Source organism: Chanodichthys erythropterus, chromosome 18 (assembly GCF_024489055.1).
Source record: "Chanodichthys erythropterus isolate Z2021 chromosome 18, ASM2448905v1, whole genome shotgun sequence".
Lineage (NCBI taxonomy): Eukaryota > Metazoa > Chordata > Actinopteri > Cypriniformes > Xenocyprididae > Chanodichthys > Chanodichthys erythropterus.
In genome coordinates this window covers 18232902-18304201 of record NC_090238.1, presented here as the reverse complement: position 1 = coordinate 18304201, position 71300 = coordinate 18232902, and the positions used below count along the sequence as shown (strand labels likewise).

The 71300-nt window shown below is 39.6% G+C and overlaps 6 protein-coding genes across 10 annotated transcripts in view; 3 read left to right on the top strand and 3 right to left on the bottom strand.

The window, feature by feature from the left end:
* The window catches only part of LOC137006266 (tonsoku-like protein), a 7542-nt gene extending 3911 nt beyond the window's left edge, over positions 1-3631 (top strand). Inside the window, exon 5 of the mRNA XM_067366899.1 lies at positions 3474-3631. Coding sequence (XP_067223000.1) covers positions 3474-3631 — 158 coding nt within the window. The remainder of the gene's footprint in view (positions 1-3473) is intronic.
* Positions 3632-30431: 26800 nt separating this feature from the next.
* Positions 30432-31654, bottom strand: nkl.2 (NK-lysin tandem duplicate 2). Of its 2 annotated transcripts, none has more exons than XM_067368260.1 (5): positions 31515-31654; positions 31290-31354; positions 30938-31033; positions 30669-30856; positions 30432-30566 (listed from the first exon to the last, which is right to left on the bottom strand). In XM_067368260.1, exons 1-4 carry the CDS (start codon positions 31555-31557, stop codon positions 30695-30697), a joined length of 366 nt encoding a protein of 121 aa, XP_067224361.1. In that variant the 5' UTR covers positions 31558-31654; the 3' UTR covers positions 30432-30566; positions 30669-30694. The 2 variants fall into 2 exon arrangements, with proteins under 2 accessions (XP_067224361.1, XP_067224360.1); XM_067368259.1 differs by having other exon boundaries at positions 30699-30856.
* Positions 31559-42143, bottom strand: LOC137007009 (uncharacterized). Of its 2 annotated transcripts, none has more exons than XM_067368255.1 (11): positions 41924-42143; positions 41296-41444; positions 41087-41203; positions 40775-40927; positions 38599-38679; positions 38057-38238; positions 35853-36058; positions 33487-33722; positions 33147-33322; positions 32178-32974; positions 31559-31675 (listed from the first exon to the last, which is right to left on the bottom strand). In XM_067368255.1, exons 1-10 carry the CDS (start codon positions 42042-42044, stop codon positions 32212-32214), a joined length of 2184 nt encoding a protein of 727 aa, XP_067224356.1. In that variant the 5' UTR covers positions 42045-42143; the 3' UTR covers positions 31559-31675; positions 32178-32211. The 2 variants fall into 2 exon arrangements, with proteins under 2 accessions (XP_067224356.1, XP_067224357.1); XM_067368256.1 differs by having other exon boundaries at positions 31579-31670.
* A 127-nt stretch (positions 42144-42270) lies between these two features.
* psmc1a (proteasome 26S subunit, ATPase 1a) lies at positions 42271-49612 on the top strand. Its single transcript, XM_067368258.1, has 11 exons — positions 42271-42411; positions 42839-42892; positions 43200-43296; positions 43402-43526; positions 44438-44623; positions 44800-44928; positions 47022-47118; positions 47216-47405; positions 48272-48423; positions 48619-48773; positions 49383-49612. Exons 1-11 carry the CDS (start codon positions 42409-42411, stop codon positions 49515-49517), a joined length of 1323 nt encoding a protein of 440 aa, XP_067224359.1. The 5' UTR covers positions 42271-42408; the 3' UTR covers positions 49518-49612.
* A 1000-nt stretch (positions 49613-50612) lies between these two features.
* Positions 50613-68232, bottom strand: zranb1b (zinc finger, RAN-binding domain containing 1b). Its single transcript, XM_067368257.1, has 10 exons — positions 67848-68232; positions 64413-65374; positions 63142-63329; positions 62891-63044; positions 60819-60890; positions 60188-60380; positions 59244-59364; positions 55272-55401; positions 54184-54413; positions 50613-52031 (listed from the first exon to the last, which is right to left on the bottom strand). The coding sequence occupies exons 2-10, from the start codon at positions 65257-65259 to the stop codon at positions 51816-51818; spliced, it is 2151 nt and encodes a 716-aa protein (XP_067224358.1). The 5' UTR covers positions 65260-65374; positions 67848-68232; the 3' UTR covers positions 50613-51815.
* Positions 68233-71064: 2832 nt separating this feature from the next.
* The window catches only part of akap6 (A kinase (PRKA) anchor protein 6), a 151110-nt gene continuing 150874 nt past the window's right edge, over positions 71065-71300 (top strand). For all 3 annotated transcript variants that reach the window (XM_067368250.1, XM_067368251.1, XM_067368249.1), the window contains exon 1: positions 71065-71144. The gene's annotated coding sequence lies outside the window, so the exon portion shown is untranslated. The remainder of the gene's footprint in view (positions 71145-71300) is intronic.

Here is a 71300-nt window from a genome sequence, read left to right as displayed (position 1 = left end):
ATAGCGATGGCTCTTGTCTCCGTGAATACAGTAAGAAACGATGGTAACTTTAACCACATTTAACAGTACATTAGCAACATGCTAACGAAACATTTAGAAAGACAATTTACAAATATCACTAAAAATATCATGATATCATGGATCATGTCAGTTATTATTGCTCCATCTGCCATTTTTCACTGTTTTCCTTGCTTGCTTACCTAGATTCATCTGTGCACATACAGATGTTTTGCCCTAGTGTAATGCCTCGATCATGAGCTAGCATATGCAAATATTGGGGTCATACATATTAATGATCCCGACTGTTACGTAACAGTCGGTGTTATGTTGAGATTCACCTGTTTTTCAGAGGTCTTTTAAACAAATGAGATTTATAAGAAGGAGGAACCAGTGGAGTTTGAGACTCACTGTATGTCATTTACATGAACTGAACTCTTATTATATGACTATGCCAAGATAAATTAAATTTTTAATTCTAGGGCACCTTTAAAAAAACCATAGAAACTAATAGTTGCAATCACTTTTTTATTGGTTAAACTAATGCAGAATATCTTGTGTTTTTCTGTGGCTGCTCAAGCCCTCAGGTTCAGCTCTTATGGTTTCATAAATGGCCCAGTTCCACGCTGGATTTACAGATCGTTTGAAACTGAAAGATGGAGAGCTTACAGCGATAATGATCTCGGTCATGAGTCAGAACCGCAGGTGGCGAATAAAACTGCTTCAAATGTCTGTTTTGTTGGCAATAAGCTCCTAAGTGCATATAATGTAAACAACACGAACGTATAGTGAATTCATAAATTCATTATTCATCATTCACTATACGCTATATTCATTATAGTGATTCAAAAGTTATCCAGGGATAATGCGATGGCGTATTGTGTGTGTTTAAATACATTTGTTTAGATAAAAAAGCTGCGCATGCTCATCACTCTTTAGCTCCGCTCACACGGCACGCCTCCAGGCACTCAGCTGTTTTCAGAAAGACTTGGTACAGCGTATGTATCTTTTATAAATATGATAAAACTAAAGACTTTTTGGAGATATGAAGGATTCACTACTACTCTGTAGGTACTTAAGATTAACATGAGATTGGCAGAAACTGTGTGTGATATCCCGCCTTTAAATTCTGTTGTAAAGAAGCTCTGGAAAATCAACAGTGTCATGATTCAGCTCAAGTCAGTACAGTGTTGATTCAGTTCAATAACTGTGTGCAGTAACAATTATGAAATTTCATTTCAAATTAAAATAGTTCTCACACCATCGGTGCTTGGGCCTAATTCAGCTGTAAAGCAGCTCTGCAGAAGACAATAGTGTCGTTAGTGAGGGTGTGGCCACATGAAACATGCAGCTTATGTAGCGTGTATAAAGAATGAATATCTTACACTTTATATATGTCTTGTCAGGATGTGGTGGGTTGAAAAAGTCTTGCTTCCCTTTTTTGGTTTTGTGGTTTTACGTGGGAAGTGTTGGTGAAGTCTAAAAGAACAGAGATGTGAAATTCACACTTCATTAATTTTATTGCAACAGATCACAGACAACTTCAAGAATGCTGTAGTGGTACCATTGTACAGTGATGGTATCAGATGGTTGTAAAATTGATATGGTAACACTTTATTCCAATAATCCATTTTGGACATTCTCCAACAGACTTTCTTCTGATTATAAGTAACTTTTCAGCTACATGTCTTTATTCTATTAACCCTAACCTAATAGTCTACTACTACTTTAAAGAGAATTGACATGTTGAAAATGAATGATGTAGTTGACATATAGTTGCAAAGTTACTTATAGTTTGTAGAATGTCTAAAGTGGACTATTGAATTAAAGTTTAAATTATTGATACAGATTTTTGAGTTTTCATAATTTTCTCTTAATTATTTTTATATTCATTTTTACTCTCCTTTTTTGTTCACATTTTTTGTCTCTGTAGTGTCTAGAGGAGTTGAATTTAAGCATGAATCCTCTGGGTGATGGCTGGACACAAGCACTAGCAAGTCTTCTGTCCGCTTGTCCCCTGCTCTCCTCTCTGTCCCTGCAAGCCTGTGGCCTCTCTGCACGTTTCCTCCAGCAACACCGTCTCCTATTAGCTCAACCTTCAAGGTATTTTCTATTTCCCAGTTGCTTTTTAGTTATATTCAGTATTGTTTGCCAGCATCTTATCTGCTCAGAGGCATAAATTGTCCTTTTATTGTAGGCCTATATTTTGCTTTTGGATTCTGCCAGTGGTTTAGTGGTTAATGATCTGGGCTGATAACAAAAAGGGTTTAGGTTCAAACCCCAAAACAGTGTTAAGGGTACTGTCCCTGTAGTAGGTTTACTGACAATGTGTTGAATGTGTCACTAACAATCTAAACCAGGGGTCGGCTTCTAACACTCAGAGGTGTAATCGCTGACACAGCACTTGAACAAAAGCGAAGAGAGGTGTTATAAATATTTTATTCAGACAGAATACCACAAACATGCATACAGATCTACATTTTGAGATAATCATTCATCATAGTAAATTGTTTTATTAAGTTAGGAGTTATAAATACTATTAGTGTGAGAATGAAACTGCACAAGTCAATGAAAGAGCTCAGCTCTGATAAACCATCACATGCACACGAGTTGCTGACTGACAGCTTACAGCTTGTTCCGCTGTACATGGTTAATGCTATACATTTCAGAGATATTCAAACAAGTATTTTGAGTCCTATTAAAAATTCTACATACATCAAAATGACTGATGAATCTGGAAACTCTGTTCATGTGTACCTGGTCACATGTGTTTACTCTGATCGAATAGCTATCCAATCATGAAAAGACTGAAAGAGAGGGCACTTTTTTGCATTCCAGTTAAAACTGCACAAAATGCATATGGTTGTTGAAACCACAAATGTAAGTTTTATTCCTCCCAAAATGGTAAAACTAAACATGCGAGAGCGTCTTATAATGGCTCCCATCTATGACAGCACCACTGCAGCACACATTGCCACAGATGAGCAGCTGAGTATCTCCTCAGCTAGCCAATGTGCAAACTGACATATGGAACACAGTCACATCCTGAAGCTCAACGCACATTCATCTTCATTAAAAGTAGTGAAACTAAATGATCTTAACAGTGCAGATACCGCTGTCTCTCCAATTGAAGTCTTTGATCTTAAAATTAGCTGATGATAAAATGAGGTCATACAGTATATCTTGCTTTCAATGACGTGAACTCCATTGAATTTGCATATAGCGACATAAAAATTGTATTTATATTTGTTTTGCAGAGACTGTTATGTTGCCCAGTGTAAATAGAACAGTTTTAACAAAACTGATCAGTTAAAACTCATGAACTTGGACTTAAAAATGGCAAAAAACTGACAAAAACATGACAAAAAGGTTGCCGACCCCTGATCTAAACAAACTTAAAATGATTGTTTGTGGATGTGGCTTGTGTATTTTACAGTGTGTGTCCTCTAACATTTAAAGTTCGTTCTTCAAAACAGGCTGTCAGGTGTCAGGCCCTCTGGGTGATGTTTGTGTGGACAGTCTGTCTGATCACATCAGAGATCTGCGTTTGTGCTCCCAGAGTCTGAATAAGCTGGACCAGGATGCACTGCAGCAGAGCTGGAGACCGAGATCAGAACCTGATCACCTGAATTAGGTATGGCAAAATGGCTCGATAGCACCATCTAAAAAATTTCAATTAATCGCCATTCACGCTACATTTCACGTACAAGTATGAAATTCAGTAGACACATGTAACCCAACAGGAAGTGAGATATTTTGAATTTTCTCTACAAAATTTTTGCAGTTTTTGCCATTTCCACACGTTTTACTTTAACAAACTTCTACCAAAGTTTTAATCAGGTCAAAATCATATTCAGTCAGTCTTATCTAAAGGCCTTTACGACATTAAATTGTGAAGATCTTGAGTTTTTGCCAAAGAGCGTGTCCATGATGGCCTGACATAGTTTCGCCATGAAACAGGATGTTGTTGTAACTCAGGTATACAATGTCCGAACTTCTCCCAAACTTCACATGTGTAATATTCAGTTACAGTCATAGCGCCATCTGTGAGCAACATGAAATGACATATTATACTGTGATTAACTCCTCATAGAGATGTAACCAGAACCACATTATATATGGTCAGGCTAATCTTAAAGCCTTAGCAATGTTAAATTGCGAAGATCTTGAGTTATCGTTTGAATGGTGTTTGAATGTTTCATTTGAATGTCGATCTGCCCCAAACTTCACGTGTGATAAGAGTCCTGGCCTAAAGACATCTTGTAACAAGTTCAAGTTCGTAGGGAAGGAAGAGGACAGGGTCGACTTTGACTGCTGACTGAGTTTTTATTTCAATAACAGCCCCCCCTCCCCCCCCCCCCCCCCCCATTTCTGGAGAGCAAATCGGCCACAGCCATCTGAACACCCGTCCCAGGAGATAATAGCGGAGGGTGAGGACGGCCCACCTGATGGCAAGACACTCTTTCTCCACGGTGCTGTACTTAGCTTCTCTCTTAGAGAGCTTACGGCTAATGTACAGCACCGGCCGTTCCTCCCCCTCTATCTCCTGGGACAGGACAGCACCCAGCCCCCTGTCCGACACGTCAGTCTGCAACAAAAAAGGGAGAGAAAAATCAGGAGAGTGAAGCAATGGCCCGCCACATAGAGCAGCCTTCACCTGGGTAAAGGCCTGCTGGCACAGCTCCGTCCACTGGACCGTATCTGGTGCCTCCTTTTTAGTTAGATCAGTCAACGGGCTGGTGAGGTCCGAATAATTAGGTACAAACCTTCTATAATATCCCGCCAGCCCGAGGAACTGTCTAACCTCCTTTTTGGTCTTAGGGCGCGGACAGGTCGCAATCGCTGCGGTCTTATCAATTTGGGGACGCACCTGTCCATGTCCCAAGTGGAAGCCCAGATACCTTACTTCCACACGCCCAATCGCACACTTCTTAGGGTTGGCCGTGAGCCCGGCCCCCCTCAGCGATCTCAGGACGGCCCTCAAATGCTGCATATGCCGCCGCCAGTCATTACTGAAGATAATAATATCATCCAGATAAGCAGCAGCATATGCACCATGGGGCCGCAAAATTTTATCCATGAGACGCTGAAAGGTGGCCGGTGCCCCGAACAGCCCGAACGGAAGAGTAACAAATTGGTGTAATCCAAATGGTGTTGTGAAAGCTGTCTTTTCTTTGGATAATGGCGACAAGGGGATCTGCCAATATCCCTTTGTTAAGTCCAATGTCGAATAAAAGCGAGCCGTACCGAGCCGGTCAAGCAATTAGTCCACCCGTGGCATTGGATACGCGTCGAATTTCGACACAGCGTTCACCTTGCGGTAATCCACACAGAACCGAACTGAGCCGTCCGTTTTGGGAACCAAAACTATTGGGCTCGCCCAGTTACTGCTGGATTCTTCTATTACCCCCATTTCAAGCATCGCTCCTAATTCTTCCTGAACTACTTTTTTCTTGTGTTCAGGTAAGCGATACGGCCGGCTGCGAACCACCACGCCCGGCTCTGTCTCGATATGGTGCTGAATGAGATTTGTACGACCAGGTAGGGGAGAAAACACGTCAGCAAACTCTGCCTGTAATTTGGTTAAATCAATGAGCTGGGAGGGCGAGAGATGATCTCCCCCTGGGGCCAGTGCGAGAGATTCTTTTTTTATATTCGCCTCTGGCCCAAGATCATCCTCTCCGCTAATCACCGTCGCCAGCATCACTGATTCTCCCTCATTCCATTTTTTAAGGAGATTGAGGTGGTAAATTTGACGTGCTCCCCCTCCTATCTGAGCGTATTACCTCATAATCGAGCTCTCCAACTTGCCGTGTGACCTCAAATGGTCCTTGCCACTTTGCAAGTAATTTTGAACTTGACGTTGGGAGCAATACAAGCACTTTATCTCCCGGTGCAAATTTACGCAAATTGGTCCCTCTGTTATACAGCCGGCTCTGTTTGTCCTGGGCCTGTAACAAATTCTCCATAGAGAGCCGCCCCAAAGTGTGGAGTTTTGTTCTCAGGTCCAGCACATACTGAATTTCGTTTTTTGATTGAGACGGTCCGTCCTCCCAAGCCTCTCTTATGACGTCTAACACCCCTCTAGGGCTGACGACCATAGAGAAGCTCGAAGGGGAAACCCCGTGGAGGCTTGCGGGACCTCTCGCACAGCGAACAACAGAGGTTCCAACCATTTATCCCAATTTTTGGGGTCTTCCTGTACGAATTTACGAATCATTGTTTTAAGCGTGCGATTAAAACGTTCGACCAGCCCGTCCGTTTGTGGGTGAAAGACGCTGGTACGAATCGATTTAATGCCCAATAATTCATAAAGTTCGCGTAACGTCCGTGACATAAACGCCGTGCCCTGATCAGTGAGGATTTCCTTGGGAATCCCCACTCGGGAGATTAAAGAAAACAGTGCGTCAGCAACACTCTTAGCGGAAATGTTGCGGAGAGCCACTGCTTCAGGATATCGTGTTGCATAATCCACAATGACTAATGCAAAACGATGTCCTCGTGCTGATCCCTCTAATGGCCCGATGAGGTCCATGCCAATTCTCTCGAAGGGGACCTGCATTAATGGGAGGGGGCGCAAAGGCGCTTTTGGGGTGGCCGGTGGGTTTACCAACTGACATTCACGACAAGCCGCGCACCACCTGCGCACATTCTCGTGAATGCCCGGCCAAAAAAATCGGGTCATGAGGCGATTTAGTGTCGTCACCTGTCCTAAATGACCAGCCATTGGATTAGAATGAGCCGCTTGAAAAAGCATTTCCCTGCGGCTCCTAGGAACTAACAACTGGGTTGTATCTTCTTTTGTCTGAGCGTCTTGGGTCACTCGATACAACCTATTTTTTATAATTGCAAAATATGGATAAGTAAGCGGTTGTCCAGGATGGAGAGGCTGACCGTCAATGGTGATGACCTGTTCAAACGCACGTTTCAGCGTCTCATCCTGAGACTGCTCCAAGGGGAAAATCATCGCGCTCCGAGAGAATAAGTCTCTCAATTTCGCTCTGTTCCCCTAAAGGCAGTACCCAGTGGTCCCGGTTCAGTCTCTCCCGCCTGCACACTCGCGTTCCCCTCCGGTGCATTTTTTCCCCAAGAGGCATCCGTACATAAAGCCCCCAATAATTCAGTAAACGCTGGCCAATTGGTTCCCAAAATTAACGGATGCCGGAGGTGCGGGTTAACTGCCACCTCAACACTATGCTTTTGACCCCTGAATTGAATAATAACTGGCACCATAGGATATTCCACCACATCCCCGTGCACACACCGCACCCTAACCATGCGGCTTGTATCCAATGCCCCGGACGAAATCAGGCTTTGATGAACGGAGGTTTGGTTACAACCTGAGTCCACCAAAGCCTGATAGGTACCCCCCTTGATACTCACAGGTATCTGGTACCGGCCAGCCTGACCAGGGGCAGTCTGCGGGTCGTCCGGGACCCGGATCATTGTCCCCACCTCAATGACAGGAGACCTGTCCACGAAATGCTCCGGGTCCCCGCAACGCCAACAGACCGGCCCAGACCTACCCGCCGCTCTCGTGGCAGAGAGTGGGTTAAATTGTTGGCGCGGAGAGAGGGGAGAAACAGGAGTGGGGTCCAGCCCGACAGCAGACAGTCCCGCCCCCCTGGGCAGGGCTCTAGGTCCAGAAACTGATCCAAGTTCAGTTCCGCCCCGCCCCCGGGGCGGAACACGAGACGGGCCGGGCGGACGAGACCTGGGGAGAGGGACAGGTCTAGAGAGAGAGAGGGGAACAGAAGGAGAGAGAGAGATTGATGGTAAAAGTTCGCCGACCCCTGGGCACGCCACCATATGGTCCTCTGCCAGATGGATGGCCGAATCCAGCGACGTGGGCCGGTGGCACTGGACCCACTCGGCCGTTTTCTTCGGAAGCCGAGTGGTAAACTGTTCCAGTACCACCCGATCGATGACTTGCTCCACGTCGCTTCCGTCGGCCAGCAGCCATTTGCGGCAGGAGTCCCGGAGCTGTTGGGCCATCAGGAATGGCCGGCCGGACTCCCCCAGCCCCAATGAGCGGAAGTACTGGCGATGTTGTTCCGGGGTCCGGCCGACGCGCTGTAGGATGGCCCGCTTGAGATCGTCGAAGACCAGGAGGTTCTGTACAGGGAGCTGCTGCGCCGCCACCTGCGCTTCTCCTGATAACAGGGGGATCAGGGCGCACCGGCCACTCCCCCGGGGCCACCCAGAAGCCTCAGCTGATCTTTCAAATAAGTCCATGAAGGCCTCTGGGTTATCCTGTGGCCCCATTTTATTCAGCGGCAGGTGGGTGGGCGCAGCGAGTGTGCTGGTGGTCTTAGCACGAACCTCCTGGTCAATCCAGCTCCGGAACCTCTCGCGGTCTTCCTGCTGGACCTGTATGATGGCCTCAAAGCGGCGCTCCTGATCCGTACGCAGGTCCAGCAGGGCTTGATGATGTTCCTGTTGCATGACCGCGAGGGATGAGATGATCTCCGCAAACGGCTGGGCAGAGGTCGAGTGCATGGCGGCGGCTCCCTTCTTCCTTCCCGGGTTTCGGCACCAGTGTAACAAGTTCAAGTTCGTAGGGAAGGAAGAGGACAGGGTCGACTTTGACTGCTGACTGAGTTTTTATTTCAATAACAAGATGTCCAAACAAAAGTCTGTGCAACGCACAATAAACAATCCACATCCACAGACGGGCTTCACTCCAGTAGTGCTCTCCAGCTCAGTCCCAGTGTTTCTCAGTCAGCAGTCCCTCTCTCTCTCACACACTCCAGCTTCTCCTGGTGTTTTATCCTGTCTCCGTGCCAATTACTGGAATTAGAAACAGGTGTTCGTGATTTACAATTAACCCACTCACTTACCAAGCATCTCCCGACTCTCTCTCCTGCTGCAGACTTCACTGAACCACGCCCTCCCTGCCACACATCTATATGCCAATATTTAGTTAGTCATAGTGCAACCTGTTGGTAACGGGAAATGGCATGTTTTGTACTGTAATTCACTCCCAGAAACACATTTAAATATGCCATGAAATACCAAACATGTTTGTTAAATCAACATGTTAAATCATTTAACACTTTAAATCATGCAACACTTGGCTAAGTGCACCACGAAAAAGGAAGTTGTTGTAACTCAGGCATACAATGTCTGATCTTCTCCAAACTTCACATGTTTGATAATAGTCCTGGCCTGAAGACATCTACATGGCAATATTTAGTTATGGTCAAAGCACCACCATTTGACAGCAAGAAGTGTGGCACGTCGAAATGACTTTGCTGTAATTCTCTTGTATTTACTCGCTTATATGCATGTCGCCCACTATTCACTGTTTTCCTAAGGCCACCAGGTGGCGGTGGCTCAGGGTGCGAGGGCCCTTTTATCGCTGCTTGCAGCTTTAATTTTTTATTGTAATTATTTGTATGGACTCTTTGTTTGTTTATACTTGTGACTCAATCCCATTTTATTCCATTTAGTTTTTTTGCAAATTGTCTTTATTGGAGATTATGAGTTTGAAATGGGCATGAGACATCAATGTGTAGTGCGGTGCTGATGGACCAATAAAATACAAATTCAAGCATGCTCTGTTTGTACAAGTTTTTTCAAAAATTGGAAAAAAGCAAAGACATAACAAAAGATGAATGTTTTCACACATTTATTTTCAAGTTGATTGCGGAAACAAAAACAGATGTCTGAAGCTGGCTGCAAAAATAACCTGTGATAAACTAAACCACAATAATCACACCATTAGCTCTAGTGCACTCTGCAGAATTTCATCAACTTTTCCAGCTAAAGTGAACACTCAGAAGCAAATAAAAATTACTTTTTGCATATTCTTCAATATATCAGAGAAAATATGAATTTTAAACTTTAACCCCCAGTTTCACAGACGAGGCTTAAGATGTATGTTATGTAAGATGTAAAATGTATGTTTGAGCTGTTTTAACTGAAAGCAACTTGCTCTGACATATCTTAAAATATTTCGTTTTGTCTCAAGATTCACACCGGTAATGTTTTTTTTTTTTAGGGTATGTTTATAAAAGATACTTAAATACCCTAATTGAACTAAGGCCTAATCCAGGCTTCGTCTAAGCCCTGTCTGTGAAACCAAGTCTAAATCTTATAGGCAATTAAAGGGTTAGTTCACCCAAAAATTTAAATTCAACCACCTTTTTACTCGCCTTCATGTCGTTACAAACCCACAAGACTTTCGTTCATCTTCAAAATCTGAGAGATTTCCTGATCTTTTATTTAACGTCTATTCACCCAAAATTGTGACGCATCAATATTTTCATAAAGAGATTGTAAAATATGAAGAGACACGATCACTTTATATAATGAACAGATTACAAATAAGCTTAAACAGAGAGGCAAATATGGTAAATGGAAGCTCAAGCATGCTTGACTTTCAGTGTAGGGACAGAGATCTCTCAAATTTATGTTTTGAAGATGAACGAAAGTCTTATGGGTTTGGAGCAACATGAGTGTGTAAAATTGATGACAGAATTTTCATTTTCATTTTTGGATGAACTAAGCCTTTTGTCTGTGCCTATTTCTTGCAAACACTAATGTTAACACAGATGGTTCTGGCATCATCAGTAGTTGAAAGTTCTTCGACCAGGGTATCCGTGTACTTGTTCACAAACTTCCTACACAGTGACTTTAGGAACCCGATCTGATCACAGACCATCGACAGCTTCTTTTTAATTTCGTCCTGTAGGAAAGTGACAAGCACACTTTAAGCCACTAGTCTCTAAGCATTCTTTAATACTGTAGTTTCTATATTTGAATAACATTAAATTGTTTATTAAATCATATAAAAGAGTACTTGTACTAACCTGAGTTGTTCCATTGGATATCTGTTTTTTCACCTTCTTCATGGCCCACTTGCAAGCCCAGCACATTCCAGGGAGTTGTTCTGTTTGTATATCACCCTAACAAGACAACACACAGGATTTTAGAGTCAGTAGTTTAAATAAGACACTTAGAACATAGTAGTTCAAATCTGACATGGCTAGCTGCTTCAAAACTGCTGTCAAGCTTCTCTGCATCTTGCAAACACTTTTGGCACTTCATTGGCAACACTTTATTTCGATGGTCCACTTTAGTCATTAACTGCAAAATAACTTTGTCAATTAGCACTCATTAGATTATTAGTTGACTGTCTGCTTAATATCTGCTAACTTATATCTAATGATGATTGAGATATGTTTTCTGTTTTAAGATCATTTTTGAATTTTGATGAAATGTGTAAAATAATCATTCAGCTAAATTAGTTAATTTTGAGTTTTTTTGCTATTATATTAAAAAGAAATGTATTAAAAAAAATTATATTGTTATTCATTCGTTATTCACATTTTAAACATTCTAGAAAAATAACTGAAAAGATATTAAAAGGTCAAGTAAAGTTATATGAATATATTTTGACCACTAATAGATACTGATACACAATAATCTGGTGAATGCAGTCCACTGTGCTACTGTACAACTGAACATAAATGGTAAACCATGATAAACGGTGTTGTGGACAACTCACAGAGCTTTCTTCAGTTTCATTATCATTAGACTCTTCTTTGTGCATTTCCCAGTGAAAAGCACAAACTGTGAAGATAAAAAATGCATGACAAATGAACACAAAATAAGATAAACACAGATTGATAAAGATAAGTAACTGTTGTTCTGTGTTGATTTTACCTGAGGATATCAGCAGGGTGACCAGGATGATACTTCGCAGCATCTTGTTTGGCAAAAGAGTCTGAACGCAGTGAAACTCTCCACTTGTGTGTTTGAAGATCTTTGGTGCTACTTGGTTCAACACTTCTTTGTTCAACCAGAAACCACAGAAACTGTGAAACCACCCTGAACATCAACGTCAAAACACACTATTAACACGTTTTCACCTTCCTTTAAGCTATGTGTGATATACTCATTTATCATTGCCACCAGGGCTTGTCATTAAAGTGGTGATGAACTGAGAAATCGAATTTTCCTTGAGCTTTTGACATGTAAGAGGTCATCATACTTTAAGAATATCCTGTAAGTTTTAGAGCTGAAAACTTCTTTGTTAGTCCAATTTAAAAGCTTTAATTGACACCAGACCCAGCAAACGACAGGATTTACAAAGTGGGGATCTATGACGTCAAAGGGCAGCAAGCACCACCTCCGCAGAAGATGATCAACACCCGGTCACCGATTAACGCATGACATGCAATAGGCCTGTGGTGCTAAACCGTTCGAGCTACCAAGCAATAAACATGTCGTTGAGGATTACAAAATATTGTGCAGTGCCTGGACTTGACAGTAATGCAACAACATGTAAATAACTGTTAATTCTAATGCCTGATCTGATATGTAATGCTCCATGCAGTCAGATGTTCTTTGTGTGTCAGTAAATCAAACCCATGACTAAACGTCAACTTGCGTTGTTTTACTTACACCATTGAATTAAACACCTGTTTAATTCAATGAATCTCTTAGATATATTGCGTTTGCACTGTTAGTGAAGATGAAAGCATTTGTTAGTGTGCAAAAATTGAGTTGCAATGACGAGATCACTACTTTCATGCGCTCAACGTGATCGGCTACAGTGTTCATCTCTGCAACCTTTCATGCCACGATCTAAATATAATGCAACACTTTTCACGATTAGTTAACCTTGATAGCTGTAATAGTAAAAATGTGATAAAAGAGAAAGTAATACTAAGTTATTTCATATGCAAAGATGTTAGCCAATCACAGCAGTTAAATCCCTTAAAACAGCGTTCAAACCAGAGGGCTAAAATCAGGGTAGGAAAAATGCAGTCGCTTTTCTTGCACACCACTTCACGGGCCAACAGCGAGTCATACTCTGCCAATATAAACTACGCAAGCGTCTTCAGCGACTGGGTGAGTCCGTGCAAGATTACGTGACTAATCTGCATGACATGGCGCGCTCATGCAATTATGGGACACTTCAAGATCAGATTGTTCGTGATCAGTTTATTAAAAGAATACTATGTGACAAGACTCTGGAAAAACTGTTGTTAAAACCTGACGAATTGACATTAAACCAAGCAGTTGTATTTGCACTGCAAGTGGAGGCTGCTCTTGAATGCTCTCCTGTGGACTTTCCCACGCAACAGCTCTGACCTTCCTGCCATTCAGGCGACTGCCATTTACCCACAGAAAAGAATGAAGATAACAATGCAGGTTTTCCAGTGCAGTTTGCACAGTTACAGAGAAACCAATGCAGTTTGAGCTTTTGTGGCAACTGTGGCTCCAGTTCACACAATTCAAGAGCCCAAAATTGCCCTGCACGTGGACAGACATGCTGGAAGTGTTTAAAAAAAAATCCCTTTGCTAAAGTTTTCCAGTCGGCTCCCGCTACACAAGCAGCACGGAGGAGACCCTCACCTGTCCGTAATGGCTACACTGAGATCAGGCATGTATCAGCTGGCCAGGCAGCTTTGAGGACATGTACTGTGCTGCTGGAGGAGGTGAGCCTTCCACTCCTGATGGATACAGGAGCAGCAGCATCGTTGCTTGATGCCAGTACATATCACAAGTTTTTCTCACATCTGCCAGCAGCCCTGCACCTCCCTCTGTGGTTATGACAGCTCCAAGATTGTAAGGCTCTGCGTTCTCCTGGTCTCAGTCAAGCGGCAACCTCCCCCTTTCTCTCGTGAAGCCAATACGGAAGTAACTTAAACTGCGATTCATCGACTGGCCACTAGGGACAGGCTCCAAAAGAGAGCAAAATCTCATAGAGTCCCATGTTAAATTGGCCAAGTTTATAGCAGAAAAAAACATGTTTACAAGTTGGTTAAAATTGTGGTTTTGGTCTATACTGCTATTTTTGCCCTTCATGACAACTCTGAGGGGGGTGAATTTTTTTATAACTTATCCGTTTAAATTATATTAAGCCTTAAAAGTTCTGCATAATTAAGGGCGTGGTAACTTGAGTGACAGGTAGATTGCGCTGCAGTCTGTGAGCCGTCATGTTACCTCAGCTGCTTTTTTTCTCGATTATTTTATACAATTATAAAATATGGCTTGCTGCATAATATTCGAGACTGATGTGTGTCTGTGTGCATGCACGGGGAAGAGACACAGAAAACACGTTGTTGGATCGTGGCATTGGCTGAAAGTTTTGATTGCGAGATTTACTACAATGACAATACCAGGAGGATATACAACTCTGACAGCACTGCTTGGAGATTATAACTTAAACTGCTGCACTATTTTGAAAAAAATATACTTTGGACACAGGCTCATTTGTTTGTTAGATACGATCGCTGCTCAGATTGCATCCTTTCTTGAAGAACGATGACAGAGAGCAGATCATTCATTATTCATTCATTCATACATATTCGCAAGCGTCTGGAGCCAACTTAAAATGTAAGTAAAGCAAAACATTTTCTTTTCTTTTTTTTTTTTGATTTTGTAAGGATATCTTAATGAAGAAAATGTGGGGCAACATGTGCTGCTGCTTTTTGTTAAGCACACTGATCTGAGAAATGTTTTATTCCTACATTCATCTGAATAAACTAGCAGTACCTTTATCTATGATTAGTAACCCTTTTCAATCTTACTTTATTTGCAGGCTGAACTGGATACTTACTGGAGAGTGAGCTTCAACTCGTAAGGTAACTTCAATTGAGTTGAAATGCAAGTTACGTGATGTCTCCTCAGATAACTGGACACAGACTTGACTTTTTCTTTTCTACATCCACTGTTGGTTATACAATTGTGTGTTTTTGTTTTTATAGGTTTATTCAATTTTACATCATATCACTGAAAACGGCATGCGTCAAGATTTCAGAGACTCTGCGTGACATTTTAAATGTTCATGATCTTCAGGTGAGTTAAAATTTGTCAACACTTACTACCTTCATCACTGTCTTCACTGTATATAAAATAAAGTTGGCTTGCTTGTTTAACATGTTAATTTTTGCTTGAATTTGAAGGACGTGCATGATGTCAACATGAAACGCATCGTAGCCCTCCGTGCTCCTCAGTGTACCTGTGTGAGGAGGACCCACAATTCTTCAAGACTTGAAATGTAAGTATTCAATGCATTAACAGAATTGCTAGTATCGGTGAATGTAACCGATGTAAGTCATGTCTACTTTTAGTCTACTGAGTGAAACTTGCAGTTGGACCCTCTATACTTATTTAAGGAGGTGTTGGGAGAGCCAGACATGACTGATTCTGTCATTGTGGTCAATGAAACGAAAGCACAAGTCCTTCAAGCACTGCAGCTTTGATAGAAGATGATCTTCAGTTTTATAATAAAAGACTAATCTTTAAAAAAATCTTCAATTGTACAGCTGAAGGTTTATTTTATGTATTTATTTTTTTACCTGTTGTTGTTTGTTTTTGTTTTTTGAGTTAGTTTTTTTTTTATGTAATGTCCTGCAGAGGTGCCTGATCCTGTTCCTGGAGATCTACCTGCCTGCAGAGTTCAGCTAAGTTCTTCAGCTCATTATTTTGCTAAGTACAACAGCAAAACTTTTTCCATTTACAAATGGAACAAACATTTGTTATGTTACAAAACATTTTAAGTTTGTCTATACTTATACACTGAGTGTAAAACTGAATAAGTAAGTACCAGTAACGAGGCGGGACTCAGGATTGGATCCATGTGCAAGCTTTATTAAAGCAGAGTTCGTAGTTAAACAGGCAAGGGTCAAACAGTGGCAATCAGGTATGGCAGAATCGTGATCGTAGAACAGGCAGGGAATTGGGACAGGCAGATATCATTCACAAAACCAGGAGACGATAAACAGTCCAAAAGGTCCAAAGGGCAGGCAGCAGGAATCGTACACGTGGAACAGACAGGATCAGAAACAGGCAGACAGACAGTGTAAATAACGCTTGGAAATGCTACTGAGTAAACAAGACCTCGCAATGTGTGTGTGTGAGTGAGAGTCCTTTATAGTCCAGGTAAAGAGCTTCAGGAGTATGTGGCAATAGGTGAGTGGTGAAGTGAGTGCATGTGATAGGCAGGGAGGATGCTGGGAAGTGTAGTCCGGAACTGACAGGATTCGTGACAATACCAATGTATAATTTTTTCAATATGTAGTAAATATTTACAATAATTGTATAACAACTGCTGTTATTTGATGTAATATAGTTTTGTAATTGTTTTGTAAATAAAATGTTTTCATGCCAACCAGATCAAGTGAGTTCTTTTCAAATGGACATATAATTGCTTTCATAATAATGTGATGTTCGTATAGATTGAAGTAATGTTATTTATGTATTATAATTTATATAATTAAAATGTAAGTAAACGTTTTGGCTGGGTATCAAATTTAAATGAAAAATGAATGAACAGTATGGTGGATGTATAAACGGGGCTGGGCCGTTTCTGGCGCGCTGTGCGCATTTGCGACGGCACGATACCGGCTTGATTGTGGCAGTGTCGGCATGGAAACGGCTGCCATGTCTGACCCGATTGATTCGGCCCGGTTTCAACGGCCCGTTACCGGCTTGATTGCGGCAGTGTCAGCATGGTAACGGCTGATTGATTCAGGCCGGAATCGGGCAGTGAGTACACCAGGCATCCGGCCCGATCGCAGCAGAAAGAAACAGGCCGAGTGGTAAGTCTCCAGCAGGCGAGAATCTAACAGGAACTGGCACGAGTGTATTTTGTTATCTGGGAGAGCCCACCTCCACCTCCAAGTGGCCTCATTTCTGGGCATGATGGCCTATTACCTTTGTTTCCTGCCTCAGTACTCCCAAACCATGGCACCCCTTCACCAGTTACAAAAGAAAGAAGAGCCATGGAACTGTACTGAAGTCTCAGCTTACCACATCTCCTGTCCTAGCTCACTTCGATCCTGACAGTCAGCCTATCGTCGCCTGCAATGCCTCCACACAGGCACTGGGAGCAGTGCTGTCGCAGATGCAGGATGGAGTGGAAAGACCTGTAGCATTTGCCTCCAGAGCTTAGACGGAACAGCGCTACTCTGTAGGTGAATGCGAGGCCCTTGCTTGTGTCTGGGCAACTGAAAGATGGCATCTCTTCCTCTATGGTTGGCATTTCACCCTCCGCACGGATCAACAGGCTCTGACCACACTCTTGTCAGCCTCTGGCTCAGGTCATAAACCTCTGCATCTGCACAGATGGGGTAAGCGTCTAAGGCAGTATGACTACCAACTCAAGTTCAGGGAGGGGCAACGTGGTTGCTGATCTCTTATTTCAATCAATTGATGCACCCACACCAACAGCCTCACCAGGAAATTATGACATGGAGCCAGACTTCATTCAGATAATCCACACACCTCTGCAAGAATCAGTCTCCCTGGAGCAGCTGCAGAGGGAGTCCAAATGTGACCCCACTCTGAAAACACTGCGCCCATATATACGCTCGAGATGGCCAGCACGGGTGCCCAAGAAGATAAAACCTTTTGCTAAGGTACAAAATGAACTGTCATGTTGGGGCGATGTTTGTGTCTCTAGAGGCCTTTGTACAGTGGTGCCAGGCAGCCTGCATGCATGTGTCTTATCAATGGCGCATGAGGGGCACTTGGGTATTGTAAAGCTCAAGCAAAGATGCCGGGACCTGGTCTGGTGGCCAGGCATTGATTGCGACATTGAAGGACTGGTCAGAGACTGTGAACTGTGTCTACTCAGTGGAAAGACTGGACAACCGGTCTCACCCCGGTCTCAAAGCTGCCGTAACTTCAAATCCGAGGTGAATGAAGGCCAGCTTTGACAGGAGACAGAAGGCCAAACCTAGTAAGATAACAGTTTTAGACTGGGTTTGGGTCCAGAGATCCCACCGTAGCAACAAAATGGCATCGTTTTGGTCTAAACCCCTCCAGGTGGATCGTCAGTTAGGGCCTGCCACATTCTTGTTGAGCGATGGTTCTCGCTGGAATGCTAGCAGACTGCGGAAAGTGCCAACCCCTTTCAACTCAAACATGTGTTCACAGGCAAGTGGAGGACTATCACACAGCACGGCTTTTGTTCCACTATCACCGAGGTCAATGCAACCATGGACAGGCCGGGTGCATCAAGGTTCCCCTGTCAGGGTGGTGCCACAACAATCTCCACCAGCTGTGGGGCCTCAACCTGTTGTGTTCTACCACTAGGTTTTCGGGGTTACGAGGGGGTTACGTTTTTGTCTGCTGTGTGCGCATGCATTGTGGTGTGAGTGGGACAAGACTAGTAAAGTGGTTATTCAGCTGTGTGTGCTTATATAATATAACCACTTAAAGTGGTCATTCAGCTGTGTGTGCTTCATGTTAAATAGCTAACTGTACTACTCCAACAAAACAGGTGAAAATTCCGGTAGATTACCACGTAAACATAATGATAACGAACAATTGAACTTAATAAAACCCAGGGCTTAAATACACAGTGAACTAATCAAAGAGTCATCTGAGACAAATTTTGAAAATCCTAAAGGATTCTTCTGATCCTTGGCTAAAATCTGTAGTCTTTGGTTGTTAGTTTGATGCGTTCACTAACAGCCGGTTAATGACCATGGCGATCAAATTTTACCTCCGACGAAATTCTGGCAGTGTCAGAAGATTTGCCACACAGTCCTGCAGTGTGACTTCCCCTACAATGATCATCAAATGGAATTGTTTTTAAGACGAGCCATGATCAAAATTAACGCAAGAGATTTCTTTGTTTGCCACCATTTAGGTCCCATGTGTAATGCAGCTCACAGTCATTGAACGTGTTTGAGTTGATGTAAAATTCCAGACAAGTTTTCATGCGCTTCCATTTTTAATGCGTCTTTACTGTCCTACGGTCTGACATGAATGACAGCTGAGTTCATAGTACAATCAGAAAGGTCTATTATAAATTGCACAGTGTGCACCCGGCTTAAAACAGATCAAACATAATCCTGACAACCATAAATTATATTACTTTATTATATCTAAATAGTCTATACTTTAAAATCACTGTCAATAAGCAGGTAGGGTCCCACTTTATATTAAGTGGCCTTAACTACTATGTACTTACATCAAAAAATAAGTACAATGTACTTATTGGGTTCATATTGAATTGCAAAACACTTTTGCTACTATTTAGGTGGGGTACGGGTAAGGTTAGGGAAAGCTTTGGTGGTATGGGTAGGTTTAATTGCAGGGGTAAGGGTTAAGGGATGGGTCAACAGTGTAATTATAAATGTAATTACAGAAATTAATTACAGATGTAATTACATGCAGGTGTTTTTAAAATATAAGTACAATGTAAAAACATGTATTTACACAATAAGTGCATTGTATTAAATGATTAATTTATATGTAAGTACATAGTAGTTAAGTCCACTTAATATAAAGTGGGTCCGCAGGTAGTATATTTTTAGAGAAAGTACTTATTTATTACATAAAATAACATTTCATTAGATATTAGTACCTATTTAATAGATACTTATTCATTGCGTACAAGTAATTATTTATTAGGTCCAAGTATCTTTTGTAATTGTAACTAGTAACAATTCTTATCTTACTTGTCAACTGCTTTTTTTACTCACCTTGTTATTACTAGTCAGAATGGCAACTGCAGAGTTCAATTAAAACTCTTACTAATAAAATAAAAAATCTTTCTAGTAACATTTGGACTAGTACTAGAATGTAATAAATGTGTACTAGCATATATCGAATAAGTATGAGTATCTATTGAACAAGTACTAGTATATTATAAATGAGAACTAGTATGTAGCATGAAAATAGACACTAGTACATTTTAAGGATTCTTGTTAAAGCAGCTTTCCATAAACACTTTTCAGTTCCAACCCTAATAATTTAGGTCAACTTAACCAACTGGATTAAAATTGTTTTGTGTTCGGTATAATAAAAGAAAGTTTGACATGAGGGTGTATGTGTGATGATGATTTTGTGTGAAGATTCCTTTAAGAGGGCTGGTTCATCTTCACCAGCACCTACACGTGTCATGTAGAGCACTTGGTCTGGTTTTCACACTAGTCCCTTGCCACAACAACCAGACAACTAAACAGCAATGTTTGACAAACAATTCACAGACACACAGAACATTTTTAATCACTTTAAAGGCTTCAGACAATCAGCATTATTCAAATAATATCATGTCTTGTCCATTGTGTCATGAAAAGTAGTGCATGTAGCTGTAATCATTTCCTTTGAACCAGTTTTAGAAGAGATTTTTTTTCTTGTTTTGTGCACAGTTGTGGCCTAATGGTCAGACTTGTAGGTTTGAGTCAAATTACTGGCAGAAGGGTAGGTGGGGGTGGGGGGGTGGTTGGGGGACTGAATGAACAGCACTCTCTTCCAATCTCATTCTTACCCACAACTGAGGTGCCGTGTGCAAGGTAACTAAACCCCAATCATTCCCCGACGGGTGCTGAGTATGGGACACCATACTTGACCACACTTCACAGCGCTCATTTTTTTTCTCTGTTTTTCTCACACTTGGCATGGAATTAAAATTACAAATATAACTTCTATTATATCTGGATGGATAGACAGTGAGTTTCAGAAGAGATGTAGGGGAGAGCCAGGCACCACCTACTGCTTATGACTTTCACAATTTGAGTAAATCTACTTAGGGTTCAGAAAATCTCTTTTGTTTCACATTAATTTCACACATCTGGTACAAATATGTGGCTTTGTTTCATTAATACTGTCACGATCCCAGTTCTGTCTTTTGTTTTGTATGGACTCTTGCGCCACACTAACTGTTGCACTTCACCCCGGACTACATTTCCCATCATGCATTGCACTGATTACACACACAGCTGTAGCCAGTTAAACACCCTACATAAGCCATGGACTTCCTCTCTCACTGCTGAGTATTGTTTAGCATTTATGCTGTTTAACATAGCTACATTATGGAACCAGTTCCCGGTCCTAGTTGGAGTTCAGTTCTAATCTAGTCACGTCTTGTTTTTTGATTGCTTGTTTCCTGATTACCTGCCTGTCTTGGACTTCTTTCTCGCCTTGCCGTTTGGACTCTGTTTGCACCTCTCTTGGACTATTGCCCGTTTTCCCTGGATTATTCTTTAGCCTAGCCCTCCTGGATATTGCTGGCCACTGATCGACCACGCTTGTGTCATGGTACACACAGAAACAGCAGATGGATCCAATTGCAGCAGTTTATTAGGGTAATCCAGAACGTAATCCAAACAGGCAAGGGTCAAAGTCCATAAAATCAGTCCAACACAAACAAGTACAAAAATAACGCAAAGAAAACCAAACAAGAGAACCAGAAGTACACGTAACATTAAACAAAGAACCACAAACAAAGGCAGAAACAAACCAGGTATAAATAGACAGACACTAATGAAGTGATACAAAACAGCTGGTGCAATGAACATGGGATAATGAGTCCAGGGAGTGCGTTATGGGTAATGTAGTGAATGCAATGGGTGGAAACGAGAGTCTGGAATGGAGTGCCCTCTAGTGGCTGAAAGGGCACTCTCACTGGTGATCATGACATTACTCCCCCTCAAAGGAGCAGCTACCAGACGCTCCACCAGACAAAACACACAAACTCAGGAGGGAGGTGGACCGGAGGAGGATCAGGGGGAGGGATGGCAGGCCAGATCCAGGGCGCCCCACTGAAAGCCAGGGTGGTGCTGGAGGAACTGAGCAAGCTGATTCCAGCAGGTCTGGAGTCCTGGCTGATTGCCAGGGTGGTGCCGGAGGAACGGTCCAGGCAGAGTCACCGCCTGGAGCGGGGCTCTGGAGTGGACTCACCGCCTGGAGCGGGGCTCTGGAGTGGACTCACCGCCTGGAGCGGGGCTCTGGAGTGGACTCACCGCCTGGAGCGGGGCTCTGGAGTGGACTCACCGCCTGGAGCGGGGCTCTGGAGTGGACTCACCGCCTGGAGCGGGGCTCTGGAGTGGACTCACCGCCTGGAGCGGGGCTCTGGAGTGGACTCACCGCCTGGAGCGGGGCTCTGGGGTGGACTCACCGCCTGGAGCGGGGCTCTGGGGTGGACTCACCGCCTGGAGCGGGGCTCTGGGGTGGACTCACCGCCTGGAGCGGGGCTCTGGGGTGGACTCACCGCCTGGAGCGGGGCTCTGGGGTGGACTCACCGCCTGGAGCGGGGCTCTGGGAAGGCCTCAAGGCCTTGAGGGATAACTAAAGCCTTCCTCCTCCTTTTACGAGTGTGAAGCGGAGACTCAGTGCCAACCTCATCTGAGGCCTCTGGAGCGGATTCACATGCTGGAACACACTCATGGGCTGGAGCAGGCCTTGGAAAGGACACACGGGCTGGAGCAGAGTCACGGGCTGGAATGGGTACTGGAGATTTCTGAATCTGCCCCTCCCTACGCAGATACAGGTAACTGGCGAAATTCCAAAAATGTAACCTCCCCGCCAGCTCCATCTCACACTGCGGCAGAGGATCATTCAGACAGTTATTAACTGTGTCCTTGAGGACCGCATCAGAGAGACTATACCCCTCCGCCCGCGACCAGAACTTCTTGATCGAATGCCCGCACTCCCATTCTCCTCTGACGAAGGGTGAACAACAGGGCCTGAGCCTCCTCAGCCCCCACTGATGACCGGAGTCTCCTGCTGCTGGATCCTTGCATGATGGTGGTTCTTTCTGTCAAGGTACACACAGAAACAGCAGATGGATCCAATTGCAGCAATTTATTAGGGTAATCCAGAACGTAATCCAAACAGGCAAGGGTCAAAGTCCATAAAATCAGTCCAACACAAACAAGTACAAAAATAACGCAAAGAAAACCAAACAAGAGAACCAGAAGTACACATAACATTAAACAAAGAACCACAAACAAAGGCAGAAACAAACCAGGTATAAATACACAGACACTAATGAAGTGATACAAAACAGCTGGTGCAATGAACATGGGATAATGAGTCCAGGGAGTGCGTTATGGGTAATGTAGTGAATGCAATGGGTGGAAACGAGAGTCCGGAATGGAGTGACCTCTAGTGGCTGAAAGGGCACTCTCATTGGTGATCATGACAGCTTGTCCCTGGAATACTCTTTGTATTTGCTATCGATCATGTCTTTGATTAATAAAAGCCTGCATTTGGATCTGCACGTATCGTTTGTTCACTCTGTGACAGAATGCTCAACCCCACAAGGATCCAGCAGCTTTTCTGAGGAAAACAGGCCAGGTATGGACACAGCAAGAATTTTGTTAGCCCTTAGACAAGGCCCACAATCACTGGAGAACTATGTTTGCAAATTTTTAGCTATCACAAACATTTCTGATCTACCGGACTGTCTTTCTTAGAGGGTCCACGTTCATCATTGAGGGTCCACGCGAGGGTCCACGTTCATCATTGAGTTGTTTTTTGTATTTTGCTGTGTTGACAGTTGGCTTTCGGGCCGGTAATGGTGGCCGCACCAGAGTGCATTTACATAATGGCGACAACAATGGAGCCCGTTCGATGATAACATGGTTCATGTTTAGAGGACTAGAGTATATGAAATAGGTCCATAAAAACTTAAACACGCTCACTCCGGTCTATATAATATGATCCATGTGGAGAACGTTGTTAATCTCATCACGGCGCTCCGCGCAGAAACTGCTCTACCTCGCGCGCCGTGTGTAGTTTGAATTCTCCACTGTAATCAAGGGCTGAATCTGAAATCGCACCCTATAACATCAAATAGGGCATTATTTGAGGCGACAGCCATTTGTAGTGGTGTCCGAAACCATAGTGGATGTTATTGAGTGCACTCATTCAATCTCACATTGCACCGCAATAACGAGTGTACAGCTGATGTAGCCTACACACAACGGCTGTCCGAATTCACTCACTCGTTTTCATTCACTCATTCAAGTGAACAATATGAGTGGATAACGTAGGGAATAGTGAATGAGGGTTTAGGGGGTGATTTCGGACTTACCATAGGCTGTGATGCGATCTCAGCTGTGCTCAACAGTGAAATGAGACCCTCTCAAACAGTGACGTTGTGCCGCATTCTGAGCTTTGGTTAAGCGACACATACCGGTATTGCGGTATCATCAAAATTCATATCATAGCAAAAATAAATACCGGTATTCGGTATGAACCAGTATACCGCCCAGCACTACAGCTGATCATCCAGAATCTTGTCATGTCCTATCTGTTGCACCCAAATCTTTGAGGTCAGTCCTTCGGTATCCCAGTCTGGTATGCCGTGTGAGGGATACACTGCTGGTGTCTGCATGTGCTGCTGGTATCCCCAAATCAGCTCCCTTTAGTCCTCCTGCTCCTGAACTGATCCCCCTGTCCGCCGTGCTCCCTTATAATGGGGGTCGCTTTATGGTGTATCTGGGTCACGTATACCACTGATGAAACTCCAGAGGTGGCAGCTTATGCTGCAGAACCTCTGATGGTAATGCAATTTCCCTAGAGGTGGCGCCATATGCTGCAGAACCTCATGAGGTGGCGGAGCTCGCTTCAGCTCCTTGCATGGTGGTGGCGTCCTGCTATACACTCTCAGCCTGTCGTGTTGTGGTCGAAGAGACCATTACTGAATCCTCCATGTTTCCTGATGTTACTGCTGTAGAACCTCCAGGGGTGGCGGCAATCTCTGCAGAACCTTCAGAGGTGTCAGTGGTTTCCACTTATCAGCTCTCTACCTGTCCTGTCTCAGCTATGGAGGCCATCTTTGAACTCTCTTCTTATCCTGTCATGGCTATAGAGGCTGTGTGTGAACTTTCATCCTGTTCTGAATCAGCCACAGAGGCTGTTTTTAAACTCTCGTCCTGTCCCAACCCAGCTGCAGAGGCTGCCTGAGACCATTTGTGAGCACTCAACCCTGTTTATCATGGCCACAGAGGCCGTTAATGAACTATGCTCTGTTAACTCTGCACTTTCAAAGAGGCCTTGAGAACACTCTGTTTGTCAAGTCTCAGTAAAAGTGTCTGATGTTGAGTTATCTGTCTGTTCTGTTACAACCGATGAGCCTAGGTGTACACTGTCTGCCAGTGCTATTTCAAGTAATGAATCAGATCATAAGCTGTCTACCTGTTCAGTTTTCTCAGACGTGTCTGATTTTGAACTATCTGTCTTGTCAATTTCAGTCAGTGAGTCTAATGATGAATCGTTTATCTGTCCAGTGTTGCCAAGTGTGTCTGATTTTGAACCGTCTGATTTTGAACCATTTGTTTTGCCAGAGTCAGTAATTCTAATGAGCAACTGTATGTCCGTTTAGTTTTCCCAAGTGTATCTGGTTTCAAAATGTCTGTCTTGACAGAATCCATCCTTCAGTCAAATTATGAACTGTTCACATGTTCAGTCTCTCCAAATGTGTCTGATTCTGAACCATTTGTCTCACCAGTTTTAGTCAGTGAGTCCCAGTATGAACTGTCTGCCTTGTTTGTGCTCCCAATTATGACCTGTCTGTCCTGCTAGTTTCAGTCAATGCTTGTGATTCTGAACTGTCTTTCTATTCTGTTTTCACCAATGAGTCTGATTTTGAACTGCCTATCTGCCTAGTCCCCATTCATGAATCTGACTATCCAGTCACACTCAAGGAGATTCTGATTGAACTCTTTGCGTTTCCTGTCTCAAACCTTGGGGCCGTGAAAGTCTTTGTGTTTTGTCTCAGTCTTTGTCCTGGGTCCTTGCTCCGTCTGCTGCTGTGGTGGTCTTCTGTCCTGCTTTGGTGGTCTTCTGCACTGCTGTGGTGGTCGTCTTCTCCACCGTGGGGGTCTTCAAGCCCATCTCCACTGCTGTGGTGGTCGTCTGCACCGCCGTGGACGTCTTCAGGTCTGTCTACTCAGCTGTGGTCATCTGCTCTGCTGTGACAAATGCTCACTTTTTTTCTTTGTTTATATACTTTTTTCTTTGGGGCACATCTTAACATGGAAAAATATACATGTCAAACTAATGTACACTGTGTTCCAAATTATTATGCAAGAGACAAATCAGTAAGATTTCTGTACAATAAACATTCAGATTTTAGTTTTTCTAAGAAAATGTTTGTTTTGTTTATTTATCCATGTCTTTTTAGATAACTGGTATCAATCTCAGACAAAATAATTTGCCAGATCTATGGAAACCCTACTTAGAGGTTGTTCCACATTATTAAGCAAGTCACAGTTCTCATGCAATATGGGGAAGAAGAAAGATCTTTCTGAAGATGAAAAACATGAAATGGTCCAATGTTGTGCAAAAGGCATGAGAACAACTAATATTGTGTGAAAATTGAATGGAGATTATCGAATTATCATAAGATTTGTGAGTGATTTAGAGCACAACAGAACTCGGTCAGATAAAGACTTATTGAGGAAAGTTCCTGTCAAAAAAATTAATTGTATTAAAAGGGCAGCTATAAAAAAGCCAGTGTTGAGCAGCAAACAGGTATTGTAGACATTACTTTTTCATATAATAATAAAGGACAGTGTGTTTTTAAAACTTCACTGATGCACCAGCAAGATTCAAGTGGTTTTAAAGATGATCTAATCAGATATTTAAACATTTCAGTGACCGTGAGAAAGACATGACAAAAGAGGAAATGGCTTGTGTGGGTTAAAATACCTCAATCTCCTAGATGGCCATATTTTGTCTTCATTTATTCAGGCTATTTGCATCTTAAGTAATAGTAAATCCTACTGACAGTTAACTGTGTTGAAATCAGCATACTTATATTATGTACACCACGTTCACTTTTGTATAAACTTCACATTTTAGCCCACCGGCAACTATAGTTGCGCAGTGTATTGTTGTCATTTTCCTTTTGTAAGTTTTTTTTCTAGATGTTTTCCATGTTTTATTTCTCAATGACATGCAAGCAAACATCCAAATAAAGGATTTCAAGAACAAAAAAAAAAAGGTATTCACTTCCTTCCTGTGACATGAGGCTGTCAACTTCCTACCCTTACTTCCAGGAAGCAAAGCGGAGGCAAACCCTCCCAAAGAAAAGTAATTTTCATGTTAATATTAGGATCATGAGGGTCTCTAGGATCATCCAAACAAAACCAGTCATAATAAAGGTAAATTTTTTTAAAATTGAGATTTATACATCATTTGAAAGCTGAATATATATAAGCTTTCCATTGATGTATGGTTTGTTATGATAGGACATTTGGCCGAGACACAAATATTTGAAAATCTGGAATCTGAAGGTGCAAAAAAAAAAAAAAAAAAATCTAAATATTGAGAAAATTGCCTTAAAGTTGACCAAATGAAGTCCTTAACCTGTCAGGGTTCTGTCACTTCTGTCTAGTTTATTTCTTGTTTTGTGACAGAGCTCTGACACTCCCGTTCTTGGCAGCGTTTCCCAAAAGCATCGTAAGCTTAAGTTGGAGCTACGATCAACTTAAGCTTACGATGCTTTTGGGAAACGCAGCCCTTGTCGTGTTTTTGTTTGAGCGTACAGTCTCGAGTGTTCTCGGGGCTGTGCGCTCTCTTGTCTGCGTGCCTTGTTTCATGTTGGGAGCGTGGCGTTCGGATCCCGGCACTCGTGTCTAGTTTGGTTTCGTGTCGGGATTCGGACACTCGCGCTCCCAGTCCTGTCGTTATTGTGAGCGCACGGTTGTGTGTACTTTCACTTGCCGTGCGCTCTTGTCTCATGTTTTGTGTAGCACGCGGTTATTCCACCTGCCGCGTGCTTTCATGTTGTGTTGTTGTCTTGTGTAGCACGCAGTCTGTGTTTCACGGGCTGCGTGCTCTCATGTTGTCTTGTTTTGTGTGAACACGTGGCTTATGAGTTTTCATAGTCACGTGTTCATGTCTCGTCTTGTGTAAGCACATGGCTTGTGATTTGTCTTCATTGGCCTGTGCTTGTGTCTTTGTTTGGTGTGAGCACATGGCTTGTCATGTGTTTCTTTGTGCCATGTGCTCTCATGTCTATTGTCTTGACCCCGCCCACCTTGTTACCTGATTATTGGTTGATTTGCCCCACCTGTCCTCCCTCATTACCTGCCTCATTTGCTCTCCTATTTATTCTCCTTGTGTTTGCAGTCCTGTGCTGGTTCGTTGTCACTGAATGTCGTATTTCTCCTTGTGTGTCGTCAAGTCCAAGTCAAGTTTAAGTTATAGTCTGTTTTCCCTCTCGGGGTTGTTTTTGTTTTATTTTTTATTATTAATAAAAGCCCTCTTCCCTGCAAATTGAGTCCTCGCTCCCTCCCACCTGACATAACCATGTATATCTATTCACAAAAATAATTTTTTATATATTTATAGTATACAATTTACAAAATATCTTAATTAAACATGACCTTTACTTAATATCCTAATGATTTTTTAGCAAGAAAAAAAAATCTATAATTTTGACACATACAATGTATTGTTGGCTATAGCTACAAATACACCCATGCATCTTATGACTTGGTTTGTGGTCCAGGATCACATATAGGAGTACTTTTTTCTAATGAACAATGTAATTTAACTTTTTTGATTCACAATGCTCTGTTGGAGCAACTTAATGGCTGCACTTTGTTCTTTGTTCAACTTTGATTGATCTGTTGAAAGCAGTTATTTTGAGTTAGATGCATAAATGTTCTCCTCCTTTTCAAATTTTACATTGAAGGGGTGCATACACCGGCAACTAGTTTCCGCACATTCAAACATGATTTTTAAGAAATAAAACAAAAACCTGGGGAAAGTAAATGCAGAACATGTTTACATAGGACTCTATTAACAGGACTATATGCATGAAACCATTCAGAAAAATTTGGGCACAAATGGGTTAAGTGAAATTCAACCACAATAGTATACTGTATGTTAATGATCAATGGCAGTAAACGAGTAACCCCCTCAGTTGAGTGTTAGTATACTGTTAGGGGTATGGTTAGGGTTAGTAGAATAAGTTGACATATATACTTGTAAAGTTACTCATTGTAATGTTGGGGCAGAGACAAAGCAGAGAGAGAATCCACATACAAGCACTACTTTATTAGAAATACAAACACAGAGGGTTCAATCTGAGAACAAAAGAATAATCCACATGAATAAGTCAGGAACACAATCCACAAAGGCAGAAGAGCAGCAACATGAGAACTACTAGACACTCATATCAGAAACAGTCACAGCAAAACAAGGTCTGACAAAACACAACAGACACAGGGGTATAAACACAGGGAAAGGAGGGTTAAACAACGGGAGAGAACCAAGCATGATAAATATGGACACTAACAAAGGACAAAGCAAACAGGAACTGAACACAGGAAGACAACACAGAAACAAAAACAAAAGGAACAGAAAACACTACTGTTACACAAATTAACCCTACTGTTACCCTCAAGTCTAACAACATTTTCCCCACTAGGGTCAGTTTGACCGCAGCAATTTAAACCTCCAGATTATGATTTTATTTACAAAGGTTTATGTGTCAGGTAATTTGTGCTTCTTTACTGACAACTCAAATAGCTCTTTAAATAAAGCAACAACACTCCAAATGTCCTTAAGGCAATAATGATTATTTGAATCACTACAAAGAATATAAATACATGCTAGAAAATACTAGCAATTGTTTGGGTTGCATAATTGTTATTTAATGCATTTGTTAGGTCAGCATTTATTATAAGTGTTATTTTCTCAGGGAAGTTGAAGATGTATTAGGGGAGTTTTTGTGCCAGAAACAAATGGCTGAAGGTGAGTGTGTGATGGTGGGAAATTTAATTCACACTCAGTTGTTGCTCTAAAAACCTACATTCATATTAGATGACCTAATTTGGCTGGTTTTGCATGCACTCAGTCATACTTAAGTTTGCTTAGTTTTTCTCTCTAAACCATGTAGTGGTTAGAAGTGGCATTGTGGTTACATAGTTTTATCTGGTACTTGCCTGGTATCTGAAAAAAACATCTCTCAACATTTAACCCTATTTTCTAGTGCAAAAGGTGAAATACAGAGAGTGATTGTTAAGGCTGTTATATTTTAAAATGTGTACTGGGCTTGTTAGCATTGTCCAGTGAGCCCCTGTTGGTAAATGTAAACTACACCCTTTGGCTTTAGAAATATTTTGTAACATTATAAATGTCTATACATTAACATGGTCATATCCACCATTACCATGCTAAAAATCATCCGGGAGTTGTCATGTTTGAAATATGTATATATATATTCACCATATTATTCCTTATTTTTAGAGGGGCCCTTAAAAACATGAAATAACATTTTTCTCTCAGGATAGTTGAATGAAATGGTGTCATCAGACATAAAGAAGCTCTGTGCCTTGATGTACACTTGCGAAGTCAAGCTCTGTAAGGCATTATTCAGAAATACCATCATCTAATCAGGCATGGCTCTTTAAATGGCGTGATACTGCGAGACTGTGATAAGAACTCTTAACTGCGTCCTACGTTTGGTAGTAGTCACATGGTCAGCCACAAGAACCCTTCATTCAACTGTAGCTACATCTAAATCTCATGCATACCTGTCATAATCACAAGAATGTATGTGAATAGAAATGATTGTAATGTTCTTATCCTACAAGCATCTGCATTCATGAGCTTGTTATAAAGTATTAGGTTTTATTTAGACCTCACTGACAAAGCAATGCACTAGCAACTAAATGAATCTGGTATAAAAGATGAAATGAAAGAAAACAGATCATTGATTGTTTTATTCATATATTTTTTATTTTGTTTTAATTGTAATGCACATAGAATACATAAAATGCATTCACAGAAATAATTTATTATTTCACAAACTGTTAAATGCAAGAATGAACTCCTTTATGGGTGGTTCTGACCTAGAACAAACAAAACAAAAGTTATTCAAAATCTCCTCATTTATGTTATATATCACCATATTACTGTCCAGAGAGAGAGAGAGAGAGAGATAAGATGTGAACCTTTTGAGTGGGTATTTTTGTTGCACCTACTTGCAGGCATGAACTTTAGTACAGATGGTTTTTGGCCCGTCATCAGTCATCAGCTCATCAATCAGAGTGCTCAAATACTTCTCAATAAAGTGCTTGCACTTAGATTTCAGCGGCCCGGCCTTCTCACAGGTGTTGTTCAGCTTGGTTTTGATTTCATCCTGAGGGAAATTATGTCATTAATAAAAGCTGTTGTGAAGGCACATACATTTAAATACTGTGACAGTAATCATGACACCCACCGGCGTTGCTTTAGAGGAGATTCTTTTTTTCACCTTCTTCATGATGTATTTACATATCGAGCACTTATCAAATATTTGCTGTTCCGTCATGTCAGCCTGAAAACACAGTGTTTAGTGTAATAGGAAACCGTTATCAAAGCAGACAGAGAATACAGCAGAAGCCTATCTCCAAATCTCTCTGCACTGACTCAAGGAGACAATACAAAGAACTATGCTACTTATAATGAACTAATTTATCTATCACTACCTTTTAATCACATGCAACCAAGTAAAGTTTTCCCCCTATTTTTTGTCAATGCTTTACATAAGGTCATTGTTTTAAAACATATACTTGTTTAACAAAGACACTTACAAGGATTTCTTCAAGTTCATCCTCAGCAGAGTCCACTTCACGAATCTCCCAGTGAGTTGCGCAGACTAGAAAATAAATAAACAAGTTAATGCCTAATTAATGACTCTTTATGCATGTCTATTATACTGAAAGTTCTTGTGATTTCAGACCATGTCTATTAAGATACAAGCAGCAATGCCATAAGACAAATTATTAAAAGTCATTTTAGAACAGAGATGATTTTACCTGCATATATGAGCAAGCTGACAAGAAAGACGTTCCGGAGCATCTTCGCAGATGATCTCTAACCAGCCTGAAGAAGAAGCTTTGAGAATTTGAACTTCAGTGTTCCTTAGAAGTGTGTGGAGGTCTTCTTATAGAGCTGCATCGACCACAGGTGAACTTTTCTTTCCAACCACAAACCGCAGACGTAAAGATAGTGAAAAAAAAAAAAAAAAAAAAAAAATCAATAAGTGGGAACTGTGAGTAATGTTCTGATAAAATACTCTACCTTTGTTTAAAACTTTGTTGGCATTTTTTGTTAAAAGTTGCAATGTTACTAATTAAGAGTTGGTAAACCAACTTTGACTGTACAGATTTTTATCAAATAAAGTGTTTATATCAATAACATATCTTTTACTTCTGTCTTCTGCTGAAAAGGTGCTCAAGATGGCTATTTTAATTATAATTACCAGCAGGCTTGTTTTGTCAAGACTGCACAGAACAATGATTCAGCACTACTTGCAGGGTTTGAACCTATAACCTTTCAGTTACCAGTTCAAAGCATGAGGCCATATTATATCTCAAAAACACGGTCAAAATATCACACCCACACAAAATACCATACAATTGTACTACAACTGGTACAGAAAATTGAAATCTATTGTGGTTGAAATCTGCATCACTAACTATGCCAGATACAAGGCATCTTTTTGGGATTGTGTTAAGTGGCTGATGAACACATTTTCTTGGATGGTGGTGTGTAGGAAAGGTCAAGGATGTCATCATGGGGAATGTGTCGCCTCAAATCTTCTAAAAGTTCTGCAAGGCGATCAGTTACTGAATCTAGAAATGTCCCATCCTGTATGTGGCATGTCAAATCAGATATCTCCTTTAACAAGGTACTGCATTTCTCCCTTTTTTCTGCTTTAACACTAGGGCTGATCAGGATGGTCTCTGAGGAAGCAGCAGGAGATGGACTTCTCTCTGGACTGGAAATGCAGCCGTCTACCTCTGGACTATTATTGTTCTCCTGATTCTTCTTCAGAAGCTCTTCAACTTGAAGATCAGCAGAATTCAGAGGAACTGTCCTGGAGTGTCCCAGGCAAACCTCGTCAAATGTGAAGAGAGGGTTGTTCCTGTAGGCAGCGCTCAAATTCTCCCAACTCCATCCAGGAACTAAGGTAAAAACAGCACAGAAATGCTGGCATGGTAGAAGATGTCTCCGCCAATCCATGCAAGTACATGAAGGCATCTCATCGCCTTTACCAAAGTTCACCAGATGTTCTTCCTGTGAAGTCTGACTGTGAACACTGAAGACGTTCTCCCCAGCAGACGTTATGTCTTTTGCATTAAAGAGCAGCGACTCTTGGTGCCTTTTCATGATGTGCTGAGCCATAATTCTTGGTCTATCTCTTAGAAAACAAGGCACATTTCCGCTGTATTTGCGTGAGACACTTGAGCATTTGATATTTAATTCAACGTATCTGTATATGGAAAACAAGATTTTTAGTTAGCCAAATTCATGTTTAGTTTCCAAATCATTGAATGAATCTCAAAAAAACATGTCTAGGTCATATTATAACAACATTTCTTTCTTGTGGGTTACGGTAAAATATTACAGCCGAATTTGAATTTCCACGAAAATCAAGTTCTTACTTTTGATAGGAATTCGGCAGGAAGTCTCTCATAATGACTATTAGCGTTTCGCTCAGGCTGCAGTTTCTGTGACCTTTAAGGTATGAATGCTTCAGGACATCCTTTTGTCTTTCAACACCTTTATTTGTGAAGATGGCCACATTCAGGTTTTTATTTCTGAACACATTTACCCATCTCTATATTCAGGAAACAGAAGAGCATAATATACGTCATACTTGTTTTCTGAACACATTTACCCATCTCTAATTCAGGAAACAGAAGAGCATAATCTGCGTCATGCTAGTTTTCACACCATCCTTACCGATAAGAAATAGAACTGACAAGGAAGTAATACGCTCACCTCTGCATGACAAAGCCATTTACTGAGAAACCTTCTCAGTTTCTCGTTTGACTGCCAGTCTGGATGTTGTTGAAGGGTAACAGTGCTGTTCTCAAAGTCCTCATTGGTCTGAGAATCTGCAATAGCCCGTAGAAGAATAAGAACCTTTTCCTGACATGTCACACCATTTTCCTTTTTCCTTGTCCACTCCATCCATGCCTTTTCTCTGTGAAAATCACAGAGGAGCACTTTAGAACCTATAATGACAAAGATGTTGTTCAGTCGTCAGTTCCAATATTTTACAGTTTTTGTTGTGTCTATCTTCTCATATGGCTCATAACTCAATGCAACAGTCTGCACAACTACAAGGATGGGTGGTTGTAAACCAGTAATATAACATTCAGATGTTATGGCCTTAAACATTTCTAAAATCAAGAACTGAAATATATATAGTATTAATCACTCTTGCTCCTATTACTCATGACACACAGGAATTTACATATTTTTACTAAACTTCTCCTGAAGTGATGTTCAATTTTCCTCTAATTCTGAACATTGTATTTGGAACAGTATTTAAAGTGGCCCAAAATCTGAGAAGACATCTTTTTATGTTTTTCTTTAAAAAAAAAACGAGATTTCTCGTCAAGGCAAAAAGTAGTCTTGTGATGTTGCCATGACAGAGTGGTTAGGATGATTAGGAAAGAATATGCCACCGCTTCGTTTACATTACGCCTCCACTGTTGTTTTGCTTTGTATTTAAATAAAAAAAAACATTTAATTCAGTTGGATAACGGTCGCCGCCGCTCCATATTCACAGAGTTACGCGTGATCGTGAAAGTAAATGCGAGCGCGCATTCAAACGTGATTTCAATACCCCGCATTTGAAAGCGGCTCCCTGATGAATGAAAATATCTCTCAATATGAAAGCTATTTCAGGCTGGGCAATGTAGTTGTAACCATCTCTTAGCTCTGTATCAAAGAAAAATTTGGTCTTATTTGCACTTTGAATATTGAGAGTGCGATTATGGTTGCACTTATTGTAAAGTGTTACCAAAAAAAATGAATAACAGTTTTCTCTTAATCTTATTAAGCACAAACAGTTTTCACAGATTTCATTTTTTAACATTAGTTAATGCACTGTGAACTATCATGAACTAACAATGAATGACTATTTTTATTAACTAACATAAACAAAGATTAATAAATACTGTAGCAAATATATTGCTCATTGTTAGTTGATGTTGGTTAATACATTAATGTTAATTAACGAGTTTGTTTGCCCATATAATCTTTAGGGTATTAGTTTAGCTAATTTGGCTTGCTGTCCACTGAGGAGGGGTTCGATGAAGCATCTTCAACTTGAGCTCTGATACACCCCCCAGTGAATAAATATAGGATGTGATTACATAGGGCAAGGTACCTGAAATGAAGGTGGAGTTTGGGGAGGTGGAGGGATGCTGAAACAGCTGAGACTGAAGAGAGGTAAGCAGCTGCTTATATACTCTGGCTGTTGATTGGAAGATTAGATGGGCTCGCTCCTCCCTAAATTACGTTTAGGAACTTCACTAAATGATACCTTTTTGTAAAGTGTTACCATTTTTATTTATACTGTTTTTATTTCTATGATAAGTTTGTGGAAAGGAGTTCAGTTAGGAGGTCAAAAGTTGTAGAAGCTCATAAATCATGTACAGTAAGGTCTGAAGAGACTGAACTCATACAGAAGAGAAGTCAGTCAGTTGAGTTAGTAGCAAAACCTTTTACAGTGCTTGAGTATTGTTGTCTTTTACTGCATATGATAATTCATACTCAGAAAGTAGAACTGAAATAACATCCATTACAAGATGATTAGTTAAAACGTTTCAAATACACCTGCAGAATATTTTTTCTAGTCATGTATTTCACCATTGAGGATTTCTTAAAAATAGTGTGTAAAAATCTTGTCTTGTCTCGTGAGATACCCGTCTTGTCACACCCCTAATGTTGTACAAATGCCCATTTTTGGGGCTCCTATTGCAGTGTATGTGATGCAGGAGCAGCACGTGCCATTCACATATGGTGCGTTTGCAGTGTGCAACTGATCTGTGGCTGTATATCACAAACACAACATTTACTTTTATTTCAAATCCAAAAGTTGTTACTGAACATGGCTTGTCAGCATTGCGATTCTCCTATACACATCTTTTAACATACAATTCATTACTTTTTATTTATATAGGCTAAAGCAATAGAATTGTATATTATGTTGCTCATGCAAGTGGCAAAACATTTAAACAGGCTATATGTTAAAATCACAAAATTTTAAGTTAAAACTTACAACAGACAAAAACAGCAGACTCCCATCTTTTGAACGGATAAATGTGTGCAGCTAAAAGTACTTCTAAAAGTACCTTTAAACACCTCCACAAGAGCACTGATTTCCGCCTCACAGAAGTCCACCAGGAAGTGTGATGGATTCCAGTCTGAATTCCACTTCTGAAACACCTTCAAGGCTTCTGCAATGTCTTCTTTAGTCTCTGTCTGGGTGACAAACACTCCAACAGCAGCATAGGTGACATTTGTCCTCACCCACAGAAAGAAAAGCGGCAGTGAATTTCTGTGAGGCAGAGACAAGTTTATTTTTTGAGATTTTTAGATGTCATGTTAAATTAGTTCAATTCTATGGAAATTTGTTTCCCGCAACTGAATAAAAAGTAAAAGACATAATTGTGACCATTTAATCTCAGAATCCTGATTTTTTTTTTGCAATTGCAAGTTATAAAGTTAGAATTGCACAATATAAACTCGAAATTGCGTTATAAATCAGAATTGCTCAATATAAACTATAGGCTAAATTCGCAATTGCATTATAAAGTCAAAATACTCTTTTACTACACACTCAAAAGTAAGTACTTTTTGTTCACAGAAAGAGTATATACTTTTAGGGCGTAGTATAAGTAGGCGAATTGGAACGCAGCATCAGAATTGTAAGTTAAACTATATTGCCAAAAGTATTGGGACACCCCTCCAAATCATTGAATTCAGGTGTTCCAATCATTTATATGGCTACAGGTGTATAAAATAAAGCACCTAGGTATGCAGACTGCTTCTACAAACATTTGTGTGAAAAAATGGGTCGCTCTCAGGAGCTCAGTGAATTCAAGCGTTGTGCCATGATAGGTTGCCACCTGTGCAATTAGTCCATTTGTGAAATTTCCTCACTACTAAATATTGCTTGGTCAACTGTTATTGGTATCATATAGTGGAAGCAATTGGGAACAACAGCAACTCAGCCACAAAGTGGAGGCCACGTAAAATCACGTGAAGGTGCACAGTGCACAAAAGTCGCCAACTTTCTGCAGAGTCAATATCTATAGACTTCCAAACTTTGTGTGGCCTTCAGATTAGCTCAAGAACAGTGTGTAGAGAGCTTCATGGAATGGTTTTCCATGGCCGAGCAGCTGCATCCAAGCCTTACATCAAGTGCAATGCAAAGCGTTGGATGCAGTGATGTAAAGCACACTGCCACTGGACTCTAGAGCAGTGGAGACGTGTTCTCTGGAGTGACGAATCACGCTTCTCTGTCTGGCAATCCGATGGGTTTGGCGGTTGCCAGGAGAACGGTACTTGCCTGACTGCATTGTGCCAAGTATAAAGTTTGGTGGAGGAGGGATTATGGTGTGGGGTTGTTTTTCAGGGGTTGGGCTTGGCCCCTTAGTTCCAGTGAATGGAACTCTTAATGCTTCAGCATACCAAGACATTTTGGACAATTTCATGCTCCCAACTTTGTGGGAACAGTTTGGGGATGGCCCCTTCCTGTTCCAACATGACTGCGCACCAGTGCACAAAGCAAGGTCCATAAAGACATGAATGAGTGAGTTTGGTGTGAAGGAACTTGACTGGTCTGCACAGAGTCCTGACCTCAACCCGATAGAACACCTTTGGGATGAATTAGAGTGGAGACTGCAAGCCTTCTCACCAATATCACTGCCTGACCTCACAAATGCGCTTCTAGAAGAATGGTCAAATTCCCATATTAAACTCCATATTAAACACTACGGATTATGAAAAGGATGTCTTTAAAGTTCATGTGCACGTAAAGGCAGGCGTCCCAAAACTTTTAGCAATATAGTGTATATAGTTGGAATTGCAAGATATAAACTCGCAATTGCGTTATAAAGTCGGAATTGTGAGATAAACTTAGAATTGCGAAATATAAATTTGCAATTCAAAGTTATACAGTCAGAAATGCGCAATATAAATTTGCAATTGTGAGAAAAAAAAGGCAGAATTGCAAGATGTAAACTTGCAATTGTGAGAAGAAAAAAACAAAACAGAATTGTGAGATAAAAAGTCGGAATTATCTTTTTCATTTTTTTTTTCCCCCATGCCGGAAACAAGCTTCCATACAATTCAGCTATAAAAATGGCAGCTCTGCAGAAAAGTGATGTCATCATCCAGTTCAGTTCAGCTGTCATTCGATAAGTGTCAGTGCAGTCAAATCAATAATACTGCTGAATATTAAGTGTCCTCAACTAAGCAAGCCAGTTTCGGAACCCAGTTTGAAAACCCCTTCACTACTACACATTAAATGACATTAAATGCACCAACACACCTGCCCGCTCGATAGGTTTCATCTAGTAAGCACACATGCTGTCCATACAGTAACATAAGCCTCCTCTGCCACGGTGTCTGCAAGCACAGCAACATCTTCACCACAGTACCATCCTCCTCCTCCTCCTGAGAGGGTCTGTACTCAGTGGCACAGCCCTCTTCCTTCCATGTGTTTACCAAGGCCTACAACATATAAACTATCAATTAATCACTTTGAATTAGTTTTCAATATAATACAATTTCTGCAAGGCTGCAACATAAAACATAATCAGTGTTCAAAGTGCATGAGCATGAAATCCAAATTGGCTTTACTTTCCCTTGTGAATGAGTTATTCATGCATGATATTCCAAAGAACAAAAACATCTTTGTAATTTTTCTTCTAAATATTTCAACCTTCTCCACCTACGGTACAATGACATCACCATTCCAATTTCTGGTGGATAAGCTCAAATCCCACCCCACATTTTTTGTGCATTATGTTTAACTTGGAAATACATCATATTACAGAAGCAAAAATGTTTTGAATGTGGTTTCATGTTGACCTGTAGATTATGATGGTCTACACCGGACTTCCAGTTTCCTGCCTTGACCTTTTTTATGATGTTCCAAATGTCTCTTGATTCCTGGAAGTTTAAGCAGAATAAAATGACAATACACAACATTTTCTTAGCACACACTACCATTCAAAAGATTGGGATACCATATGTCGTTAAATGTTTTTAAAAGAAATCTCCTATGCTCACAAAGACTGCGGTTATTTGATCCAAAATACAGTGAAACTAAACTTATTTTAAAATATAATTTATTTCTGTAATGGCAAAGCTGAATTTTTAGCATCATCACACCAGTCTTCAGTGTCACATGATCCTTCCATGATATATGTTTTTCAGTATTCTTTAATGAAAGTTCAAAAGAACAGCATGTATTTGAAATAGAAATCTTCTCTAACATTACAAATGTCTTTACTGTCACTTTGATCAATTTAAGGCCTCCTTGCTGAATAAAAGTATTAATTTCTTTCAGATTTTTTTTTTAAATAACTAAAGAACAAAAACAAAACTTTCAACCGGTACTGTATTATTTGAAACATTTTTGTTAAAGTGAGCAAAACTCATTAGTAACAACTGAACAATCAAAAGTTAAATTTTTAAAAAGTTGAAAGTTAAAGGTGCCCTAGAACTTTTTTTTAAAGATGTAATATAAATCTAAGGTGTCCCTGAATGTGTCTGTGAAGCTTTTTTTTTAGTTCATTTTTTTAACTGCCTATTTTGGGGCATAATTAGAAATGAGCCGATTCAGGGTGTGTGGCCCTTTAAATCTGGTGCTCCACACCCCAAGAGCTCGCGCTTGCCTTAAACAACATAAAAAAAGTTCACACAGCTAATATAACCCTCAAAATGGATCTTTACAAAGTGTTCGTCATGCAGCATGTCTAATCACGTAAGTATGGTATTTATTTGGATGTTTACATTTGATTCTGAATGAGTTTGATAGTGCTCCGTGGCTAAAGCTAACATTACACACTGTTGGAGAGATTTATAAAGAATGAAGTTGTGTTTATGAATTATACAGACTGCAAGTGTTTAAAAATGAAAACAGCGACGACTCTCTTGTCTCTGTGAATACAGTAAGAAACGATGGTAACTTTAACCACATTTAACAGTACATTAGCAACATGCTAACGAAACATTTAGAAAGACAATTTACAAATATCACTAAAAATATCATGTTATCATGGATCATGTCAGTTATTATTGCGCCATCTGCCATTTTTCGCTATTGTTCTTGCTTGCTTACCTAGTCTGTTGCTTCAGCTGTGCACATCCAGATGTTCTGCCCTTGTGTAATGCCTTTCATAATGTTGGGAACATGGGCTGGCATATACAAATATTGGGAGCGTACACCTCGAATGTTACGTGACAGTCGGTGTTATGTTGAGATTCGCCTGTTCTTCTGAGGTTTTTTAAACAAATGAGATTTATATAAGAAGGAGGAAACAATGGAGTTTGAAACTCAGTGTATGTCATTTCCATATACTGAACTCTTGTTATTTAACTATGCCGAGGTAAATTCAATTTTTGAATCTAGGGCACCCTTAAATATGTTATAACTTGAAATTCCTGCTACAAACGATTTTGGCAATCCCATAAGATCATTACAAATCACACTGTATGACATGAATCTAATTAACTTGGGTATGACATATATAGACTGTACAATGCTGACACCTATTGAATCATAGGCTACAACGCAAGTTAGTATAGAAGAATAAAACTCATCAGCATGCGCTAGAGGTTAACAAATTAAGCAAGATGAATCACACTTTGACAGATGTGGTTTTTTATGCATACTGAAAAAAGGAGGAAGCGAAAGAGGAGAATATGGCTAGAGTTTGAGTAGAGTTAGAGTAGTTTTAAGTTATAGTGCCCTGTTGTGTTGATCAAAACGTAATATGTTGTATTTTTATTGGCTAGTCAGTAGACGTAGGTCGTAGCAGCAAACACACTGTGAGATGATCATGCTAAATTTCTGATACTTTTACTAATTATTACAGGCAATCTTTGGTCGCAAGACTGTGACAACGGCCGTCTTTGAACCGCTCTCACTGTATGACATTGAACCACCGTTCAGGAGCCACAACCACAGAAGTTGCCACGATTGGTCATCTTTAGTTATGGCCAACCCAAAATCATACAAGGTGTACAATTAGGCACAAACCTTTCCATCAATGGGGTGGTTTTGATGCTCCTTAATATCTGGGAAACTGGCTGCAAACATTTCTTCTGTGCACACACGCTTTGGATCTAGTCTTAGTGCTTCTCTAACAGCTGATGATTTCTCTCGTTTCTGGTACGGGTTATCTTCAGTTATCTGGTAACACAAAAAAACACAAAAATACTTTAATTTGTCTGACACTTAATGCGAAAGCGTTGTATTAGACAATTTCATAAATTTCAGATTATTTTGTATCCAAATGCAGTCAAAAATGTGTTGTGTGTTATACTGATCTGACAGTATTAAATGTTTTACCTTATACTCAGGAAACCTCACAATATGAATCACATTTATGGTCGCAGGACAACCCATTTTTTTAGTTGGTTGCATCAAGCGTCTTGTTTTAAGGCATGAATATTCATGACCTTGCTCCTGAAATAGAAGACAAGACATACAGCATAAATCATATTATATATATGAGGTCAGTGAAAAAATGATCAGACATTTGTGTGAGAAGCTCTTACTTTACTCTCCCGGCGTCTTAGTTTGGCTTTGGCGTGCTTGTCTCTTCCTTGGTGACATACGTATGTCTTTTTCCCAATAATCTTAAAAGGCACACCATTGAATGGTACAATCTTCACTTCCCACTGCAGCTGTTTTTCCACTGTCACATCTACATAGGGAATAAAACAAAGACAGGAAGAAATTTAAGTAGAGCTGTATAGTTGGCATGTATGCCAAGTGGTTGCTAGGGCAATGCAAGGTGTTCTGAGTCGTTGTTAGGGCACTGGACAAGATAACTGATGACACAAAAGAAATATTCAGCAGAATCAATTATCAAGATAGTGTTTATAGTTGCAGTCCTAGTAATTAATTGCAATATGGTTGCTAGAAGGTTTGGGGCATTGATAGGGCGTTTCTAGTGTGTTCTTGTTTGTTGCTAGGTGATTTTTGTTCATGTTAATATGGTCGATGTAATTCAATGTAGGTCTAAAGCGGTTATGCCTCTTTTTTAATCCAATAGTTCAGAAAAACACTAAATGTACAGGACAAGTTGCGCGCCAAAAAATATCTAGAGTTGGTAACTGTGCGTATAAAAACATAAAAACATCATTAAAACATAAACGAGATGACATCGCTTTTAAATCGTACCACTTTTCCCAAATGCACGATCGCTCTTCAAAACGATAAACTTTGTGTTCGTGTTTTCCTCATACTGCTGAAGACATGTATTAAAATCTTCAAGACACTCAAAGGTTTCAACGCTCCCCATTATTTTACATCAGTGAGTAGGATCGCATCAAGATGGTAACCACCAAGGATGGTAACCTTCATACTGTGAAAGTCTCGCGATACCCTAACTACTACGCTTGTTTGCAAACAGTGTACTCTCGCGATAATTTCTGTGTCTAGCGTTCTACGGGTGTAAAATCGTTGAAAACAGAAGCAGCGGGTTAATAACCAACTAGATAAATAATTAGAAACAATATAAACTAATTCGATCCTGTATGTGACATCACGAACAAGTACAGAGGACCTCAGTCAATGTGCCCTCCTCTCCTGAAGGTGGCGAAGAGGACACATTTAGCTTGATCTAACGTTGCTAGTGCAGGAGAAGAAACAGACGTCAAACGACAATGGTGAGCCAGCAAATTTCGCTTCTTTTCTTTTTAAATTGTTTATTTAAACTTTAATATATTTATATTTATGGTCTAGAAATGAATTATACGTACATATTTACAAACTTTGGGTATTTGTCTCAATTGGAGTGCTTGTTAGTTAGTAAAGCAGGGAAGTTAGCTTTTAGTGTAGCTAATGTAATCAAAAATGGAAGCTAATGTAATGTATTATTTTAAAAGAGAATAAATATATGATTAAAAATGTCAGGTCGTTCTTTTTATTATATTCACATATCATTATACACTGGTACTGGTATTAAGGTAAAATTGAAATCATTCAGCATAAAGCTAAGGATAATAAATTTATGCCACATATCTATCTATCTATAGTAGGCAAAATATAGTAGATGATGGATATCATAAATTAAATGAGTGTTTTATTTCACAGGGTCAAAGTCAGAGTGGAGGACAAGGACCTGGTGGAGGGAAGAAGGATGACAAGGTGAGTTTTTATTTAACAGATATTCTCACTGCTATTTAGTGGTTCATATAAACAACATGAAAAGAATCTGAAGAGACTTGTCTTTGAGAAATATAGTAATTTATGCTGCCTTCATGTGCTCTAGGAATTATTGTAAATACAGTTTCCTTGGTAAAAATTGCACATGAACACTTGAAAGCGATGAGCTCGTAATCATGACTTCAGAAGTGGGAATTATCAAATTTCCGATAGCACGTGAATGCAGCATTAAAACAGCAGGAATTGCCTGCTGATTATTAATTTCTGTGTTAACTTCATTTAATTTTAGGATAAGAAAAAGAAATATGAGCCTCCCATTCCTACAAGAGTTGGGAAAAAGAAGAAGAAAGTGAAGGGACCGGATGCTGCTAGCAAACTCCCTTTGGGTAAAATAAACATTGTTATACCTAAACCAAACCTGATGAGAAGTTTCTAAATGAATAATAGTGATTCAAAAAAATCATGAGGCGTCACTGTCGTTTTTTCCTCAGTCACTCCACACACACAGTGCAGACTGAAACTCCTTAAACAAGAGAGAATTAAAGACTATCTGCTGATGGAGGAGGAGTTCATCAGGAACCAGGAGCAGATGAAACCTCTGGAGGAGAAACAGGAGGTGCAACATGACTTTTATTGTGTCTTATTTCATTATATATATATATATATTATATTTAGTATATTTTTAACCAAAATAATTGGTTTAATTTGGCCCAAATAGGCATTACAAAGTAGAATCAAGTATTTAATGAAAGATCTTAAAGTGATGGTTCACTCAAAATTGAAAATTCTGTCATCATTTACTCATTTTCATGTCGTTCCAAATCTATAAGACTTGTTCATCATTGGAACACAAATGAAGAAGAAATCTGAGAAATTTCTGTCCCTCAATTGAAAGTTTATTCACCCCAAACTTGATTCAAAAATAAAACATAAAATAAATCCATATGAATCGAGCAGTTTATTTCAAGTCTTCTGAAGACACACAATAGTTTTATATGATGAACAGATTGAATTTTGGCTTTTATGAAAAAAAATGAATAAAAATAAAACTTTACATAGATTGATTAGCGAACATAAATAGCTCAACCGTACTTGCTTGACGCATGAGAACAAACGTCATTGGTTCTTGCGGAAGCTCAAATGTGCTATTGTAATAAACAAGAATGAACGTCATTGATTCTCATAATTGAGCTTCCGTGACCAAATTTGAATGCTGTAAACATTGTTCGAAAAATGTTCATGTCTCTTGAGAACACTTGGATTAAACTGCTCAATTCATATGGATTCATTCTACGATCTCTTTAACATTTGAAAGCATTTTTGGGTCTATAATCTTTTAATAGAGGGGCAGAAATCTCTCATATTTCATTAAAAATATCTTCATTTATTTTGGATTTGGAACAACATGAGATTGATTAATTGATGGCAGAATTTTAATTTTTGGGTGAACTAACCCTTTAATCCTAAGTCTAGAAACAAATCAAGTTAAAATCATGCCTAGCCCAAACATAATGTTTTGTTTTATAGGAGGAGAGATCTAAAGTGGATGATCTCAGAGGGACGCCCATGTCAGTGGGAACTCTGGAGGAGATCATTGACGATAATCATGCCATTGTGTCAACTTCAGTGGGCTCTGAACATTATGTCAGCATTCTGTCATTTGTAGATAAAGACCTTCTAGAGCCCGGCTGCTCTGTGCTACTGAACCACAAGGTTAGTGAAAGTCTTTAAAATCACTGAAGACCTTTAGAAACTGCAAGATAAATAGGCATTAATATTGACTTATTTACTTAGTTTTATTTGACTAAATTTTTATTATGCCATATAGTTATTAGGCATTCATTGTATTAGTTTCATAATTAAATTTTAAGTGATGTGAATGTTTGCAGGTTCATGCAGTAATCGGGGTGCTGATGGATGACACGGACCCTCTGGTGACTGTAATGAAAGTAGAAAAGGCCCCACAGGAGACGTACGCAGACATTGGAGGTCTGGACAACCAGATTCAAGAAATCAAGGTAACTGATCAGACTTGCCCTAAAATGTATTATTTATTTATTTATGGTTTATTTGAATAGGGACAGATATGATGTATATAGATAAAACTGAAACAATAGCCATCCAATGCAGGTATCATAGTGCTTATAGTGAAAGCTAATTTGCTACACTCGTCTCTAGAAGGTCCTTTATAAACCAGGGGTTTTCAAATCCAGACTGCAGGAAGTAATTTCGGCATTTTACCATTTCTACAGTTTAAAGTGATCAGAACATCAAAACAATGGAGCGGTTCACACCACTAGTGCTCAGGGTCATTAATGATAGTGATCTTTCTGCGTTATATTTTTATCTAGAGCTAAACATGCTTCATTCAAGCTCTTTCCATTCCGCGCGTTGCTTCTCTCCCCCGCTAAAGCACCACATTAAGAGCTGCAAATGACACGGTTATTTTAAAACGGTAGCAGAAACATGGTGAGCAGCAAAATGGATACTTTCGCTAAAACACTGCAGAAAACGAGAATCTGTCATACAGATGACCCTGATTGTTTAACCAAACCATCTTTTCCCATACATTTAGCATTATTAATCAGCATATCAAGAGCATTTCATAATAAACAATGTTATCATTCGGAAGATTATTTAGAAATGACAAGGGAAGACAAAAACTTACTAGTTAACTTTGTTTTGTGCTCATGATGAGAGTTTTCATTATTCGATTATGTACGTTGTTCTTTTGTTTTTTTTTAATAGTTCATTACTTTGAGCTAAAAATAAAAATGGTCCATACTTTTCTTAAGAGGTGGGAGAAATCTTTACTTTTTTTTTTTTTGGTAAATATTGTTAAAATTCTTAGACATCACTGCTTTTTTTGTTATACATTCCCCAATGAAAATGTATAACATTTGCAAAAAAGTATTGTGTGGACCTCCACTGGGAATGAAATGTAGTCTAGACCTCTTGGTATTTTAATTGAATACCCCTGCTATAAACCTTAAAACTAATAATTGTTTTATGTATCTTTTTATCATGACTTTTTAAACTGTACCTTTAATTTGACTGATATTTCAATAACCTCATCTTTAACTCTAATATTTAAGGATTCTGTCACAGGTAGTTTTTTAATAGAGAAACATATACACTGTTTCTCAATATGCGTTCTTCAGCGATCTTGCGTCCTTGTGTTCTTGCTTTACGTCATCATCAACCCTCGAAGTTCATTCCAATACTCAAGAACGCAAGAACGGAGGACGCATGAAAGTACCCGGATGTGTTCTTGATATCGAGGATGCATCGAATGCAAACTTGAGGGAATCGAACCGTTAAAAATCCCAGAAGACACTGCGGCGGTCGACGTATGGAAGCCTGTAAGCTTTGAAGTTCTTGTGAGATTCCAGCTACAAGCTCGCAAATACGTGACGGCTCGTGAAAGTAAACCGTTTGTTTTGCTTAATTTTAATAAAATGATAAACTGAAGAAAGCCTGCAGTATTTTTATTGACATATAAAAAATTATCTTAACATTGACAAAGCATAACAGCCAAAGGCTTCTCATTTTCATAAATACATGCGGTGAAATAAAAAGATAATTATATGAAAACAATGTCTATAATTATATGAAATATTTTTTTTGAACAGGTTATGACATTTGTTTGATGTTATGTTGTATTTACTGTGCATTAGCCACTTATAATATGCTGGGACGGTCAGTTGGTCAGTTGAGCAACAAGATCGCAGCACATCTCAATTCTCAAATGATGCGTTCTCTGTCCTCGCGTCCTTCCGAGATCGTTCTTTCAAGGTCGCCTGGCAAGACCGGACTCCATGAGAACGCAAGTCCGTTCTCTGCGTTCTTGGAATTGAGAAACGGCCATAGACTATGTTCAAGCCAAGTCGACACTTTTTCTAAAGTTCTTATTAGCTTTTCATTTCAAAGTGCATTTCAAAAAGTATTATGTTTTTTAATTGCCAATTTATCTCTGCCCACATGAACTTTATTATGTCAGCACAAATTTCTGAAGTAGACAGTCTATTAATCATGCAGTAGAACATTAGGAGCATAAATCAGCAAATTACATGAAATCAAAATTAATTCCATGGCATGTTTGACATTATAGGAGTCAGTGGAGCTTCCTCTCACACATCCAGAGTATTATGAAGAGATGGGCATAAAGCCACCTAAAGGGGTAATTCTGTACGGTGCACCGGGAACAGGTCAGTCTGTTGGTCTCAAAACCCAATATCGCATTCATGTGATGGTTTTCTTAACTTGTTTCTTAAAATGTTGACATTACATATTCTGGGTGTGCAGGCAAGACTCTTCTGGCAAAAGCAGTGGCGAACCAGACATCTGCCACCTTTCTGAGAGTGGTGGGCTCAGAGCTTATTCAGAAATACCTGGGCGATGGTCCCAAACTTGTACGAGAGCTCTTCAGAGTGGCTGAGGAACACGCTCCATCAATCGTTTTCATAGACGAGATCGATGCTATTGGCACAAAAAGGTGAGTCTAGGAATTTTGAAGCTCACGTTTTAGGCATCATTTTTCATATTGGCTTGATTTATATACCATTTCATGCAATTTTATGCATCATATTGTCTATTTCATACCATTTTATGCACCATTTCATGCTTTTCATGTTCAGAAAGTATTTTTTTTTCCTCCCCATATTGCATGAGGACTGTGTCTTGCTTAATAATGTGAAATAACCACTTTAAGTAGGTTTCCCATTTACCTAAGAAGACCTGGCAGACTATTTATATGAAGTCTCTTATGGTCACCAAGGCTGCATTTATTGGATCAAAAATACAGCAAAAACAGTACTTTTATGAAATATTATTACAAATTTAAATAGTTGTTCTTTATTTGAAAAATATTTTTAAATGTAATTTATTCCTGTGATGTCAAAGTTGAATTTTCAGCATCATTACTACAGTCTTTAGTGTCACATGCTCCTTCAGAAATTATTCTAATATGCTGATTTGCTGCTAAAGAAACATTTCTTATCATCAATGTTGAAAACAGTTGCTGCTTAATATTGTTTTGTGGAAACCGTGATACTTAAGATACTTGATAGAAAGTTCAAAGTTTATTTAGAATTTAGAATTTTAAATAGAATTTTATTATATTTAAATGTACTCTTTATTTACACATCATTCACTTGTTCACAAATTTGCGTTATCCTTTGAAGAGGCTGTTGGTAGATTTTGCATCTGACCCTGACATCTATGTATTTTTTTATTTATTGTATTTATATAGAACATACTATTGAATAGAAAACTCATGCGCGACCACAAGTATGTGTATCAGGTACAGATTAGACTGTCTATATGAACACTGATATTTGCTGTTGTTCTTCCGCACTGCAGGTATGAGTCTAATTCCGGAGGAGAGCGGGAGATCCAGAGAACCATGTTGGAGCTGCTAAACCAACTGGATGGATTTGACTCCCGCGGAGACGTTAAAGTCATCATGGCTACTAATAGGATAGAGACACTTGACCCGGCTCTCATTAGACCAGGTGAATGAGTCAGCTTACCATGTTTATTTCTGCTGAGGGTTTCACATGCTAATTAAATCAAAGTGGACTCACTGGCCAGAGACAAACGTCTGATGTCACAAACGTTAGTGTGGAGATTTTCAATTGTTTTAATGTGCACATAACTACATTACTTTGTATGCTAAGAGTAGGTGTCCCCTTTGTGTGATTCCACAGGTAGAATTGATCGTAAAATTGAGTTCCCGCTGCCGGATGAGAAGACCAAGCGCAGAATCTTTCAGATCCACACCAGCAGGATGACAGTAGCAGATGACGTGACTTTGGATGACCTCATCCTGGCTAAAGAGGACCTCTCTGGTGCTGACATCAAGGTAACATCAAAGGCTTTTTTAATTAAATAAAAGATGCATAATCTTTATTTCTTTTGGAATTAGATTACATGCAAAAACAATTGCTGTATCCGAAACTGCATACTCTATTGTAAGTACTAGATTTGGTTTGCAACCGTTAAAAAGTATGCTCTATAGAGTATATGAATGTGTGTAGTATGAATGAAATTCGGCATGACAGTGACTATATCTGCCATATTGTCACTGTCATGTGACCTACGGTGCCAGTTGTCTCTTCACTGCCATCCACAAATCCTCTCCCATGGCCTCATGGGATATTAAAGTGTCCATCGAATGTGCACTTCAGAATCATGGCGGAAGTAGTAAGTCATTTGCGTACTTTTTACCTACTGCTTAATGAATATGTGCATAATACTTGTCTTACATACTGTTTTTCGCCTACTAAATAGTATGGAATTAGGCACAGGACACAGGGAATGCAGAAAAAGATGCCTTGTCCGACGAATTTACACATTTTAGTTTAAAATGTGCTTAAAATATGAACTCCAGTACAACTTGAACAAAGGCCACCAATAATTGTGAACAAATTTGTATATGCACTTAATAGTGATTTAATATGTTTTCTTCCAGGCCATTTGCACAGAGGCAGGGCTGATGGCTCTGAGGGAACGGAGAATGAAAGTTACTAATGAAGACTTCAAGAAGTCAAAAGAGAACGTCCTGTACAAGAAGCAGGAGGGAACACCAGAGGGGCTTTACCTTTAAAATGTCATTATCCTTTTGATATTAACATTTATTCCTGATGTAACTCTCTGTTTTTCATTTGTGCTCAATGCCAATTAAATATTTCAGTTCACTAAGCCTTTACTGAACTCATTGTCTCATGGTTAGATCCAGAGATCCAGCTGTCATTGCCTAGGGTTGAACGACTTCAGACATTTATGTGATTACTATATCGACTACTCGCTGATTATGTTATTAATGAACAAATAAGCCTGAACCTCGAGCTGAGACTCGGACGTGGGTTGACCTGTGCACAGCTATGGTATATGACAGCGCTGCTCACAAGGCAACTGCTCCTCCTACATAATATTTTTATTAGTTCTTTTTCTCTTATTAGTTGTCATATTTCTCAGATTTCTGCTTGTTCTAAATCATCCAAATAAAGTAGCACAGTAAAGATTAAATTTATAAGAAATCATTAGTGATAGAGAGCCATTGCATGTGAATGAATTCTACCTGGCAGCGTCTCTAATAGTGAAGCTGTGGGTATTAGTTGCTAAGAAATATATGCTAAAGCTTTTCAGTTTCTAAGCTATTTTATTGATAAATCGCTGAACAGTGTTCACAATACATTTCTTTACTACTGAATGTTTCTGTGTGGGCACAATGTGCAGATCTAATAAAAAATTCAAACCGTTGTTTTGACGTTATATAGGTCTTGTTTGCCATAACCTCTTCCTCTCTTTACTATTTATAGTTTGAAATAAACATTAATGAACATCAGAAGGTATGTTGAAAGATACAGTGGAACTTACTGAAATGTATCCTGTCTCAGATAATCACTGTTTCAATATCAGAAAGACGCCAATAAAACAGCTTGTAAACAATGTCACTCAACATTACATTTACTTCAGGAAAGCCATTCAATGACCAACACTTGTTGGTTTAACTAGAAAAATTGACTCTAGAGAGGAACATTTGGCTAAATATATGCACTATATTACATAGTCATATTTTTTTGTACTTAAAATAGCAAGTATATATGAATTTGCTATTGCAACATCTTTAAATAAAAACAAGTAGCTGCAAATGGACATCTAATTATGATCAAGCATGTGTGGTTTTTATGTAGGAAATCAGACTCTTTGTTTTGTTTCAAAGTTTTATAATAGTTTCATAGTTCAAGGACATTCAAAACACTTAGGTCTTCAATATCACCAAGTTTGGTCTCCACCTTATATATCAAATATACCATAGTGTAGCAGAACTATCACATAATTTAAAAAAGAAAATGAAACATGAGGATGCAGGATGTGAGAAGGACTGGACAAAAATACACAAGGTGATGAAATGAGAACGGGAAAACAAATCCAGTTAACCGGTTATATTAGCACTGCAAAAACACTCCACAGATCTCTCTTAATGTTCACTTTGGTCTACATCAAGTCTTTGATGATGGAGGTTTGAAAAACGAGTGGAAAAATGTGCACTGAAAACCTGTGGCCAGACATTTCACAAAAGACAAACGTCACACACGAATACACAACTGAAAGAGTGAACGGACCACATTTAAAGAAGAGCTGAAATAATGTTCCCTTGTGAAAAGGGCATGAAATCTCATCCAACGGACACAGTAAACTGACACATGCCTCTTTTTCCTCGCAGCGTTCACATTTGCAGTGCAGTTCAAAGATGGGACGACAAGATGTGTGTGGAAAAGCATTCATTTCTATGGCTCACAAACTATTATCCAGATAAATACAGAAAATCTGTTAGAAATTGAGTTAAAATGTCCACTTGCGTTCTCCTCGTAATGATCGGGTGAGGAACGGAGAACCGACAACTTTATTTAGAAAAGCAATCGTGACAGTCGTGCGTGTGATTCATATATAACGCTTGTTTTCAAATGTGTAGTGAATTATGTTCTAGTAATCTCAGTCTAGAGTCAAGCTACACAAATAGAAGTAGACATCTGTGTCGGCTCCATTACAAAAAGAACCAGACATTTTAAAAAGGGTGCTTAAATTGCTGCAATTTTCTTTCCTATTCCTTCCACTTCTTTTTTCTTAAATCACTACAAGCATTGCAATGGCAAATTAAAAACAAAACACAAACAAAAGCAAAGAACATACTCTGTAAAGACAAATACAATCATGATTGCATTCCTTTATTTTGCAACAAACCCAAATTATTTGCCGTATTAGTGACAAAAAACGAAAAGGAAACCTCGGGTTTGTCGCTCGGTTGGGGCTATAAAGGTGTGTGTTTGTGTGTTTCCGTATGTGGGGGAACGCAAGAGGGCCATGTTGTAGTGTCAAGTGATGCCAACTGTTCATTCGTTCATTCGTCTTCGTCCTCCTCTTCCTCTCCATCAGAAAGAGTTGGACAAGCGGCAAGCTGCCGATAACCGTCCAGCCACTTCTCCACCATTTGAGTGACAAGCGGGTGGTTCCGCCTCCTCGAGCTCTTCTGCATGGCCACCAAAACCCCACCCTCCGTAACACAGCAGTCCATCCACTGCCTCAACATCCGCTCCTGCTGCTCCTCTGTCCCCATCTGATGGACACACACAGTAACCAGAGAGCATGTCAAGGTATATTAGCCAATCACAATGCCAGCTTTTAAACAGGTTCCAAATAAGAGTGCAACAGTCAGGTTCCAGAAGTATTTTTTTTTCCATAGGGAAACTGATATTAACTTATAAACAGTGAGCTATGAGGCTGTTAATGTTAAATCGATGGTATTTGCTTCCACTGAAGCCATCAGCACACATTATTACAACTTATTTTTTAAAATAATCGTGTTTGACAGTGGAATTTGTGGTATAAAACTACATTACCTATGATGCTGTAAACAAAAACATTCTACCAATCAGAGTCAAAACAAGCAAACTGTGCCAAAACCATCAATGTTGATCCTGGAACAACATTCCATTCCAGTCAACCAATCAGATTTGAGGGACAAGTTTAAAGGATTAGTTCACTTTCAAATGAAAATGAGCCCAAGCTTTACTCACCCCCAAGCCATCCTAAGTGTATATGACTTTCTTTTTTCTGATGAACATAATCTGAGAAATATTAATAAATATCCTGATGAATCCAAGCTTTATAATGGCAGTGAACTGGACCAATGAGTATGAGCTGAAGAAAATGCCTCCATCCACATCCATCATAAACGTGTACTCCACACGGCTCCAGAGGATTAATAAAAGCCTTCTGAAGCGTAGTGTTTGTGTAAAAAAATATATCCATATTTAACAAGTTATGAAGTTAAATATCTAGCTTCCGCCAGACTGCCTTCCGTATTCAACGTACAAAGAAAGTGTAAAACTCTTGCAGTTCACAAAGCTTACGCTACATCCTACATCTTCCCTATTCAACTTACGGAAAAAGTGTAAATGACACGGCAGTTAACACTTTCTTCGTAACTTGAATACACTGCAAAAAATGAGTTTTTGTCTTGTTTCTAGTCAAAATATCTTAAAGTTCTTGAATCAAGAAGCATTTTCTTGACAAGTAAAAAAGATTTTCTTGTTTTTAGGAAAAATAAGTCAAAATTAAGTCAAAATAATCTGCCAATGGGGAAGCTATATAATCTTGTTTTCAGTTTGGATTAAGATTATTTTGCTTACCCCATTGGCAGATTATTTTGCTTGTTTTAAGGACTTATTTTTCCTAAAAACAAGAAAATAATTTTTACTTGTCAAGAAAATGATTCTTGATCTAAGAATTTTTAGATATTTGGACTGGAAACAAGACAAAAATTCTAAGTAAGAACAGCATTTTTTGCAGTGTACGGAAGGTGGTCTGGTGGAAGCTAGATATTTTACTTTATAACTTGTTTAAATATGGATATTTTCTTTACACAAATGCATCGCTTCATTTCAGAAGGCCTTTATTAACCCCCTGAGCCGTGTGAAGTACACGTTTATGATGGATGAATGTGGATGGAGGCACTTTCTTCAGCTTCATACTCATTGGTCTCGCTCACTGCCATTATAAAGCTGGGATGCGTCAGGATATTTATTAATATATCTCAGATTGTGTTCATCAGAAGAAGGATGGCTTGAGGGTGAGTAAAGTTTGGGCTCATATATATCAAATTTAGGCACTTCTACATCTGTTAATCATTTCCCTCTGGTTTTAGGGATAAGTTAGGGGTAGGGTTAGGTTTAGGGGTGGGGACAGGGTTAGGACTAATTTTCTGACAGGAATGTTGTTCCGGGATCAACTAAACATGTTCAAAATCACGGGGTATATATATATATATATATATATATATATATATATATATATATATATATATATATATATATATATATATATATATATATATATATATATATATATATATATATACACACACACACACACACACACACACACAATTTGAATTTGATTAGGCTGTTTGCAAAGCTTTTACAAGATGTAATATAAGTCTAATAATATAACTTTGTAATAATTACAATGGTTTATGCAAGGTGCTTTGCCAGTTTTATATACTAATGGAATTAAAACATCAAGGTAACAAACTGCAAGTTATGAAAAACATATATAAATATGTAAAGGGAAACCCATTAAAAACAACAACATCTTTTTGTATTTTTTTTCCCCATACTGAAAATTCAGACATAGAGCAAACAGGCCTTAACGCCTCTTAAATATGCATGATCTACAGAGTGTTTTCGTGTCAGCAGAGCTGTTCTCACCTCCTGTGCAGACAGAAAGTGGATGTGCAACAGTTTCCGCTCGCTGTCAACCAACGGCAGAAAAGTGACAGTGACATCATCGTCTGTGTTCAGGTTAGCACCAGCACCACGATTATCGTAGCCATCGTTCTCCATGGCAACCAAAGCAGAAAAGTGTCCGCGCGTGTAACCCAGGGCGATAGGACTCTTCCAGCAGAAACTTTGCTCCCATAACAGAGGCAGGTATACACCTACAACAGCCATAGCAAATAGTAATTACAGAAACTCTGTGTGACTGACCCCAAGTCAGCAGAGTGTTGATTGTTTCTGCTGGTAGTTTTATCATTATAGTAGCAATAACAGCCTGCCAGCTGCAGATATAAAAGATCACACAATTCTTGGTCGACACAGTCAAACAGCCCACAGAATAATGCTAATGAGCTTACACTAATCATTAGTGTGAACACTGATAAAATTAATATAATCTTTAGACACGTACAGTGACAGATTCTTTATAACTAAAACAACACCTCAACAAGTCAATTATTTAGATGAGATTCGGCCATATATATATATATATTTGTTTGTATGCATGTATGTGTGTATATACACACAGGATATATATAGGATATATATATACAAATATTAATTTATATATCCACTATACAAAAGTCACATTTTTTCATGTTTTTGAAAGAAGTCTCTTATGCTCACAAAAGCTGCATTTATTTGCTGCATTATATCAAGCATGCAGTAAAAACAGTAACATTGTGAAATTACATTACAATTTAAACTTTTCTATCTGAATTTATTTTAAAATGTAATTTGTTTCTGTGATCAAAGCTGAACTTTCAGCATCATTACTTCAGTCTTCAGTGTCACATGATTCTTCAGAAATCATTCTAATATGCTGATTTGCTGCTTAAGAAACATTTCTTCTTATTATCAATGTTGAAAACAGTTGTGCTGCTTAATACAAATTTTTTTCAGGATTCTTTGATAACCAGAAAGTTTAAATTGGCATTATATTGGTCATATATATGAGATAATAATAATAACAGCTATTGTAAACAGAGCAAACTGCATGAAATATCTTAAAGGCAGCTCACCCTGAAAGCGTGTGTATCCCAGCGTCTCTCCTCTGAAGCTCTTGTAATATTTCACACCGTACACTATGATGGGCCTCCGAAGGATGTGTGCCAAAACAAACACATGCGTCTGCTCTAAACTCGCACCCGGCTACAGACAGAAGAAACAAGAATACAGAGAGAGAGAGAAAGAGTGTGACAACAATAAAATGGTAAAACAGTTTTTCCGATTTCCTAGGGAAACCTCAATCCTCATAATTTTGAATTATGAAAAATAATTCAACATGAAACACCGTTTGCAACTAGGGGTATGCACAAATAGTCAAATATTCGATTTGAAATAATTATTAGAAAAATAAAAATACTATTCGAATTTTGCTACATGTTGTGTTGCTGGCCGTAAATGAGGTGAATCCATGATACATTCTAAGCACGCAACCTAAAACTCACAGTTATTACTACATGCATTGGGTGGCGCTGTGGAGCGTGTAAACAAGATTGTATTTGATCACTTAATGTAGTTGTCTGCCTCTAGGTGTAGCTTAGTTTTACTTTGATTAAAATGATCTTAATAAGTGATCTTACTCTTATGATCAAATGAATCAACATGTGTGCAAACACTGTTGGATGAAACTAAGCTATCATAATATCACCACCACAATGAGAAATCATATGAAATCCAAACACCCAACACCAACGTTACTGACCAGTTGAATGAGGAAGGACAGTTGTCCATCACTGCATTCACGACTACAGGAAAGTGTAGCTGTACCGAGAAAAGAACTTAGCTGATAGCAAAATGATCAAGACATGCTTCCTTTAAGTTTTGTTGAGGGAGACGGGTTTAAGAACAGAAAACAAAGTGCTGTAAGAAACTTCACTTAGCACGTCGTTATCTTTGTGTCCCTGCAACGTCTTATCAGACTGAAGTGCCACTTTCACCCGAGCATGTAGATATTCTTGTTTTTCTCAACATGAACATGTGAAACAATATAAACATGATAACTATATGCTGACTAAAGTGTATATATATATATATATATATATATATATATATATATATATATATATATATATATATATATATATATATATATATATATATATATATATATATATATATATATATATATATATATATATATATATATATATATATATATATGTATATATGAAACTGAAACACTGGCCAAGGATGAGATTCATGGAGGATTCACACCGGCCTGGTGGCCAATCTTCACTGATTTTACATTCCATCAATAAGAGCAGAGTGTGAAGGATCAATTAGCAGAGTAATATCACATCTGTACATAAATATTGCAATCCACACGACATAGTGGGAGACATAGAGTTCAAAAGAGGACAAATTGTTGGTGCGTGTCTTGCTGGCTTATCTGTGACCATGACAGCAAGTCTTTGTGGTGTATCAAGAGCTGTGGTATTCAGGATAATGTCAGCATACCATCATGTAGGACAAACCACATCCAACAGGAGTAACTGAGGACTCAAGAGGAAGCTGTCTGAAAGGGATGTCCATGTACTAACCCGGATTGTATCCAAAAAATATAAAACCACAGCTGCCAAACTCACTGCAGAATTAAATGCGCACCTTGACTCTCCTGTTTCCACCAAAACTGTTTGTCGGGAGCTCCAGAGTCAACATTCATGGTCAGGCTGCTATAGCCACACCTTTGGTAACGTGCCAATGCCAAATGTTGGTTTCAATTGTGCCAACAGTGCAAATCTTGGGCTGTGGACAATGTGAAACACGTATTGTTCTCTTATGAGTCCACTTTTCCACATATATGGGAGTTACAGTGTGGAGGAACCCCAAAGAGTCTTAACACCCAGACTGTTGCTGCCCAGCGTGAAGCGAAGGGGTGGATCAGTGATGGTTTGGGCTGCAATATCATGGCATTCCCTACTGCACTTGATGGGTGTGCCACTGCCAAGGACTACCAAACCATTCTGGAGGACCATGTTCTGCACCTAATGGTTCAAACATTGTACCCTGAAGGGGGTGCCATGTATCAACGTGATAATGCACCAATACACACAGCAAGACTTGTGACAGAATGGTTTGATGAACATGAAAGAGAAGTTCATCTCCCATGGCCTGCAGAGTCACCAGATCTAAAGACGGGGTATTTTGGAGGAGCGAGTGAGAAAACATTTTCCACCATTAGTATCACATAGTGACCTAGCCACTGTTCAGGAAGAGGAATGGCTCAAAATCCCTCTGGCCACTGCGTAGGACTGATGAACAGATGCTGTATTGGCTACAAAAAGAGGCCCTACACCATACTAGTAAATTATTGTGGTCTAAATCAAGGTGTTTCAGTTACATTGTCCAACCCCTGTATGTTCTGTACGATGATTGGTGCAGTCTGCTTTATTAGCATTTTTTTTTATTCACTCTGCTTGAGCTTATTAAAAGGTGCAGTAAGTGATTTCTGGTAAACACTGTTAAAATTTGAAATCAAACACGCCCCTACCCAAAAGGATCACACCCCTATCTTGGAGCCTCTGCCCCCACATTCATGTACACGCTATGCATCACAGGCAACGACTATCTGCTGTGCCTGCCACCCGAAGGTATGACATCAATAAGTGAAAGCAATTGGTGTTACTATGATAATTCAGGTCGAATGTCAAATTGTTATTTAGCTCCTCTACTCCTTCGATGGCAAAGTCCCTTCCATCCCAAAAAAACTATTTTTCATGAACAGCTCCCTACATAACATGATAATCCATGTAACTAATTAGAAATGTGACAAGATTAAGGAGTTATAGCGATCACTAAAATGTGAACCAAGAGAAAAAAAACTATTAGGAGTAGGTTATCTCACTTTTCGGACACACTTTGGGAGTCGATGCTTGAAACGGGCGGTGGAGGAGGTTTAGACATTCTACGCTTATAATAATAATGCAAATGAACAAACAAGCGAAGATGACACATGAGTATATTCAAGCAAAAGACAGCATATCTTAGTTCTATAAAAACACAGCAAAACCAACATTACTCACGTATCGAGAAGAAACAAATCAACCTCTGCGTCCATTTTCAGGCCTTCCCGCTCAGATCTCTCCGGCGCTGGAAAGCTTCTCTGATATTAACACACGTCCTACCTCTTGCTTGATTGTAACCCTCCTTTTTAAAGTTATATTTCCCTGGCCTTTTCCTCTTTTTTCCTCATCTCCCTTTTTCTATAACTGTTCTGCTAATGTCGGACTTGTGCACTGAGCTCTCTCTCTCCTGTATACGCCACTTACTGCTGATTGGCTACAAGTGTGTTTTTGTGCTTGGTCTGATCCACTTTTCAACAGCGTTTTACAAAAATTGCTTACTGCACCTTTAAATGATTTTGTTGTTTAATGTTTTCAACTAAAAGATAACCTCAAGTTATGATGTAAGCTTGTTGTGTATATTGCCTAATTACAAACTTGTCGTTAAACTTCAATTAAATAAACATAATCAAATATTTCTTTGTTTGTTTTTAGGAGCCCAAATAATAAAATACAATATTTTTGAAAAATCCCCATTTCCATTTGCAACCCATCACTATTTGACATATTCCCAGTGAAAAAGGATATTTAATGATCCACTTTAAGCAGCCAAAAAGAAAAACTGTTTAGAACTGTAGTGAGTTCTAACATCTTGATGAAAGCTTATGAAGAAAAACTTTGTTCCTTCAGAATAACATGCACTGTTGAATCGTTCACAATAAGACCACAAATGTGTATTACCAATGTAAACAGGGTGAGTTTTGATTTCACGCTGACTTCAAGCACAAATAAAAACGTCCAAAAATCTGTATGGAAATGACCAAGTAATAGAAACAATGCTGTAAATAATGTTCAAACATCTGTCTAGCCCTCATCCTCTTGGTCTGTATGTGTGTGTTTCTGCAGTCAACTGCAGGTATCTCAGTAGGTGGTGAAATATTAATGTTTTCCCTGAATCTATCAGCCACTGTAAATCTGGTTGCTTACCTGACTAGCTAATGATAGTATAAACGCCCAGTCCTCCTGCCACTGCTCCTCCCGCAGAGAGAAATGCAAACCAAAGCTTTGGGAATACCAGGATTCCCACTCTTTCCAGCGTGTATAAAACCTAAAAAATACACACACATTATATCTGTGTATATAGGTGTATCTATATTACACCTATTTATATAAACACAATTGAAATTAAACAAGGATTACAACAATGACAAGATTTGCTTATGAAAATATGCACGATGCTGCCCATGCAAAATACTACTAGTGTGGTCTGGGTAGTTAAAGGTGCAGTAAGCGACTTCTGAGAAATGCTGTTGAAAGTGGATCGGAACGAGAACACACAACACACTTGTGGCCAATCAGCAGTAGGAGGCGTATTCACTCATAATGGGGGAGGAGAGAGAGTGAGCAAGAGGGAGATTTGAAGAGAGATGGCTGAGAGACACTACAAAAGAGAAAAGGTCAGAGGAATATTGATGGTTATGATCAGGCAAGAGCTTTGAGACCCGTTGTAATATTAGAAAAGCTTTCCAGTGCTGGAGAGACCTTAGCGGGATGGCCTGAAAATGGGCTCAGAGAAGTAACTCCAAATGCTCCATACAGAAGTAACACTGGTTTTGCAATGTTACACAGATCTAAGATATGTTTGTCTGGAGCTGGTGTGCAACAAACAAACTCATCCTTGTATATACGTTTGTGTACTGTATGTTCATTTTTTGTTCTTACTTGTCGTTTGTTCCTCATCTTCACTTTATTTCTTATGAAACATTCATTTGCTTCACTTCAGCTATGATAAAGAGACATCCATTTTGAAGGGTGGAGCAATGAAGGGAGGGGTTTGTTTGTTTGGGTTGATTTAAAATACCAACAGTGTTTCTCAGAAATCGTTTACTGAACTTTTAACATGAACCCAGCATACTACTTTCCTGTCTTACCAGTGAGAGCAGTCGTGTAAGCTATCGTTGAGGCTTTTCCTAAGGACAGAGTCTTTGTCGTAAATTCCCCATGTGGCCTGTAACACTGAATCCAGAAGGCAATCTCCCGCGGTCCGGTTCCACAGAGCATACAGCCGGCTGTCCAGACGTGTGTCCATAGACCAGTTAATGATGGGAGACTCCTCTTCCAGCTCTGAACACAGAATAAATCAGTTTCTCAACCCGTTTCTTTGCACACCCAGTGATACATTTTATTTCTGCTAGCTGCCTGCTGCTCTTTAGGGATGGAACGGAAATAGACCAGCATTTTCTAGATCAGTTTCTTCTCAACTGGTGGGTTGCGACCCAAAAACAGGATGCAGGTCTTTTTCTGATCTGGAACAATACTAAAATGCAAATAAATAAATCAAATTTATGCCATCGTTAGCTAGACAATTGCAAACACGGCCAACATTGTGCAGACCAGAGTTTACAATCACTGAATTTCAAGACACGGTCCTCAAGTAAAACTAGTTGAGAAGCAGTGATCTAGATTTACATTTGAGCAACACATGTAAAACTCAGTTTTAATGCGCTGCCCATTCATTTTTTGGTTTAAAGTATAAAATAAATGCTTAAAAAAAAAAGTCACCTTTTTGTACATCTCGATCCAGGACCTCATCGAACAGCTTTTCTTGAACATTTGGAGGAAGGTCTTCAATATCTTTGGGTGAAAAAAAAAAACCTTTATCTGTTAAATGGGACATATTATGAATTTTTATTCACTTTTGAACATACTTTTAAATAGTTTTCCTTTCAAGCAGTGGTGTAAAGTTTTTGAGTAAATGTAATCAGTTGCTGTTGCTGTGTGGTTTGGTCACCCAAAAATGAAAATTCTATCATTAATTACTCAGCCTAATGTTGTTCCCAACCCGTAAGACTTTCGTTCATAATGAAATCTGAGAGCTTTCCTCCCTTGACAGCTATGCAACTACCACTTTGACACATCGAAAGGTTCATAAAGAGATTGTAAAGCTAATCCATATGAATTGAGCAGTTTAGTCCAAATTTTCTGAAGAGACATGATTTTTTTATATGATGAACAGATTGAATTTAGGCTATTATTCACATAAAAACATTCATCAACTCACATCAGGTGTGGTAAACCGAAGCTCAAGCATGTTTGCTTGATGTGCAAAAATTATTGAGGTTCATTCTTGTGTTACACAGTACGTTTGAGCTTCAGCAAGAGGTTTGTTCTCGCATGTCAAGCGCATTCAGTTCAGCTTCTGTTGGATTAAACCATTCAATTCATATGAATTCGATTTTTTAGGATCTCTTTATGAAATTTTTTTTTTTAAGCGTCAAGTGGTAGTTGTGTAGGTTGTCAATGGAGGGACAGAAAGCTCTCAGATTTCATCAAAAAGATCTTCATTTGTGCCATTATAAAGCACGCATCCGAGCTTTATAATGGCAGTTAGCGAGACCAACGTGTATGAAGCTGAAGAAAGTGCCTCCATCCATATCCATTCATTATAAACGTACTCCACACGGCTCCGGGGGGTTAATAAAGGCCTTATGAAGCCAGACTGCCTTCCGTATTCAACCTACGAAAAAAACGGAACTGGCGTCACGTCAGTTAAGCTTTTCTGTAAGTTGAATTGATTGAAGTGTTTTGAACTGCGAGAGGCATTGCGCTTTCTTCGCAAGTTCAATATTGAAGGCGGTCTGGCGGAAGCTAGATATTTAACTTGTTAAATATGGATATATTTTTTTACACAAACACATCGCTTCACTTCAGAAGGCCTTTATTAACCCCCTGGAGCCGTGTGGAGTACATGATTATGATAGATGGATGTGGATGGAGGCACTTTCGTCAGCTTCATACTCATTGGTCTCTCTCACTGCCATTATAAAGCTCTGATGCGTCAGGATATTTATTAATATACCTCAGATTGTGTTCAGAAAGAATAAAGTCATATACACATGGCTTGAGGGTGAGCAAGGCTTGGGCTAATTTTCATTTGAAAGTGAACTAATCCTTTAAGAGAGTATGCGATTTCAGAGGAAGCCCATCTCTGATTTTGCATGGCACCTAATTTTTTCTGCAGCAGTATATTTTTGCAACAAACAAAGGTATAACACAATCTACAGGGCATTAAGGGTACTATATCTTGTGCGTTTTGCCCTTACTCACCCAAACTTGTCAACATGGCTATTTTACATGAATGTACATTAGCAGGTAATTGTGAAATCCCAGGTGTTCCATACAAGAGATGAGGACACATGACTGCAGCTGGTGATGAGAACGAAACCAGCATATCCAGTGCAAGTAGCCTTTCACTATTTCATTTTACTTAACATTATTTCATTGAGAGACCTTTTTAAAGAAATTGTTTACATATGTCCTTTTTGAGCACTCGAGCTTAAATGAGACTTGAGTGTTTGTAGACGTTTTAAGAGAGGCTGTTGACCTTGATTTATTGCAATATTGAGATGTTCAGTTTTATTTTGATTTACAAAATAAACGTGATTGCTCTGTTTCTTGTTTACACTGGTATTTCTCTTGGGTGTTGAGAATGAGTAATGCATCTTTGAGACTATATTTAGTATGAGTAAAATACTTAAGTACTGTTAGAATCAGATACTCTAAGACTTTTAGGCAGGAGGTTAAAATCCCAGGGCAGGAGGTTAACTCTTTCTTTATACATTGTGAGTGATCACCTGCTGGTAATGTGAAGGTGACAAGGTCAGTGAAGAAGTAACAGGGGAATTCTCCTTTACGCCTGTGAAGTGCTGCCGCCACCTCTCTGCGGATCTGTTCTGTCAACTCTGGACACACCAGAGCCGGTATACACTTTGCCGTCTGCTGAGACACCTGAAATTCATTCACAAACAATCAGCAATTTTATAATGTCACATTGTAAGCTGAACTCCCTTGACCCCCACATAGCCTATGCATGTAAAACTCTGACCTCTGTGAGGAGCACTGCAAGCATGTCCTGTCTTTGGAAACGGATGGCCAGATGCACCAGAGTGAAACCAGCATCAAATGCAGACGGGCGGTTGAGAATCCGCACCTCGTCTGCAGTCAGCTGACGTGCAATATCACCGCCTGATGACTTGTATGCCTCCACAGCCGCCAGATCTCCCTCGACTACACCTGATGAAAGTGTGCATTACATATGAGTGAGTTGATTTTCACTTTCACAACTCTTTCATGTTGCAGTATGAATTTCAGATTCAATTCCCATCGGATCTATAGGATCAATGGGAATTTCCCAGAAGACAATGATGCTGCTTTAGAGATCAATGATTTCATACTCTAGTGCAAGAGAACAGATAGCTAACAGAAGTGTTTCTAAAGTAACAGAGCCCACGAGAGAAAAAAATCTGTCAGTTTGCATCAAACCATGTGCATACAAACCATCTCCCACCGGCTTAGAGATGAAAATAAAGGTTTGATACCAGCTGATATCAAAAGATTTAGCCTTTTAATTTCCACTGCACATCACAGTTAAAAGGATAGTTCAACCAAAAATGAAACTTCTGTCATCATTTACTCATCCTCAAGTTGTTCCAAACCTGTATGAATATCTTTGTTCTGCTGAACACAAAAGAAGATATTTTGAAGAATGTCGGTAACCAAACAGTTGATGGGCCCGACTGACTTCCATAGCATTTTTTTCCAATACTATGGAAGTCAGTGGGGCTCATCAACTGTTTGGTTACTGACATTCTTCAAAATATCTTCTTTTGTGTTCAATAGAAGAAAAAAAATTCATACAGGTTTGGAACAACTTGAGGGTGAGTAAATGATGACAGAAGTTTCATTTTTTTGTGAATTATCCCTTTCAGTAACACTTCATAAACCCTGTAACACTTTATATAAGATCTCATTTGTCAACACTAGTAAAGTACATTAGTTAACATCAACTAATAATGAGCATACTTCTAGACTAGAGCATCTAATACTAATACTTCTAGACTAGAACATCAATTAACCTTAGTTAATGTTAATTTCAACATTTACTAATTCTTATAGTGCTACTGACTTCCCAGATTCTCTAAAAATCACCAAAACACCAGCTGATTGAACAATGAGCAAAAATGATAAAGAAAAGAGTAAAGAGAAAACATCATGCAGCATTTGAGTGCAGATATAGACACATTCAGACATTTTTAAAATGTGGCTAAATACGTTTTGGGGAAACTGTATCTGGCACTAATGGTGCTCAATTCTCACCAGCGCAGGCATTCAGGAAAAGCCAGTCGCTTCTCCGCATCCTGTTCCGGATCTGTTTGAGTTTTTTAAAGTCTGCCTCCTGCTCATTATCGCTGCCCACCGCTCCCGACGCCAGCTCGATCTTCACCTCTGCTTGCCCTTTACAAGCAGGCGGAGAGAGTTTCCTCTGCCTGCCCCGGAGACCCCCGCTCACCCCACCTCCCCCCGCTGTCCTTAAGTTATCCCGCTCCTGCTCATTAACTATCGACAGGGACGTGGCGCTCTCCGCCTCTGAATCTTGCTGGGGCGCCTCGGGCGTACTGCTGGGTTTAGGGTGGTCACACACCACACACCTGAGACTCCTTGGCCAGTTCTCGTAGGTGCAAGCTGAGCACGGCCAACGCTGTGTGTGCATGTTGAGCCGATTCCGGTCATTATACTCCTCGCAGGGGTCCGAGGTGACCGGGGAGGGTCTGGACCCAGAGTCCGAAGTCTGGGGGGCTTCCGACGGACTGAGCGGACCCTGTTTTGAGCCCTGCTGCCTCTGACTGAGGCACTGCGTGCAGCGGATGGCGCGAGGCCAGTTTAGGTAGGTGCACATGTGGCAGGACCATTTGCTGCTGGTCTCGGGCAGCTCATCTACGATCCGTACCCGAGGTCGAGCGCTGGAGTCGGGGCAGATGAGCAGAGTGGAGCCCCCCTGGGTGGTGCAGAGCTGGGGGTCCAGGCTGGAGCTGCTCTTGAAGGGTTCCTCAGTGATGATGGGCGCGTTGTGCCTTTGGGCCCGACACATGGTGCATTTGATGGCGGACGGCCAGTTCTCGTAGGTGCAGTACTCGCAGCTCCACTTCAAGCCAAAATCTGTCATCCTCGCTCACGCCAGTCACCACAGCTGATCGCCCCCCCTCCCTCCCTCCCGCCCGCCGGTCCTCCGTTCTTCGCCTGCTTTCACTCGCTCACGGTCACAGAGCCTCCAGTTTCTCCTGCAATAATCAAAGACAGGCAAAGATTAGCTCTTGCTGGGAAAGGAAATATGCTGATTGACAACAATAAGAAAAAATTTGATATAAAGTGGGCTACAAAAGATCAGCAGCAATTATCAGCAATATATACAGTCAAACCAAAATTTATTTAGACAACTTGAACATTTCATTCATTAATACAGTTTATTCACTATAGTTTAAAAAATTGTAATAAAATATGACAAGATCTCAGAGTTAAACTGTGTCAGAAAAAAATTATCGTACTTATTTCAGATAACACTTGGTCAGGTCAAAGTTTCTGAATAACTTTTGGTTCCAAATGTTTTATCAATTTTACTGGTAGTCCACTGTATGAAGAATTTTAGGTAATATATGGTATAATATGTCACAGTTTACTTTATTTTGCTATCCTCACTTACATAAATGAACTATAGTGTCCTGCACCCACTAGAAAAATATACCAAAAATATCAAAAATGTCTGAATAATATTTGGTTTGACTGTATGCTATATAATTTATGGCCATGAAGATTTTTTTGGAAAGAAATTAATACTTTTATTCAACAAGGACGCATTAAATTGATCAAAAGTGACAATGAAAAAAGTTACAAAAACAAAAATTATGTTTCAACAAAAATATTAAGCAGCACAACCGTTTCACTGATAATAATAAGAAATGTTTCTTGAGCAGAAAATCATCATATTAGAATGATTTCTGAAGGATCATGTGACACTGAAGATCGAAGTAATGATGTTGAAGATTCAGTTTTGTTATTGCAGAAATAAATTTGGTTTGTCCACTTTTGCTTTAATTTGATTTAATCCACAAGTTTAGAATTGAGAGTGTTCCAAGAGCATCTTGTGCTTCAGTGAACCTTTAGTACAAACGAGTTACATGGTCGATGTCACGATTTTGCTTAAATTTGATTAGCGACCCAGAAATAGTACAGGATATTTTTATATTTAGCCTTTCTTTGTTAAAAAGTACTAGGTAAAGATCATGGTATATGAATATGATAATCAAATAAGTACGATCCAGTAGCTTTTTGCATTTGCAGTTTGTACTACTCCTTTTTTTTGATCGACTTTGACTATTATAAGCTTCCATTCACTTAATTAAAATAATGATGACAACATTTAAAAGTGTTACAAACGATGCAGATGACTGACAAAATAAACATTGGTATCAGCATAAATCATGATGACACAAGTGACAGTGCATGTACATTCTGTGCTTTTCTCCATGTCTCTTTATATAGTAACACACACAAATCTCTTTATTTTGTCTTTTCAATCACACCTTTCTCCCTCAACGTGAACGACCTTAATCTTTTCATTTGCTGCTGTAATAAAAACGAGCACAATGCATTTATTCTGAAAGGCTTTTTAGAGCGGAAAGTTGTTCACGACTCTGGATTATTCCTGACAGTCCAAACAGGTGGGCTACGACAGAGATGAATCCAGCTCACTGGGGCAAACGGTCACATCCTTTGACCTACATTCCTACACTCTCATTTGGTTATTGGACTAGATTTTGGTTATTAACATTTGTTTAAAAAAAGAGACCAATTTTTTCATGATGGCCTAGATTTCCCTGACAAATTTGTACTATGGTGGTAACATGGTACAGTGATGTTATGAAGATGGTAATGGTACTGAATTATTCACATATACATACCACATCATTTACTTGGCAAGTCAAAGAATATTACCATGGCACATGTCAAAAAAACATGGTATTAAAATCATACAAGTACAACAACTACGGTATTTTCCGCTTTTGTCTTACATTTAGCTAACGTTATGCCCTACATTTAAAAAAACATTTAAAAGTTCACAACAACAGGCCTACTGGTTGTAGGTTCAATGTTTCGAAGGGTCAGCGTCTGTCAGATTGGATAGTGAGCTGTCAAAATACTGGACGCAATACTGAAGCCGCAAAAATGCTATTTAGATAGGCTGTAGGTTTTGAAACACCTCTTATTACACGACAGGAAACCTGGCTATAACGGTGAGAGGAGTTTTTCTATAACGGGCGATGAAAATGGAATGCGAGAAGCATTTCCGCCGCTACAATGTATCAAGTTCAAATGTATACAGCTCAAATGTATCCAGTACAAACTCTGCGCTGATACATTGTAAACACTTTCGGCTCGCTTCGGAATTCCACACCAAGGTGTCGATTTTACCCGAACTATAACAACACCATAAAAGAGCTAAAAGAGCTCTAGTGTTTGTAGCTGCACTGTAAGTAAACACATAGAGCTACTTCAACTCAGACTGTACACTGTCCATTGACATTTTCACTTCCTTAAAAATAAATAAACATAAAATAAATAAATAAATAAATATTTCTATAAATTATACGCGAGCATTAGAAAACTAAAAAATAATATGTATGAATTTGCCCTGTTGCATATACTGTTACTGTGATTTTTCTCCCCCACCCCCCCCACAGAAATAAAGGCCCTTACCTGTTTTCCCCCTTCACACTTCAGTTTGCAAACACTACCGTTCCAGAGTTCGCCCTTCTGCAAACCGAACGCCTGTCCTACCGAAACCCAATCCGATCGGGTCCAAATCCAGCTCAGCACCGACAATCTACCGCGACAGCAGAAGAGCGATTCTGCGGCCGAACACCCATGTTATTTCTCTCCCTTCCTCTGAAACCCCAAACACCACCGCGATCTTCGGATCAAAGCAGATTTTAGAGGGTTTTAAACACCGGAATTCCCATGTCTGTTGCCGTTGTAATACTAACTGGCTCTAATGGCGGCGGTACAGGAGCGGGGGTAAACCAAAATAAACCTACTCCGGAGATACTGGTAGGAGGGATATCACCTGGATCAGCGGGCACATATGATTGGCTCTCGCTCCGTAAACACTGTGAAAACCAATGAGGGCGCATTTCTTTCGTTAAAGGGCTTCACGGCATACTTCCTTCATAAGCAATAACAATCAGGAAACTGTAGCTCTCGATCCGCCATGTTGGCTCTAAGAATATCAGGGATGGAATATTAGGTTTCACTCTGGATTGGAGCCAAAATGGAGTGTGTTTCGTGTGTTCGGCTCCACTGCCAAGACCAGGGGGATGATGTCATCGTTTCAGAAAGATCTACCGCAGCATCATCTGCAGTGACATAAGGGCAGTTTGTCAGTGAAAACAAAATAAAAGAGTTGACTATACAGCTCCAGGGACCGCCGTTAGATAGTTCTGCGTGTAGCTCTTTTATCGTAAAACAATAAATGGCGTGCACAGTTTTAGCTGAATAGTTAGTTCCTTTTACTAATTTATTTAGTATATACTTTTGTCATTATCATTGTATTCGTTTTATGAAGTGAAGACTGTTAGCTTTTGAATCCAAAATAAAAAATAGGATATTATTCTTACATTTTTAATATCTTCTGATTTTTTCCATTTATGACATATCTTCAGTCTGTCTCATATTAGTTAGGGTTAGGTTAGACATGGTCAGTGAAACTACATCTTTTTTTTCAGCTGCCTATCATGTTTCAATTAAGAATATTTAGTGTTGCATCAGTAGTAAAGCGTAACTTTGTCGCCATCCAGTGGTTTCAATAAACTACTGCAACAAGATTGTTTGATCAAAATTCATCCCAGAATCAAAAGGACAAAAGCAATGCGATGTATTATATCATTACACTGTAACATTATTTTCAAAACTATTAAACATTAAAAATGATTTCCCCTCCAAATTTTCTTTACAATTATGACAATATACTTTTTAAATTTAAGTCATTATTGCCTGATAATCTTTCTCAAAAATCATTCGTATCGCGTCGGTCACGTGACACGCGAGAACCAATGGTGTTTGGCGTCAATGTCGTCGAACTTCTAGAGGCGCGTCCCAACATACAAAACTCGACCGCAAATGTTATTTGACAGCAAAGGCAGACTGAAAGACGTTCTCAGCGGATACCGACTTCTTTTGCGTTCTTACGTTTTACCGTTTCGCCATGTTCTAAAGCGTGGCTTGAAGGATGCGAAGTTGCGAATGCGAAAGCCAAAATGCAGACGACAAGTCACATGAGAGGAGGCAACGTCTCAGCGTCGCTGTGATTGGCTGATCATACTGTTAGCGCGGTAAAGCCCGCTTTATGAAGATGAAAATGTAGCTACTTATTATTTATGAAATGAACAATTTATTCACTCAGACATCCTCTCTGTGGGTCATGTCTGAATCGAAATGAACTTTAAATCACCTGTTACACGATATGATCCGTGAAAGAGACGGTTGCAAGCAAGTGAAGGCTGCACCTGCCGTGTTTACTAAGGATTTGGTGATTATTATCCGAAAACAAGGATAATAATAATAATAATAATAATAATAATAACAACAAAGACTATAGAATTACACAATAACACATAAAGTGCAACGCGCAAAATCAAGGAATAAGTCCCGCCTTCTAAATAAGAGCCAATCTCCGATATTTAAAGTCATCGCGTCACCGCAGCGGCCGTTAGAAGCTCCGGTTACTACAGAAACAGTCAGACGCGCATTTAGTTGCGCATGCGCATTAGGTTGAGCCAGCCTGAAAAATACAGTTTTTTGTCATGATTCGAGCATTTAGAAACAATATTTATGAGACAGTTGTCAGATTTCATTGGTGATTTCAAATATGAAATTTAATCCAAAGCTTGGCAAACAGCTTTAGAGAAATGGATGTTTCCCCATTCAAAGAGATAGGAGCTGCACTTTGTATATATTCTTTGACTTGGATGCCCGAGAGGTGTTTCAAAGATGGCCGCCGAGTGAAATGACTTGGGACTTTGGTAATAAATAATAATAACAATCAACAGTTAATGGCAGTAAATAAAAATACAAAATATTCTTGTTTTGGTAACACTTTACAATAAGGTTAATTAGTTAACATTAGCTAACTACATTAATTTACACAAACTAATAATGAACTGCACTTCTACAAAATTTAATAATCTTTGTTAATGTTAATTTCAACATTTACTAATATTTTATTAAAATCAAGAGCTGTATTTGTTAACATTAGTTAATGTGACGTAAAATGAACAAACTATGAACAGCTGTATTTTCTTAACTAACCTTAACAAAGATGAACAAATAGGTACAGTAACAAATGTATTGCTCATGGTTAGTTCATGTTTTCAATTAGTGTTAAAATGTTAAATGCATAAACTTGATACGATTTTGATATGAAACAATAAATAATATAAACAGGAATATTAAAATATTGTTTTACTATTTATATGGAAAAGTGCTGTTCCATGTGCCTTTAAAATGATCACCTGATACCATATACTGTACCATTGTACTGTAATAGTATTTTTTGTAAGGAGATAGAAAAAAGTATATTTTGAGAGGGATGAAACGAAAGAAGTGATTTTTAATATTTTCAAGAAAATAGTTGTATATTTTAAAGACTTTTAACATTACATATAGTGTGTATACATCTGTGTGTGTTACTGCAAAAGGACACCACTCTGATGTTGTGCATCTGCTTTCACAGTTCTGCTTCCTCTCTCATCTGTAGCCACACCCACCGGGGCCCCACAGCGGGAGCACCACCCCTCTCCAGCCAATGGCAGTGCAGCACGGCCACTCCATCACTCCTCAGTTTCCAAGGTAACTGGGCTGCTCTCCTGAAAGGCGCTACATCATCAGCATCCGTCCAGCGAGGGCTGCTTGAGGCAGGCAGCCCTGCAGTGGATCGTATAGCAGGCACCTCCCTCACACAACCGCACTGGATGGAAAAATGGAGTAGATAGTGTTATGGTGAGTACCGGCTTCTGTCTTCTGCTCTTACGGGCTGCTGGATTTATGCTTCTTTTATCAAAAGCAGGGTAGATTTGAACAGGAATGAGATATGATACTAGCAAGAGGTTTTACTTTATCTGAAGGGAAATTGTGGAGAGAGAGCATTGTTGAAGT

What these genes read in the sequence shown, in the direction of transcription:
- zranb1b (XM_067368257.1), bottom strand. Translation starts at nt 65,259, where the DNA reads ATGACAGATTTTGGCTTGAAGTGGAGCTGCGAGTACTGCACCTACGAG. An exon ending in TTACACGACTGCTCTCACTG is followed by an intron (nt 59,365 to 60,187) that starts GTAAGACAGGAA and finishes TGTATTTTTTAG; the next exon opens with GTTTTATACACGCTGGAAAG. An exon ending in TACTATCATTAGCTAGTCAG is followed by an intron (nt 55,402 to 59,243) that starts GTAAGCAACCAG and finishes TTCTGTCTGTAG; the next exon opens with CCGGGTGCGAGTTTAGAGCA.
- LOC137007009 (XM_067368255.1), bottom strand. Translation starts at nt 42,044, where the DNA reads ATGGGGAGCGTTGAAACCTTTGAGTGTCTTGAAGATTTTAATACATGT. An exon ending in ACCACCCCATTGATGGAAAG is followed by an intron (nt 38,680 to 40,774) that starts GTTTGTGCCTAA and finishes TTAAACTTCCAG; the next exon opens with GAATCAAGAGACATTTGGAA. An exon ending in GAAACCTATCGAGCGGGCAG is followed by an intron (nt 36,059 to 38,056) that starts GTGTGTTGGTGC and finishes TCTGCCTCACAG; the next exon opens with AAATTCACTGCCGCTTTTCT.
- nkl.2 (XM_067368259.1), bottom strand. Translation starts at nt 31,557, where the DNA reads ATGCTCCGGAACGTCTTTCTTGTCAGCTTGCTCATATATGCAG. An exon ending in CAGCTTGCTCATATATGCAG is followed by an intron (nt 31,355 to 31,514) that starts GTAAAATCATCT and finishes TTTATTTTCTAG; the next exon opens with TCTGCGCAACTCACTGGGAG. An exon ending in TCTCCTCTAAAGCAACGCCG is followed by an intron (nt 30,857 to 30,937) that starts GTGGGTGTCATG and finishes AATTTCCCTCAG; the next exon opens with GATGAAATCAAAACCAAGCT.
- psmc1a (XM_067368258.1), top strand. An exon ending in CTGTGCTACTGAACCACAAG is followed by an intron (nt 44,624 to 44,799) that starts GTTAGTGAAAGT and finishes GAATGTTTGCAG; the next exon opens with GTTCATGCAGTAATCGGGGT. An exon ending in ACCAGATTCAAGAAATCAAG is followed by an intron (nt 44,929 to 47,021) that starts GTAACTGATCAG and finishes TTGACATTATAG; the next exon opens with GAGTCAGTGGAGCTTCCTCT.